This window comes from Phoca vitulina, unplaced genomic scaffold (genome assembly GCF_004348235.1).
Source record: "Phoca vitulina isolate PV1807 unplaced genomic scaffold, GSC_HSeal_1.0 scaffold110, whole genome shotgun sequence".
NCBI classification, from domain to species: domain Eukaryota; kingdom Metazoa; phylum Chordata; class Mammalia; order Carnivora; family Phocidae; genus Phoca; species Phoca vitulina.
This window is the reverse complement of record NW_022589813.1, coordinates 1,320,098-1,392,186: the sequence shown is the minus strand read 5'-3', so window position 1 is coordinate 1,392,186 and position 72,089 is coordinate 1,320,098. Positions and strand designations below refer to the sequence as shown.

Sequence of the window (72,089 nt, the reverse complement as noted above, 5' to 3'; positions counted from 1 at the left end):
CAAATGATCTTTCTGCCATCTCTTCCCCCTAAAATGAAAAGTACAGTGGTTAATACAATGGCTTCAAGGTCATGTTAGATCACCTTTCCAAATAAGAGTAGAGTTCTTTCCATGGGATTTTAATTAGGTCGAGTACAACTAATTCTTCCTTTGCTACTTATTCCATTTCCTTTCCTTTCTGTAATTACTGCCAGTGTAACACTCCTCACACACACAAATGGAGCTGAAGAAAGCCATGCGATTATCCTTTATTTCTCCTTCAAGAAAGAAAGGTGGGAGTTATCCACTGCATTCAGTCTTTATAAAAAATCTAAGGACTATAGTCCTAATAGCCTTCCACACGTGAGTGTCAGCATCATTATAAGGAATGCAGGGGTTCCTAATGTGATCGTAAAACTGTGACACACAGTTCTCCCCTCCACCTGGTCTACAGAAAATGATTAGGGGGGCGCCTGGGTGGCTCAGTCGTTAAGCGTCTGCCTTCGGCTCAGGTCATGATCTCAGGGTCCTGGGATCGAGCCCCGCATCGGGGCTCCCTGCTCGGCCGGGAGCCTGCTTCTCCCTCTCCCACTCTCCCAGCTTGTGTTCCCTCTCTCACTGTGTCTCTCTCTGTCAAATAAATAAATAAAATCTTTAAAAAAAAAAAAAAAGAAAATGATTAGGTATCAGTACAAAGAAAATCAACTCATGCCCAGGTTGTCAATCAATAGACATGTATTAAGTGCCTACCAAGGGCTCAGTAGGGTGTTCAGTGCATGGGAGTGGGCGTTGCAAAAAAGACTAAAGTGCTTAGTCGGATTTTGTGAGACAGACAATTAGCAGGTAAAATAAATCAACAATATGCAACCTGGCCCTAGAATAGCAAAAGTACAGTGTGTGGTGGTGGTGGTGATGGGGGCTGGGGGGAGACAACCAAAATGCTCTATATGAGAGGTAAACTTGAGTTGACCTTGGAAGCACAAGTAGGATTTAGATCATTCACTCGTTTAAAGATTTCCTGAGTGCCTAATATGTGGTGGACATTGTATAAGTACTTTTATATGTGATATTTCATTATTTCTCACTTCAGTCCTGCGGGGCAGGTGCTATCCTTACACCTACTTTATAGATAAGAGAACTAAGGCTCAGAGACATTAAGCAAACTGTTCAAGGACACATAAGAGTGGCAGAGCTGGATTTACAGACAAGTTTTTCTGATTCCAGACCCCAAAACAAAAAAGAAGAGAAGACAGTATGATCCAGTAATTGCACTACTGGGTATTTATCCAAAGAATGCAAAAAGCACTAATTCAAAAGGATGCATGCACCCCTGTGTTTATAGCAGAATTATTTACAATAGCCAAATCATGGAAGCAGCCCAAGTGTCCACTGATAGATGAATGGATAAAGAAGATGTGGTATCACACACCTATACACACACACACACACACACACACACACACACAGGAGTATTATTCAGCCATAAAAAAGAATGAAATCTTGCTATTTGCAACAACATGAATGAAGCTAGAGAGTATAATGCTCAGCAAAGTCAGAGAAAGACAAATACCATATATTTCACTCATATGTGAAGTTTTGAAACAAAACAAATGAACAAAGGAAAAACAAAGAGACAAACCAAGAAACAGACTCTTAACCACAGAGAACAAACCGGTGGTTACCAGAGGAGAGGTGGGTGTGTGGGATGGGATGGGTGAAGGAGGTGATAGGATTAAGGAGTGCACTTGTGATGATGAGCACTGAGTAGTGTACAGAACTGCTGAATCACTATATTGTTCACCTGAAACTAATGTAATACTGTATATTAGCTAAACTGGAATTAAAATAAAAAACTTAACAAAAATGAAAAGTAAATTAAAGGATATGTGTTTTTAAAAAAAAAAAAGGGAGAGAAGAATGGAACCCACTGAGAAGGGAAAGATCATACAGGTTGTCTAGATGTGGAATAAAACTGGAACAGAACCTTTACTTAGAGTGCCAACAAGCCAAGCTCTGTGGGAAGTATGTCTCCTCAGATACCTCTTTCTTTTTTAAGAAAATTTTTTTCTTTTTCTTCTTTTATTTATTCACTTGAGAAAGAGAGAGAGAGCAGGGGAGAGAGCATGAGCACTGGGGAGGGGGAGAGGGAGAAGCAGACTCCACACTGAGCAGGGAGCCCAATGCGGGACCAATCCCAAGACTCTGAGATCATGACCTGAGCTGAAGACAGACCCTTAACTGACTGAGCCACCCAGCACCCCTCCTCAGATACTTCTAAAACCACTTTATTTTCATCATAGCACTTGTCAGTACCTGCTATTTTCTTGCTTTGATGATTTGTTTTATCAGTCTTCTCCTCCCTCTAGAATGTGAACTCCAAAACAGGAAGGCCATATCTGGCTTGATTACCACAGCATCTAGTTCTCTGACTGGCCCATAACAGGTGATCAACAAGTACATATGGAATGACAGACTGAATCTCATTTCCCAAGAGCCAAAGGAAGGAGGATGCTACATTGTAAACTCCAACAAAGCAGTCCTGAGTTCCTGTCTTGTGCCCCACAGTGTTATCAGCATGTAGGACAGCATCCACAGCAGGTGGCAGCTACACGAGGACTACAGAAAGAGTGAAGAAAGAAAAGGGAGGAGGGAGGGAGAGAGGGAAGGAGGGAGGGAGGGAAGAAGGAAGAAAGAGGAAGAGAGAGAAAAAAAGAGAGAGAGAAAGAGAGGGAGGGAGGGAGGGAGGAAGGGAGGGAGGGAGGGAGGGAGGAAGGAAGGAAGGAAGGAAGGAAGGAAGGAAAGAATGAATCAGCTGGGGCAGAAAGGCATTCACCAGTAGAAAGCAGATTCAAGTTCAGCTAAATTATTATTCCTGCTCACTGACAGACTGAGCCACCTTGCTAGAGGACAAGCCAGAGAAAATTGACTGCCCTGAATCCATTCTCAAAAAACCCAGATGCCTGGCTGTTCCATATCCCTGATGATTCTTCCCCGTGCATATCGCCCTGACCTGACCGGAAAGAGAAAGTGTCCTCTGGACAATGAAGATATCACCACAAACTTGGGTTGTCTTTTCATTAATTTGCATTTTCCTAGGGAATATTTATTCATGTAGTTTCTGTTTGGGCAATTATTGAAATTATGTCTAATTATATGATGATGGTAAATAATAATAACCTAGCTACAAATGCTGTTTCTATTATGGCTAAGGATTTTGTGCAATTTACTAAGAAATATTCTAAGGTAGCAGTGCTGATTAGGAAGAACAGAGGGTGTCATTTTAAATATTTGGTTGAGTGATCACTATTTCTACCCAACTGCTAGGCAGGAAAGGTCCTAAATCTTTCTATATCTTTTTTTTTTTTAAATCTCGCCCTAGGGCTGTACTCTTTGAATATTATGACCATGATTACTATTAATAATAGCTCCTCTTAGTTCAGCATTTACACTGTGCCAGATCCATTTTAAATCCAAATTAAAATTCAATGCAAACTTAAGTGCCTTCCGAGACCAAGAAAGTATGGTAACTGACTGAAGCAGGCTGGGCTGGAGAGACAATAGAGAGCAGTGCAGTCTGAGGTGAACTGCAGCTTTCAGGCTGGGTCTAAAGAAGACAATACCACTCACCTACAGCTGAGTATTGCCATTTGGAGATGTGAGAATGGTGCTGCCAATTCTTCTGACTTTTCAGGAGAAGCCAGAAATATGGATTTGCATGTGAAATTCCCAGATTTTTTTAACTACTGTGTGTGCCAACAGTCTGTGCACCGCCTGTTTATAACCCTTTAATCTCTGGCATCCTCCGTCAGAAGCTTCTGGAAAAGACTGGTCTTCAAACAGGGGCCATGTAGACTTTGTTGGGTGTGGTGTGGGGGAAGGAAAGGAAACACTGCAACTAATGTGGAGCCAGGGTGGAGGTTGTAAGAGGCCATTTCTCATTTTTATTTAAATTTCATGGAGGTAATCTCAGAGAACAATGAAACATCATCAGAAGTCTGGTCAGAGAGGAGAGGTGGGTGAAGGGGACAGACAGAATTAATGGCAGCACGGATAAGGAGAGCCAGAAACAGACAAGCCAGAGTCATGAAGAAAACTGTCCTCCTCCTGTGGTCTCCACTTTGGAGGCAAGGGGGTGACACATGCCCCTGGGACTGGCTAACATCTCTGGATCTGCAGAGAAGGTTTGCCAGGCTGCCCAAGTCAGACACCCCATGATCAGGAACAAAAAGGCTGATCCTGGCTTTTATGTAACAGGGGGGAGAGTCCCCATACTTCTCCCGTCTCAATTTAAGTGTCATCACTCAGGGAAGTCTGGCCAAGTTCCAAACTTTTGATACTCCCTCCCCATACTTCCCCTTATATTCATTACACATAGGATTATCTACTTATGTCAGATCCACTTTCCCTCATGGATACGAGAACAAGGGTTTTATCTGACTTGTTTACCACGATCTCCCCAGCACCTAGAGGGCTTGACACATAGTAGGGACTCAATAAATGATGACTTATAAATGAACCAGTGAATGAATACTCTTTTGATTTTAGGCAGAGGTTACTTAATCACACAATACCTCACCTGTGAAACAGAGAAAATAATAGTACCTCTTAGAACTGCTGTCTTGTCTGCACCAGAACCCAAGGAAAATTTCTACACTGTGTGTTTCATCTGCTATCTACAACAGGTATATGAAGTTGGCAGGGTTTTTTGATCCCAACATTGCACTGAGGAAACCCAGACTTACAGAGGTTAAATGACTTGCCTAAGGTCACCCAGCTAGGAAGTGACACAATGGAAATTCTAAGTCTGTCTGAAGTCTGTTTGCGTCTTTATCACCTTTTCCACAGGAATTTAGAGACTGAGAAAGCCATTTTATCAAACTGATGGAGGTGCATTTATCCTGGGTCTTGAAGAATTTAAGAGACTCTGAAAGGCAAAGGAAGCAGACACAGTATTGGAGGTGGAAGGAACGACCCAGCCAAAAGCAAAGAAATACCAGGTCAATTCAAGGACTGGTGAGTGGGTCATCAGAGATAAAGGGGAGTCCTGAGTAAGGCTGAAACCATACTGTGAAAACTTTGAACTGGCTCATCCTCTCAACAATTATTTGAGTGCCTGCCATGTGTGAGGGGACAAAGCACCCTGGCTTCCTGTCCCCATGGAGCTGACGGTCTAGCAGCCTGTTACACTCCATAGCATTGTGTCAAGGACCAAATGAAGAAGCAGGCAAGAAATTACTTTGCAAAGCTAAACTGTGTTATTTAAATTCTCTCCTCTGTTCTACTATGTCAGATAGATGCATCATGGTGATTAAGTGAAAACCCTAGTTAAAACTGGCTTTCACAGAAGAAGAATTCATTGACTCAGGTAAAGAAGAAATAGAGAGTAATCTGGCCCCTGTCCCAGGGGCTTTACCAAGTGAACAGAACGAAGCTGACCAGGACTCTGCTCAGCTTCCCTCTGTGTGTGGGCTTCATTCTCAGACAGCCTGGTCACTCTCAACAGCTCCAAACCTCACACCTTCTCACCTTCACATCCAACTGAAATGAAGCTCCTCTTTCCCAACAGCTGAACCCGAGTTCAACTCTCACTGGCCAGAAAGTAACCACGTGCTCACCTTAGTACCAATCACTATACCCATAGGGATGGAATATATTAATTTTCTTGGAGAGTCAGAACTTCCTCTTTACCCACCCAAGCAAAACAAAGAAACAAATAAACAAAAACATAAGCTAAGAGTTAAAGAAGAAGGTTCTTCAAAGAAAATTCTGTTGGACAGCCATATGCAGAAGAATGAAACTGAACCACTATCTCACACCATACACAAAAATTAACTCAACATAGGTTGAGTCTCAACATAGATCTTGGAGATGATTTTCTGAATCTAACATCAAAAGCAAAAACAAACTGGTGGGACTACATTAAACTAAAAAGCTTCTGTACAGTAAAGGAAGCCATCAACAAAATGAAAAGGCAACCTACGGAATGGGAGAAAATATTTGCAAATCATATATCTGGTAAGGAGATAATATCCTAATATATAAAGAACTCATACAACTCAATAGCAAAAAAAACCCCACAAACAATCCAGAAAATCTGAATAGATACTTTTCCAAAAAAGACATACATACAGATGGCCAACCAGTACATGAAAAGATGCTCTACAACATTAATCATTGGGGAAATGCAAATCAAAACTACAGTGAGGTATCACCTCACACCTGTTAGAGTAACTATTATCAAAAAGACTAGAAATAAAAAGTGTTGGTGAGGATGTGGAGAAAAAAGAATGCTTGTGCACTACGGGTGGAAATGTAAATTGGTGTAGCCACTATGAAAAACAACACGGAGGTTCCTCAAAATATGTAAAACAGAACATGATCAAGCAATTCTACTTCTGGGAATTTATCCACACAAAACAAAAACACTAACTTGAAAAGACATCTGCACCCTCATGTTTACTGCAGCATTATTCACAATAGCCAAGATATGGAAAGAACCGAAGTGTCCGTTAATCAATGATTGCATAAAGAAATTGTGGTGTATAGACATACAATGGAATATTATTTAGCCATGAAAAGGAACGAAATCTTGCCATTTGCAACAACATGGTGGATCTCAAAGGCATTATGCTAAGTAAAATAAGTCAGACAGAGAAAGACAAATACTGTATGATCTCTTTCATATGTGAAATAAAAATTTTTTTTAAATAAAATAAAAAAACAAGCTCATAGATACAGAGAACAGATTGGTGGTTGCCAGAGGCAGGAGTGGGAAAAATAGATGAACTGTTTGTTTTCTTCTAGTTTAAACAAATTGAATTTACAAAAAGAAAAGAAAACTCTTGGGATAATTTTACCAGAATAATGGTAAATTCCGGAAATGAAAGCATAGCAGTACACTATTACCAACAGGAGGTTGTGATCTTAAAAAATTTTACATTATCAAAAATCACATTATAAATACAATGTCAGACTTGCAAAGTCAAAGTTGTATGTGTGTGTCAGGGGGGATTTGGCAGAAATTTCGCTAACAAGGTTTTCTTTTTTATGGTAGATATATTTATTTTGTCGCTGCACTCTATAAAACTGACAAGACATTGCTAGGCAAATCCTCAGCAGTACTTGAGATCAGACCCAAATCAATGAGCCTCGAGAGTGGTGGTTCTCAACTTTGGCTGCACAATAAATCACCAGGTAAGCTCTTAAAAATGCACATGCCCAAGGCTCACCCACATGATTCTGATTTAATTTATTCAGGGTGTGGTCTGCTCATGGGTCTTCTAATTAAAACAGTGGTTCTCAACTTTGGCTGCAATTAGAATCACTTGGAGAGTTTTTATTTTTTTTAAGATTTTATTTATTTATTTGAGAGAGAGAGAGAATGCACAAGTAGGGGGAGGAGGGGCAGAGGGAGAAGCAGACTCCCCATTGAGCAGGGAGCCCAATGCGGGCCTCGATCCCAGGACCCTGGGATCACAACCCAAGCCAAAGGCATATGCTTAACCGACTAAGCCACCCAGGCACCCCACTTGGAGAGTTTTTAAAAATCCCAAAGTCCAGGGTACAAGCCAGACCAATTCCATCAGAATTTATGGATGTGGGACTCAGGAATCAGTATATTTTGAAGCTCCCATGAGCAACACAGTTAGTAGCAACCAAAAGGAACTTAAAGAACATGTCCCCAGCAAGCAGACAATGGCTCCATGAAGCAGCTGGGTGTTCCTCTGCAGTGTATAAGATGATTTTTCTTTTGATATCCATGCTCTGGTTCCCAATTTCGTTCCCATTATATGCAATAGAGATATGAGTTAGGCAAGCCATGTCCACTAATTTATTGATGGCATCGGATCCATTTCTCACTATAAAAACTTCTGTGGAAGAAGAGCTAATTTTCATGGCTCACACATGAGATACCACAAGCCACCCTCATTGTCAATGAGCTGAGTTAAGGATTTGCATTAGGAGCTAATATTAAATAAGGGTTTAAGTTTCCTCCAGGCCCTGTTCTAAGCAGTTGACATAGACATGACTTATTTAATCTTCAGAAAACCCTGTGTTATCATCATCCCAATGTTATGGATGAGGAAACCAAGACACAGAGAGGTTCAGTGACTGGCCCAAGATCCCATGGCTACCAAGTGGTTGAGCCACGATTTGAATCTCCAAAGTCTGTACACTTAACCTCTACATTGTAGAAAGCCTGGCTGGAAGTTAAAAGGAATGTTCAATGCATCTGACTCTATTGCCACCCTAGAGTGACCACATTCACAGCTTGAAGGAACTCTCCCCTGTGTTCTCATTAGAGACCTCATTAGTGGCCTCTGGACTGGTGGCCTTTCAGATTAGGTCCACGGGGTTCCCTCTTTCATCCACTGGCTCAAATGATTTGATGAAGGTTAAAATATACTCCAAGAGGAAGAGGAGGAAGACACAGGGAATGCATATTCACCACTCTTATGCCTCAGTGTCTTTGCTCAAAACAAATGTTCTCTCTTCATCTCTTTCTCTAGTTAACTGCAACTTCACCTCTGCGACACAGCTCAGGATTAGCATCCCCTCTGAGAAAGTTCTCCTCCTTCAAATCCTTCCTACTCCCAGGTTTTCCTTCTCTCTCCAATGAAGGGTAGAGCCAACAAGTCTCAGATTAAGAGTTGAGATTCAGGCAGAGGGCTGCAATTGTTTAGTAAAACCACCCGGATGAACAATTTTGGTTGTGGAAAGATGGCCCTTAGAGTCTGGAAGGATTAGAACACCCATGAAAAACTGAATGTATAACAATGCGGGAGGAATTTGGAAGCTGCTGGGCAAGATGAGCAGTAAGAATGCTAGCAGATTCTTGGAGGTGAAGGACAATAGCATGGCTGCAGGATAGGAAACTTGAAGAATGATGTTAGGGAAAGATAAGTCCCCTCATATTCTGGAGGGTCTGGCAGAGGTACCTTGCAATAGGATGTCCTCTTAAGCCCCTACTGTGCTATAATTGAACCCCTTTTATTACCTTGCCTCCTCTCCCCTCCCCCACAAAAATTTAAGTGAATTTCGACTTTATGCAGTTCTCTTGGTTGACTGGCATTTTGGAGAAGCAAGGGAAAGTAGCTTTGTTGCATATTTGGGCTGATGCAAAAAAGAAAGAAGAGCATAGCCACAGAAAGAAAAAGACAAATGTACCCAAAAGTGATGGAAATCAGAGCTGGAGATATGAACAGAAGCCATAAAATTTAGGAAAATCTTGGGGAAGACTAATCCAATAGCATGAGATGCAGTTAGGGACATGAGCCAATGTTATTTAATTCTCAAAAGACAAGGCAACCTCAGCTATTACTTTGGTGACACAAGGTTTCTCTTAATGATGGGTTTGCAAAGGCACTAATCTCTCCTTTGCAAGCTGCCAACATTATACAAGAAGCTTGAACAAGCAACTTTTTAATAATCCTGGTCTGGCCATAGTGAACCATTTTAAGCACTGCAAACACTTCACATTTTTATTCCCCTACAGATTTTTATACGTTTTTCCATCTGCCTGAAACATACATGCCCAACATCTTCGCCTATTTTAATTTCTCCTATTCTTCCAGACGTTAATCTCAGTTGTCACTTCCTCTGATGTATTTTTTTTTTTAAAGATTTTATTTATTTATTTGGCAGAGAGAGAGAGCACAAGCAGGAGGAGCAGCAGTCAGAGGGAAAGGCAGAAGCAGGCTCCCCGCTGAGCAGAGAGCCCGACGTGGGGCTCAATCCCAGGACCCTGGGAACATGATCCGAGCCAAAGGCAGACACTTAACTGACTGAGCCACCCAGGCGTTCCTCCTCTGATGTTTAGTAATGATGCTTTAGACTGCCAGGAAGAAACAAAATTCACCTCCAAGTGGCTTAAATAACAGGGTATTTCCTATTGAATTCAGTACCTCCTAGGTGCCATTCTCATACTCTCAGTGCATTGAGTTCCTCATGCCAGTGGGCAAGGAGCCAAAGAAACGAGGGACAAGTGCAAGTGAGCTTCCTTGATTCTGAGTACATGTAGCACTAGGGGCAAATACACAATGGGGGCAGGGAGAAGTCACTGAAGCATCCTTTGGTGCTCCCACGCTGCATGTGAATAGAAAATTGGCAGTTACGGGAACCACGGTCCAATAAGGGCAAGGGCTCAGAGAAATCTAGCAGGGTAGTGGTGGGTGAAGATGAGGAATATGAATTATGAGCTCAGGACCAACTGCAATAGCAGGGATCATAGTTTTATAAATTCTCCTGCCTTGAGACTTGTCAGAGAACTTAGCTGGCTACCAGCTTGAAGGGGACTCTGTGACTAATCAGACTTTTCTCTCCAGGAAGAAGTAAGGACATCTTGTTTCCAAAAGTGGAGGGCAACAGGGGGCTCTTATTGATGCAAGGGGTAGACTACATTAGACACCATTCACCTGACTCCTATCCACCCGAGATGCCATGAGAATCAGGTGCCATCTAACTGCACCTCAACTCACCCCTGCACCTGGACCACACATTTTTCATCTCCCCAAGGTTTCCCTGTTAGTGCCAAGCTGTTGGACGCTGTGGGTACCCTGGCATGCAAAACTCAGAAGTTTGAGGCAATCAACACACCACAAGTGAACCTTTGATCAATGGAAGATGAGAGTTGGTGGAGAAAGCATCCCCCACCCCATCCCTCTAGATGTACTGGCCTGACATGTGGTTTACAGGGGGACAGTCACACTTCCTGGCAACCAACTTCATAATGCTTTCTCATGCTGGCTCTCCTTCTCCCTGTCCCCCACACGTGTTCTCTGATACCGCACCATCCAACAAGGGGCGTATTAGGCCTTTGCCTTAGAATCTGCTTTTTTGAGCAAACCAAAGATATCACACATAACAAAAAGTCTAGAGGTAAGAAGTTCCAGAGTTCAGATGGATATGTGCCCTTTTTATCTTTCTAATCTTCCATTTTTGATGTGTTGGGTTTTGTCTTCACACTTAATCCTTTCATGGTTTAATAGGACTGCAGTAACTCCAAGTATCAGAAGATCAAACAAAAATATTTAAATTCTGAAAGAGGGGAAGAGGGCATTTCCCTTCCTTCCTAAGATAGGGGTTAAGTCTCCTAGAAGCTCCTCAGAGTTCTGGGAGAGAACTTTTCACACCTCATTGGCCAGAACTCCATCCCCTTCCTATTCCTTTTTTTTTTTTTTTAAGATTTTATTTATTTATTTGAGAGAGAGAATGAGAGAGAGAGAGCATGAGAGGGGGGAGGGTCAGAGGAAGAAGCAGACTCCCTGCCGAGCAGGGAGCCAGATGCGGGACTCGATCCTGGGACTCCAGGATCATGACCTGAGCCGAAGGCAGTCGCTTAACCAACTGAGCCACCCAGGCGCCCCCCTTCCTATTCCTAACACCCGGAGGAATTGAATTTCCTAACCCAATCATCACCTGGGACTGGAGAGGACCCATCCTCCCCCGAAATCACATTCCTGAACAAATCCAGAAAGGAATGAATAGCACCTGGCACAGCTGGTAACTATGTCAGACACTTAATTAGCTAACCAAACAGTCATTTTCAACACTCCACCTTTGTCCATCTTCCATTATAAAGGCTAAACAAGCAAGATACTCACTTTCTAGTTTCCCTTACAGCTAGGGAACGATGTGATCTATTTCCAGACATTTGTATGGAAGGGGAAATCTTCTAAGGGGCTTCTTCTAGGTCCTCCTTGATAAAAGTACACTGACATGAAAAGAGCTCTCTCCCTCCCTCCCTCCATGGTTACCTCTCTGATTCATGTCTTTAGACTTGATCATGGGAGGACATGATTCCCGGAGCTTTGGCAGCCATCTTGCAACCATGGGGCAATAAGCCTAAGTGTGAAAAACTAATAAGCTGATAAAGGTGGAGTAGAATAATGAAAAGAATCTGGCTCCTTAATTACATCCTTGAACCACTAAAGTAGTTCTGTGATTGCTACTCTCTGAAGTTTTTAGTTATATCAGTTAATTATCTTTCTTACTTAGCCACTATTATTTAAGTATTGTATTACATGCAGCTAAAAGCCATTCTAACTGATAGAGCAGCCAACAGTGTCAGCCATTTCTGGACCCTACAAACTATATTAGCTTTCCCTTTCCCCTGACACTCAAGGCTTACTGCTATCACGGTTATTACTGCACTATGCTTTCATTGTTCGGTAGACAGAGAGTCCTTTTAAGTACCTGAGGTGTGCAAGCCAAAGCTGAGCCATAGCCATGGAGACTGAGGTACAGGATTGCAGTGGGCTGGACTAAGTGTCCCCCAAAGTCTCTTACAACTTGGAAATCTATTACCCGATTCCTTTCATATAAATGCCCCTTTTCCGTGTATAAAAGTCTTTTTATTTACATTATGTCATAACAAATTGCCAGTTTCAAAATGGGGAAAATACAACAGTGAGAGTTGTATAAATGTTCCTACCCTGTTTGTAATGTGGGGAATTTCCAATTTAAATTTCCACTTTGCAGATGATTTGGGGGTTATTTGTTATTCTGAACAGGCCTGTCCTCATTCTCCTTCAGCAGTATGGAGAACGGATATGAAAAAAAATGACTGTGTACAAACAGTCCTTTCATTTTGAAATGATATTAATAAAGTACTTCCTGTGGTTATGGCTAGTAAGTCACTTGTTTCCTAAATTTTCTGTGTGCAATAAAGGTGCATGAAAAATTCTAATCAATATGCTCTTTATGGAAGCTAAGAACCCAAAACCTCTTCACATTGTGTGGTATTTGTAGAGTTCATTATCATCTACAATTAACAGAGGAATTGTCTTTACAGAAAAACAGAAAATGGAAGATTAAAAAATTGACCAGGGGCCCCTGGGTGGCTTAGTCGGTTAAGCATCTGCCTTCAGCTCAGGTCATGATCCCAGGGTCCTGGGATCAAGCCCTGCGTCGGGCTCTCTGCTTGGCAGGGAGCCTAGTTCTCCCTCTCCCTCTGCCTTTTGCTCTGTCTGCTTGTGTTCACTCTTTGCAAATAAGTAAATAAAATTGTAAAAAAAAAAAAAAAAAAGACCAAATAGCTACCTGCAAACAGAAACCTTTTATAAGTAGCAATGATACTTTAAATTTATAATACATCTTTTGTTCAGAAAACTTTCCCAAAATTTTGTCTCTCTTCAGTGCATGATTTCTTGCTGGTTGACCAGAGAGAAGAGAAGAGAATGAAATCAGTTCTCCTCCAATTTTGTGCCACGTATTTTATAGGTATTACCTAATTAAATAATTTTTCATTTAAAAATACTTTTTAAAATTACACAATAAACACTCATTGTAAAATTTTTCAACAATTCAGTGGCATAAAAATTAAAAAGTGAAAGTTCCTTTTCAACCCCTTCACCTCTCAATTTCACTCACATCCCTGGAGATAATCTCTATATCCTTGCATGTATATCCATCCAGACTTTTTTCTGTGCATTTTCATAAATACACATATTCTTACATGAATACATAGAGAAATCATATTTCATCTATTCTAGGATACAGGTTTTTTTTTGTCAAATTAAAAATCTCTGAAATAAGGATGCATCTTAAAATGAAAGGCATTGTATGGTGGTCAATTTCTTTCCTTATTAGTGGCACATAAAATTATGGTGCATCTTGAAATAAGTGGCATTTTAGAGTAACAAAATATAGTAGATATAACACTTACACAATTATATAGATGTATGGTTCTGTGAATTGCTATGGACATCTTTCAGTACACATGGGTCTGTGTGATCTGTCATTGAATAAATGTACTGCCTTTATTTAGCCATATCCCTTTTAGATGGATTTTCAGATTATTTCTACATCTTCCTGGTGGGAAACAGTGCTTCCATGACCATCCTTGTCCCTAGTCTTTGGGCCCAGTGAAATAGTTGTGAAAGAGAGATTCCTATCTCATAAGTTCTCATAGTTACCCTGCATGATAGGAAGAACCTATTTGATCAGAACTCAACTAGACTCACAGGCAAATCCTGGCTCCAGGGTCACTATGTTGAAAAACTCAGGGGTGTTCAAACTGTCATCTGGGAGAGGGGTCAGTAAACTATTGCTGTAAACAGCCAGACTGCCAACATTTTAGACTTTGTGGGCTATACCATGTTGCAGCTACTCAACCCTACCAACATAGCATGAAAGCCGCCATAGATGATATATAATAAATGAACATGTCATTCTGTTCCAATAAAGATTTATTTAAAAAACAGATGTCAGGCTAGATGGTCCCAAGGGTCACAGTTTGCTGATCCCTGGTCTTAGTGAATGGTCCTTCCTAGAGTTGTGCAGTGCCCAACTTGAGTGGCCCTACATAGCAGCCCTGCCTGACCCCTTCCTCTCAAGGGATCTGACTCAGGATAAATGTTATATAGCCTTCCCAACCTTGAGTTTTTAACCTTTAATTGTGTAATGTAATCATAAAATATTTTTTAAAAGTATGTGTTGTTGAACGAAAGTGAACACCTGAGCTCAGTTTCTTCATAAAGAAAATAAATCTATGTTATAGTGATTGTGAAAATAGATGGAATGCTACATGTAAAACATTTACAAGTGCTTAATGAATAGTATAGCTATTTTAGAACTTTTTTCTTTTACTAATCAGAAAATTCATAGTTATTTACTCAGAGAGGCAGGACACAAATCAGGTGAGTCTGACTCCAAAACTTGTGTCTCTCCTACAGCACCTACAAGGTCAAAAGGAAGGATCTACTGCATAGACAATCTGAACCCAGAGAGCCCAGAAGGCTTTTATAAATTCCCACCAGGTCAGCATTGGACATAGTGGGCTCTGGATCTCAGGGTATCCAGCAAATATACACATTACCCATCAGAGGAGGAAGTTTCTGTAAGACCCAGCCTTCTGGGCTTGCAGACATCCCCAACCAGTGCATTTTCCTGTTATTTATGCTGATTCAATTTGATTACAGTTCTATTACTTGGATGAAAATGCTGCCACAAAATGGTTGATAAAGCTGTCACAGCAAGATGGAGATAGTAAGTCTCATTAATATTTAGAAAAGAACAAACCCATAAATAAGAGATTATCAAGTGAAATAAGATAGTCTCTCCTCCAACTTCTAACAAATCTCGGGTGCGAAACCATGTAATTTCCCCAGGTGTACTGCCTACCAGCCAGAGGTATAGAAAATGATTTGTGCGGGAGGGAAATTGACATGCAGACCAAGGAGCTGGCAAAAGAATTCGAGCCGCGAGGCTCCCTCAGTCTTGCTGTTTATTTGAGAAATCACTAGGTAGAATCAGGGGGTCCGGACCATACTGATTATGGAACACATTGGTCCTTGAAAAGAACCTGGAGATGACAGAGAGGTGATGGGACTGTCCCCTTGAAGGTGAAGACAAAGCCAAGCCTGACCCACTGAACAGTGAAGGGCCACGTTCCCAGGGGGCGAAGAGCAGGTGCTGCCCCCTTGGTGGTGCTATCCTGCCTCCCACAGTCACATGCGCCCTGCCCACTCTGCCCACCGAGGGACCAGCCTCCTGCCTCCCTCTCACTTTGTGGCTCAGTCATCCAGACTGAGGTGGTCACCGGCATTCCCCTGCAGGTGGCCACACTCAAAGCCTCGTGCAGGTTGAGGCTACATACGAAAGGAAAATTTTACTGAGTTGCTGAAACCTGATTCACTAAGAGCCACTTGCAGACAGGACTGGTTGGGTCTGTATCTTCAGGGGTCCCCCGATGAATGGCTGCTGTGTGTGTGTAGGGGGTCTAGAGATGCTTATTGCTTGAAATTGAGTAAAGCCACCAACAAAATATTCCTAATGGATGAGAGAGAGAGAGAGAGGAAGGAGAGAGGACAGGCACAGGAGTGAGGAGAAGGAGGAGGGCAGAGAAAATGGCAAAGATGCTTGAATGTGCGTTGAGCAGATGAGGTGGAGGAGGAGCAGAGACAGAGAAGGGAAGAGACAGGAAACGCACAGAGACAAGAGGACAGAGGGGAAGCGGAAATGAGTGGGATGTGAACTGGGCAGATGGGGCAGAGCAGATGGGGCAGAGTCAGGGACAGAGAGAAGCAGCAGGTGGGGTGGGGGGGCAGAGGGCCAGCAGCAAGGTGGGCAAAGAAAGACACACAGTGCAGGTGCACCGAAAGAGAGATGGACACAGAGATGGTCAGACCCCCACACAGGGAAACAGGGACTCAGAGACAGAAAGAATATAGCTGAGGCCTGAGAAGAAACTGGGGGAGGGAGGGTTTGGAGGGGCAAAAGGGTCTCCCTGTCTCCCAAGGGAATCCACATTCTTCTCAGTTTGGTGTTCTTTCTACTCAACTAATTCCCTAACAGAGAAATGAGGTAAGGAAAAATGTGTTTCTGGAAGAAATGTGTCCTGAAATTCTGGGAGCCCATTACTCAGGTGGTGGGAAATGTCCTTGTCTCCAGGCTGTCTGCCAATTCTTCCATGGATCTGGAGACCTGGACTTGCACCTCAGCCTCAGAAAGTATGGGTGGGGGCTGACCCTTCTGGGCTCCAGGCTCCTCAAGGTGGTTAGTTGTGACCCGGAGTGCACTCCATCTACCCTCCTAGAGTTTTAAAAAAGATCAGCTCAAATAACACCATGAAAGCCTTCCGAGAGGGCGCCTGGGTGGCTCAGATGGTTAAGCATCTGCCTTCGACTCAGGTCATGATCCTAGGGTCCCGGCATCAAGTCCCACATCGGGCTCCCTGCTAGGCGGGGAGCCTGCTTCTCCCTCTGCCTCTGCCTCTCTCTCTCTCTCTCTCTCTCTCACTCTGAGAAAAAAAAAAAAAAAAAATAAAAAAAAAAAAAAAAAAGCCTTCCGAGAAGTACACTGCCCTCTAAGAACATTCAGTGAAGAAGGTGAGAACTGGTTTGATTTGGGGTGACTCCTATTTTAATCCTCATCCCCCCTCCCTCTCTCCCCCTCTCCTACCAACTCCCCCACCCCACAACGTCCCTTCTCTTTCCCACCCCCACCACACATTCACATCTGATTTCTATTCCAAAGAGACCTTGACTTCAGCCCTCAGGTCATGAAATATTCAATTCACTTGGACACTTTTTAATTAATCTGGGGTTTGATTCAGGCCATTGCGCCTTGACTCCTGCCTCTATAACCCTTTCCGGGATCCAATTAGCCGGCTTTGAGCACTGCCCTGGAGACCGAGACAAGACAAGAGTCCCTGCTCTCTGGGAACGGGTTTGCTGAGGCATCTGCAAACATTCTCTTTGCCATCCCTCCACGCATGCCTGCAAGAGGGAGTAAGTGTGATAAGATCTGTCCTATAGGAAAGTCAAAGGTGACTTCTGAAGGATGAGAAAAGAAAAATGCAAACCGAAAGCAACCGATAGCACAGGCAGCAAATATCCAGATGATTAACAGGCTGGCTGGATCAAGGATACAGATGTTCCATCAGAATTCCACAGTTGTCCTCACCTGACTCTTTTCAGTAATCCCACCTCCCGTATGGGCTCAATTATCACAGGATTCATTTGCACTTGACATTTTGTTCCATTAAAAAAAAAAAAAGTGGGCTTTTCATCGCTATTATTATATTGTGCTAGTAGGTTTTGTCTCACAGGTTGAATCCTAAATAAAATTAAACACACCGATGCACATAAGACTTTTAGCACAGTGCCAGGCACATGTTAAGTGCTTGACAAAGAATGGGTATTTTGATTGATTACTGTCATAATAATTATCACCATATTTATGTTGGGGACAGACCTGGTTTTCAGTTCCGCCTGTAATGGATCACATAATATTCAGCACTCAGGCCGTTCCGAATAAGGTTTGCCAAGAAGCTGTAGACTGTTACTGACATTGAGTGACTATAAGATTTCCAAATAGTCTGTGTGCACCAAAGGACTCTCCCTCTTTTCTAAACTTCAATTCAATCACCCGACAAATATTTACTAGGCACCTACTGAATGCCAAGCATTCCTGGGAGGCAAGACAGAAAGTGTTCTTTGCACTTTGCACTCATGACAATGACAATGGCAGGTCTTCACAGAGTAAATGATACAGCCAGACACTGTTCTCAGATCCCTACTGCCTTCCCACACTTCATCCTTATTAACTGGTCTGTGGGGAAGGGACTACTGCCAACTCCCATTTTATCGTTTATGTAGCTAGAGACTAAGACCCAGAGAAGTAGATTAGTCTGTCCAACGCCCACAGCAATGAGCAGCAAAGCTGGGATTTTTGTGTTTACAGGCAGTTTGGCTCCAGAGTCCACACAACCAACCACCAAGCAATGCTGTGTCATGTGTTACATATTTCTGTTAGCTATTTTTTTTTCATTTTTATTTATTTTGAGAGAGAGAGAAAGAGAGAGAGAGAGAGCATGAGCAGGGGGAGGGGCAGAGGGAGAGAGAGAATCCCAAGCAGACTCCCCTCTGAGCACAGAGCCTGACCTGGGGCTCGATGACCTGAGCCGAAATCAAGAGCCTCAACCAACTGAGCCACCCAAGCACCCCTCATCTGTTTCTATAAGTAGATAAGAATATCTTTATACTCCATAGACACAGGAAGATTAGTGGTTGCCAGAGGCTAGGGAGAGGGGGAGTGAGGAGTGACTGCTAATGGGTAGGGAGTTTCCATTTGGGATGATACAAAAGTTCTGGAACACAACATTGTGACTTAGCACCATTGAGTTATACACTTTAAAATGGTAGATTTTAGGTTCAGGGAATTTTACCCTTCCCCCCCAAAAATTGTTGTAGTCCTTAAGTGCAGGGTTGTCTTACCTCCTACAATACCTGGAATTTAAAAGTTCTCATCCTACATTTCTTCATCAGTTGACCAATTGCCAGTGGTCCTAGAAATAGGGCTTGCTTTGTTTTTCTCATCATCACTCTTGTGGTTACTAAAAACAGAGTCTTTTAGGAGCACAGAAGGTTCCCACCCATCTGTGAACAACTGGAGCTGACAGGGCCGGTTCTGAGGGGTGGGGACAGGGGTTTGGCACCAGGGGCTGGAAGACCAGGTGAGGAGCTTCCCCAGAAGTGGTGACACAAAGAGGGAAGATGGTATTAGATGGAGTTGAAAAGGCAGAGTTTGGAGCTGGAGGAACAGCTCAAGCTTGAGGTCTGAGGGGGAAATCAGGGCTGAAAACAGAAAACCACCTCAGCATCGGGAATTGAAAGAATCTGAAGCCTTTTGGGGAAGCAGAATATAACAATAATATAAAAATGACAATCACAGTGAATCAAACCCTTAGATAGTGCTCTCCACATGCCAGATACTCTTTCAGGGATGTTCACATATCAACTCATTTATTCTTTATTACTATTATTAGCATTCTCATTTTATAAATAAACTAAGGCACAGAGAAGTTAAGTGACTTGTCCAAGGTCATACCGCCAGCAAGTGGCAGAATCTGGATCCCAAGCCAAGGAGTCAAGAGCCAGAGACTGACTCTCAACCACAGGAGTTAAGGAGTTAATCTGGAGTTCATATACTGGTCCTGCTGAGGGCTAACCACCAGCCTGACGAGAGGAGGGGCCCACTGGAGGTGGAGGAGACAGACCACACCTGGGCCTCAGGGCCCTGGGCTCACAAAGGGATCAGTCATCTACCAATACCCAGAGGTAGACAAGGGCAGCGGTTAGAAAACAGACTCTGGCCTGGAAGCCTGGCCTTGCACGTCAGCTCTGCCGTTTAGCAGCCACGAGACTTTGGGCAGTAACTTCACACCTCTCTGCCTCACTTTCTTCACCTGAAATGGGGCTATAATAGTTTCTACCTCATAGAGGTGCTGTATCACGACTTTGACTTTGGTGAAGCACTGAGAACAGCACCTGGCATACCATTAGCAGAAGGTGAACACTAAGTAAAATAAATGCATCAGAGAAAATAGCCACAATGTCATATATCTTGGAGGTGGGGGAAGGGTATTGGGAAAGCAATGACTAGACGGGGCGGGGTGGGGGATGCTCCCTGTACATTCTGCCTTTAACAAAGGAAACCGAATCCTTGGCTGAAGAACTGCTGGCTGGTGTCACATTGAAACTTACTCTTATGCCTTAAGCCACTCGGCCACATGTATACCCCCAGTTCCTGTGTTCCGCCTCCATGCTCCCCATCTGCATCAGGGAGGGAGGGGCTGCAGGCTGGCCTGCCTCAAGTTGCCCACGTGGTGATATTTAATTAATCTGTTCATTTGATCCTTGTGTTTGCTCAGTGGCTCCCTTTTCGTGGTGCTCCCTGTGGTTTGAATATAGTAAAATTCAGCCCTAATTAATATTGTTGAAACACCAGCAGTCTGCGTTAATAAAACATCAGAATGAGACTGGATTTCTTTTTCTGAACAGAAAAACTCTGAGAGGGTGGGCAGAGTGAGCCCAGGTGGAAAAGAAGAAAGTTAAGAAACTTTCTGTTGCCAAGTGTGTGAGGACGGCATTTCTAATTCTCTCTCCTAGTCTGGGGCTGGGGGCCAATCCTTTGTGGCAGAAAGAGCCCTAGAATCTGCGTCCAGAGATCTCCTGTCACAAACTTCCTATATGAGGTCTTAGCTAATTGAATTCCTTCTTAGGGTCTTAGTTTCTCCATCTGCAAAACAGGGGACACCAGACTAGCTAGTTCACTAGTCTGAGAACATCAAGTTGTCAAGTCCTTGAATTTGGCCCAACTGAGGAACTTCTGAGCCTGTTGAAGGACCATCTGCCTTCCCAGACACTTCTCTCCTGTCACCATCCTGAGAAAATGGCCAGAGGCAGCTCCTTCCATTCAAGTCACTGGGCTTGGGTCATGTAAGCTGCCCCAGGTCACAAGAGACTGTACCAGGGATCAGAGTCGCGATTCCAGGCAGCACTGCAGATCCAAGGAAGGGTCTGAGGCGGTGTCCTGGCTCAGGATTCTCTATATTGGGTGGAACCAGCCAGATCTAACCAGACCTTCTCTCCCAGAAGAGCTTTATCTGTTCCTCTCTCCAGGCGAGGGAAGGAGAAGCAGGGGCAGCTCAGCCAAGGCTGCAAGCATGAACACTGGCCAGATAAACCTGGGTGTAAAATCCTACTGGTACCTCCCTGTCCCGTACCAGCTACATGACTTTGGATGGACATGTGGGTACTCTTTCTGTGCTTCAGTTTCCTTATATGAAATGGGAATAAGTCCCTTCTTCACAAGGTTGTTGTGAGGATTAATAAGATAACTGATGTCAATTATGTAGCACAGGGCCTGACATACATTAGCGCCCAGTTATGGGTAGCTGTGGTTACCACTGATGGCAGTAGATGAAGAAACAGGAAAGAGGGTGGGGGGAGGGAGGGAGAGAGAGAAACAGAAGGCAAAAGCTTAAGAGACACAGAGAAGGCAAATGGCAAGAAGGGTCCTATAGGTGAAGGCCCTGCCTTGCATGCTCTCTGCCTATGTGCTCTGGTGGGACTCCATGCCCCTTTCCAGGCATAGAGCTGTGACAGGCCCAAGCTAAGCAGAGCTTCACATTCTCTCTGTCATTACCATTGGTCCAGAAGTGAGGACAAGACCAAAGCCAGCCCACCCAGGCTCACTCTGGAATATCCAAGATGCAGAGTTCAGTCTCTTCTCCAGTTTATATGCCAAATCAAATCCCACTGACCCTTTTGTGATTTTTGAGAACTCTCAGAAATTTGCTGGCTGGGTCATAGGAAAGGATCACATCACAAAGCAAGTGGCTTTCCACTAAATCACCATCATCACCTTGCCTGAAACTTATTGCCTTCCCCTCTTGTCACTCCCCTCCTCCCCATAGCAACCCTGGAAATCCACCCAGGTGCTTCCAAGAATGAGCTTGAGCAATGAACATGAGCCAGTGTGTTTTCCCAACAAAGTTTCCTCTTCTAAAGAGCAATGCTGGTTGAACCAAATGTCCTCTGTCTCACTTTGTGAGTCAAGTGCCAGGTAAGCCCTCCATCAGCACAGGACATTATCAGAGCCGTTCCTGGGCAGGAGATATGATGGATACAGCATTGCCTGATCCCCCTCATTTTCCTGGGACATTGCTCCTACTCCTGGAATCAGAATCTTAGGTAGAGAGAGCAAAAAGGCTTTCCACCCTGGTTCCTAGAGCAGAGAGACCGTGATGCTCTCATTCAACTTAGGTTTTAGGGCTTTCAGGTCTCACTGCTGCCAGAATCACCAAGGTTAAACATTCCAAATGAGGACTGGAATTAATAACACCACAACGGCCTTACACCAACTGTGGGTTCCCCCTGCTACTTAATAGAATGAGTCATTTGAACTGCCTCCCCCTTCATTGATGGCAAGGGGCCTGCTTCTCCCCGACAGTCCTTCCCTTTCTAGGAAAAGATGAGAGAAGCTTACTGAATTCTAATATATCATCCTGGCAGCTGGCATCAATAGAGAGAGACAGATGTGAGAACAGAACACAGAGCCCCATATCCATCCTCGAAGTCCCCCACCGCTTCTTCCTCTTCTCAGCAAATCTACTCAGGCACCCCCAGGGAAGCTGAGAGTTCATTATGAACAGCAACCAAGAGTCAATAAATACATGGCTGAGATTTCAGTCACCTACTGTGGCTGTCCTTATCGCCAACAAAGTAACTACATGGTCCCAGACTGGTTTGTGGGGTGGGGACAGGCGGCAGGGAGCTCAAAAAAGCTTTGCAGCCAGAAGGATCTTTTCATAAAGCAAACCTGATCATGTCAAACATCTCTACCTTGCTTAAAATTCTTCAATGGCTCCACACTGTTTCTAGGATAAAGACCAAAACATTTAAAATGGGGGTGCCTGGGTGGCTCAGTTGGTTAAGCGTCTGACTCTTGATTTTGGCTCAGGTCATCATCTCAGGATCGTGAGATGGAACCCCACTCTGGGCTCTGAACTGGGTGTGGAATCTGCTTAAGAGTCTCTCTCTCCCTCTCTCTTCTGCCCCTCCCCCTCACACTCTCTCTTTCTCTAAACAAAACAAAACATTTAATATGGCTTATAAGATTCTACGGGTCTGGCCCCTGCTGACCTATCTAACCTCATATCCAACATGCCCCACACCATTCTCAACCACTCCAGCCATACTTAGAGTCTTTTCTTCCTTCCGTGGCTTAGGGGGCCTCCAGAGCTCAGATCATATATCACCTACTCGCTTTGGTACAACTCCTACTTTAATTTAGTCATACAGCCTTGCACTTGCCCTTCACTGCATCTGTCACAGCCTGCAATTTTATACTTTCTAATCTAATGATTGGGTTGATGCTTTCTCTACCTGCTGCTATGCAAGCTCCATGTTGTTTTTTTTTTTAATTTTTTATTATGGTTTTTTTTAATTTTTTATTGTTTTTTTTTAATTTTTTTATTGTTATGTTAATCCCCATACATTACATCATTAGTTTTAGATATAGTGTTCCATGATTCATTGTTTGTGCATAACACCCAGTGCTCCATGCAGAATGTGCCCTCCTCAATACCCACCACCAGGCTAACCCATCCTCCCACCCCCCTCCCCTCTAGAACCCTCAGTTTGTTTTTCAGAGTCCATCGTCTCTCATGGTTCTTCTCCCCCTCCGATTTCCCCCCCTTCATTCTTCCCCTCCTGCTACATTCTTCTTCTTCTTTTTTTCTTTCTTAACATGCAAGCTCCATGTTTTGTTCAACAAGTATCTCCAGCTTCTAGCACAATGCCTGGCACAGAACAGAAACTCAGAAGATATGTTCTGAATGAATGTATCAGTGAATGAGTTATAAAGTAGGGCACATTCTGAGAGCTGGAAGCTGGAACTGGACCTAAAACAATATGTAGAGCTGGGTGAGAGAAGAGGGAAGAGAGGTAACATGGAGGAGACTGCAGAGCACTCATTATTCAGCACCTACTATAAGCTAGGCACTGTTTGAGGCACTATGGATACACAAATGAATAAAACAGACAGCACACATTCTACCTTTATGGAGCTTACGTTTGAGGTCATTCCCCTCTCATGCTGTAGGATACCTACAGAGCAATATTCACCCTGGAAGTATCTCCCCTTGTAGTGTTATTCTAAGTTGTGGCAAGAATAAAATGCACATGTAACCAGGTGTAAGGGGCCTCCCATGGGCAACCGCCACAGCTGGGATCTCATCCATGGGGAGGCGAAGTTAAGTACTTCAACACATCCCCAAAATAAATCCACTCCAAAACCTGTTGATAAGAAGTAGGTGGCTTCCTCCAGATCCAGTAGAGGCATAGGGAAGGAGGTTTAAATTGCATAACACAGAACTGAAACATCAATAATTTCCCTCCTTTAACAGCCCAAGTCCCTCACCCCTACCAGCCACTTCATCTCTCTTCTCTCCTTCCTACACTGCTTCTCAAAATTCCTCGTGTCCTGAGTGATTCAGCATTCATCTTCAGCTTGCAAATATGCCTGGTAGTCACCATCTACCATTCATCAAACATGCCTCCTGGTTTTGCTACCATATAAACACTGATCAAATATGGTAGACCTCTTATTAACAGTTTGAATTTGCCTGTGCTCCACAATCCCTGGATGAGTCACTGTCACATGGGGACTTGTTCTTCACACTAAGAATTTTGGCCTTTGCCCAGAAGGCCATGTGGAACACAGGAGGTTTTCAGTAGGGGTGTGACTATGGACAGATTCCCCCTACCGCACCTGAGACTTCGCCTCAGCTGCCAGGAAGAATCCAAACGCAGCTGTGGGTGTCCTTCTTCTAGCATTAATTAAAGCTCTGCCTAAGGCCCAGCTGCAGAGAAGCCCATGGGGTGCAGCACAGAGGGGGAGCAGCTGCAGCTTCAAAGAACCTGCAAGCAGCTCTAAGCATGTCAGACCTCCCACTGTAAGGGCATCTTCCTGCTGGAAGCAGGGCTGGGGTCACCATGGGGAAGGGGCATCTCTGAACGAAAACTAAAATGTTTCTGCTTCCCATAGAAGAGGGAAATAGTTATTTCCTTGGGGAAAGTCTATAAAGTAGAATCTTCCCTAGGATCCCTTCTCTCTGATCTCCTTTTGGAGCTGATGCCTGCAGTTCATGGCTCTTCTATAGGGGGCTCCCTTCACATTTAAGGCAGGAAGTTGTGCAACATGGCAGCCCTACCTCCCACCTCTTGGAGCCAACCTCCTGTGGCTCCAGGGGGCTCACAGAGTTGTCTAGTACAAATATCATAATTATAAAAATAATTGCAGCTGCCATTTCTGGAGAATTTACCAAGGCAATCTGCTTAACAGGCACCATCTCCATTAAGCCTCACAATAATCTGGTGAGATGGAGACTATTATCACCATTTGGAAGAACAGGGAGCTAAGGCTTACATCTACTATCAAGTCCCGGACTCCCATTTTAAAAGCTATGTGATGTTGAGCAAGTTACTTACTTAACCTTTCTGCTTCAGTGACTTTCGTTGACTCAAGATGCATACAAAAGTCTTTCTCTGAATGCAGCCCTCATCCTTATCCCCATGCCTCCTATCCAGTCTCAGAGTGATTCATGGACCATTCTCTGGGAAAGGGCAGCAGCTGTGGTCTGAGCCTTCAGGAATTCTGGGAGAAGGAGAGGAAATATCCCACTCTGGAAATAATGAAGGCTTGAAGCCTTGCAGAAACACAGGGTCCTGTAGCATCCTCTTTGCCCAGGCCTGGCTGCTGAGAATTCACCTCTGCATTCAATAAACACTTACACCAGCCAGCAGATAAATATCCTAGAAGGCAAATCAGACTCATCTTTCATCTGGTTAAAAATACCACCGCTGGCTCCCTTTCTATTATAGAACTCATTGGTAGCCAGCAATAAACATGAAATCCAGCAAACTTTGGGGGGGTGGAAGGTGAGAGCACAGGTAATTTATGATGGCTTACGGGAGCTACTAGGAACTCCTGGTAGCATGGGGAGAAAAAGAAATTAAATTTCAGTGAGCCTAGTCCTGAAAGGGCAATTTAGTAGACCACATAAGGAAACAGCAGAAAGTGTGGAGGAAGATCTAGCTTCAGGTACCACTGGAACCAGAAGTTCAGTGCTGCCAGGTCTCAATAGCTCTCATTTCTGTTTCTCTCTAAAAGCTGCCTTTATTTTTCCCATTCACATGGGCCTTCACCCAAAGGGAGCATGACTGTAACAACCCCAGCTTTACCACTTTCATTTGAGTGATCAAGAAAGGAAAGGTGAGCTTTTTTACTTAAGGCTGAGGTGAAGAATTTGTGGGAAGAGACAGTGGCCAGACCAAAAAACACCTGTAGTATTAAGGATGGCTATAGATCTCATTGATATAAGAGAGTCCCCATATGACAGTAGGTTAAACAAATTAGCTGTTTTTCTCCCATATAATAGTCCAGATATAAGCAGGCCACAGCCTTACAATGACTCCATTTTGTCCAGGACCCAGGCTCCTTCCATCTTTTTGCTCTGCCATGCCTACATATTGTTCTCACCTGCATGGTCTAAAAATGCTCACCACCACATCTACAATCTGGAAGGAAAAGGTGAGTGAGGAATCAATACTTGGCTTTTAGGGCACAACTGAGAAATTATACACATCAATTCCACTTATATCCTATTGGCCAGAATATAGTCCCATGGCCACACCTAGTTGCAAGGGAAGCTGGGAAATGTAGTCTTTAATCTAGGCAGCCATGTACTGCACTAAAAACTAGGGTTTATTATTGCTATAGAAGGGAGGATGTACATTTAGGATGTGATCCATCTCTGCCACAGACATCTCAGGGCAGGAAAGTTCTGGGAATTAAAACCAGAATATGACCTGGAACTAAGAATTACTCCCATCTCCATCACTCTTCTGTTTATGTTGGATGTCTGCTTCATTAACCTCTCCCTTCTCAGTTTTGAGCCCCTTCATGTCCAGAGCAGGTAGCCTATGGCCACCTCATCATTTCTAGGCTTATACATACAGTGAAGTAAAATAAGACCAGCTAGGCTCCAACGTAAGTGGAACTTAGAACAAGCATTTACTGCCAAGTAGATTTATGATTTAACTCTGAGCAAGAAAAGGGCAAATAACAACATAATGAGTATTAGCTTACAAGAAATAGATGTAAAGTTATGTTAATAACAGAAATATTAAATTATCATGCAGATCAGAAGGATGTGTATATAGCAGGGGTGTAGTTTGGAAGTAAAGTAATTGTTGGGGTGATGAGATCAGTTTCATTCTAAATACTCTAGCGAATAACTAGCCTCAGAAACCTAGAATAGAAAGAGATGCTCCAAACTATCTACAGAACAAAAGCAGTCTCCACAGCCCAGCCAGCTGGCCCTGAGTTGGAACTGCCCTCTATAGACATCAGTAACCAAGGTGGAAGGGAAAAGCCCTTGACTGTCACAGCCTAAGGCTGGTAAATGTGCCAGATACCAGAAGAGACCGGTGGGTATGGAGACTTGATTTTGGTGGAATGTGCTGAAGGACAGGGGTGTGAATCCAAGAATGGGAGGGAAAGCAGGAGGGTGGGGTTACTCCAGAAGAAAAGGAATAAAGGGAGAGGGCTTAAGAAGGGTGGGAGAGAAAGGAGAGCATTGGGATAGGGGTACCATCTGCATGGGACATACTCAAAGTCCTGGGGCATTCTGAGAAGTGCCTGTGGTCAAGATGGTCAGAATGAAGCCCTGCTGCCCCAGATACTGCATAGTTTGATACTTAGCACCTGAACCCTGAATCCCTGAGCAAAGAACTGCTCAAACTTCCTTCCATCAGCATCCAGTGTGCATGCATTCTATCTGGGAACAGCAGCAATGTTGTTTCCAGAATGAGGAGAGAAGCAGTCCCCTCCTCTACGACCAGGCATCAGAATGTTACCATGTGGATGGTGAGGTGGGGGGGGAGGGGCCATCCTTTGGGGCCCGCTGAACAGGATCTTTCTGCAGACTACAACCAGATGCCCAAATCTGTTAGTTAGCTAGAAACCCACTCTATTAGTTTACTAGGGCTTCCATAACGAAGTACCACAGAGTAGGTGCCTTAAACACTGACATGGATTTTCCCTCCATTTTGGAGGCTAGAAGAGACTAAAATCAAAGTGTCAGTAGTGTTGGTTTCTTCTGAGGCCTCTCTCCCTGCCTTGTCCATGGCCATCTCCCTATGTCTTCACATGGTTTTCGGTCTGTGTGTGCCTGTGTCCTAATCTCCTCTTCTAATAAGGATGCCAGTCATACCAGATTAGGGCCCAGTCCAATGACCTCATTTAATCTTAATTACCTCTTCAAAAACTCTATCTCCAAAGACAGTTACATTCTAAGGTTAGCACTGGGGTTAAGGACTTCAACATACGAATTTTGGGGCAACACAATTCAGCCTATCACCTCTGTACTAATGAACCAAAAAAGGACCTTACCTAGTGATTTCACATGCCATATATTAGCCATTCTAGAGAAGGACAACTCTTTCTCAGCTCTAATTACAAATCTTGGGAGAGGGGATTTGGGCTTGGTCCAGATGCCCATCCCCAGTCCCATCAAGCCAAGGATGTGGGCTCATCAAGAACAAACATGGCTGGGCAGTGGTGCTGGGAGCCTCGCAGGCGCGGCGCCATTACTCGCAGTCGGCCGCCAGCGGCGCATGTGGCACCTTAGCAGTGGCGGCAGCAGCAGGGAGGCAACCCACCGGCACAGCCCCTGCGCTGGTGCAGCCACCCTGGCTCCCTCTGCTCCTCTTCCCTTCGCTCGCCAGGGCCGATCAGCTGACCCAAGAACAGATTGCTGAGTTCAAGGAAGCTTTCTCCCTATTTGACAAAGATGGCGATGGCACCGTCACAACAAAGGAACTTGGAACTGTCATGAGGTCACTGGGTCAGAACCCAACAGAAGCCGAACTGCAGGATCTGATCAACGAGGTGGATGCCGACAGTAATGGCACTACTGACTTCCCAGAATTTTTGACTGTGATGGCTAGAAAAGTGAAAGATACAGACAGTGAAGAAGAAATTCGCGAGGCATTCTGAGTCTTTGACAAGGATGGCAACGGTTACATCAGTGTGGTGGAGCTACGTCATGTCATGACCAACTTAGGAGAAAAACTAAGAGATGAAGAAGTAGATGAAGTGATCAGAGAAGCAGATATTGATGGAGATGGGCAAGTCAACTATGAAGAATTCGTACAGATGATGAGTGCAAAATGAAGGCCTACTTTCAACTCCTTTCCCCTCTTCTAGAAGAATCAAATTGAATCTTTTACTTACCTCTTGCAAAAAAAAAAAAAAAAAGCTCATTTACTCATTCTGTTTCTATATAGCAAAACTGTCAAAAGTACCTTCTGTCCACACACACAAAATCTGCATGTATTGGTTGGTGGTCCTGTCCCCTAAAGATCAAGCTACACATCAGTTTTACGATATAAATACTTGTACAACCTTAATGATAAGGAAGAACCTAGTGGACTCCTTGCACTTCCATTTGCTTATGATTAATACACTGTTTGGGCTGGCCAGTTTTTCATGCATGCAGCTTGACAACTGAACACAGTCAGGCATTTGTATTAAAAACTAAAAATGAAAAAACAAATTTAAAACTTCTTCAAATAGATTCTAGTTCAATTTGTTAGTATAAATTGTCATAGCTGATTTACTGAAAACAAAACATTTAAAATTGGCTTACCTCAAGATGCTGTGCAGAAAAATGGGTGAAGGATAAACTGTCTAGACGCAGCCCCACTTAGCAGGACGGCCCTCTCGTACCTCCAGGCACCTCCATCCATGGTGACCATGATACTCATCCCAGTGGCATGCTGCATGTGTTGGTTTAGCGTTGTCCTAGAGTGAAATGGGTGTCAGGCTGTCACCATTCACACAAATTTTTTCTTAAGAAAAGAAACCTTACCAAGGGAGCATCTTGGGACTCTCTGCTTTTAAAACCTCCTGAACCATCACTTGGAGTCAGCAGAGTAGGTTGTGGCTGTGGGACTTCAGCACAAGCATCAACATTGCTGATCAAGAAATTACAATTTACATCCATTCCAAGTTGTAAAGGCTAGTCTTTTTTTTTTTTCCAATAAAAAAGACCATTAACTTAAAAAAAAAACAAAAACAAACATGGTCATCAAGATTCTGCCTATGGGCAGTGACAACAGGCTACTGGTCTGTGACTTTGACAGACACCCCATATCGCCTATCAGAATCAACTCAAGCTCTTCAGTAGGGCATACAGAATCCTTCACTCCCTACCTCCTTAATCTCAGCTATATCCCCTACTGCCCCTGCACAAATTCCACTCTTCATCCATGCTACAGGTGTAATTCCCTGCATTCAACTCACCGTTTCATGCCTCTAGGCCTTTACTCAGACTGTTCCCTCTATCTACCAAGCCTTTCCTCTCCAACAGCTTTGTCTTCCTGACAAGCTCCCATTTGTATTGCAAAGCCCACCTGGAGCATTTCCTTTGCAAAATCTTTCCTGATTTCCTGTAGAGTCAGCCTCCCTCTTTTGTTTCATTCTGTGCCTTGTATGTACCTTTCATAACACTTAGAACACTGAGTCATAACTTTTGTTAGATTGTTTTTCTCTTGAAGTAGACTCTGGGTTCCAGGGTAATAGGGAAAATTTACCTTACCTAACCCCAAATCTAGCACAGTGCTTGCTTTGTACTCAAAAAATATTTGTGGAATGAATGAATGTTATCAACTGGGCACAATGGTATACAGTTTATTAAAAAATACAAGCCCCTGACCTTTAGGAACCTCTGAGTGACTGAGGGAGACATTAATATGAATAATGATTATAAAAATAAAGATATAAACCAAGGGCTAAGGAAGTGCAGAGGAAGCTGCCATTTAAACTGGGAGAATTGTGGAAGGCTTCTGGGAGGAGGTGACTGAGAATACACTAAGGATGAGTAGGAGTTTGCCCAGTGGTGTTAGATGGGGAGGAAGAACTGGAAAGAGAAGGCCATAATGAGAAAGGAATGAACAAGACCTGGGAAAAGGACCTTGCCAGACTTGTAGGTGCAACACAGCATAGTTATAGGGACAACAGGGCCATGGATCCCAGGTAAGGACAGCATCATCTTGGTGTTCTGAGAAAAGGGGTCTCCAGTCATATCTGGGCCTTCTGGGCATTCTCAGGAACAAGCTGAGAAGAGAGAATTGCTTTGTGATTGTTACTCATGGAGCCACCGACTCCTTAGGGCATCCATCCAGAGTCTCTACCTCCATGGATTTTCTCAGGAAAGAGGGAAAGACACCTGGGGTTGCCAACAGTCTTGGAGCCAGAGAAGCCCTGCCTTAAGAGACTGGAGCCTGCACTGACCTCCTCCACTTCATCCCTAAATGACAGAGAGAGGAGGTGGCCCAGCTGAGCCTGAAATGAGACATTCACCTTCTGCCACTTCCACTCCAACAGAACTTTTTTTTAAACCTCTGATTTCACTGCACTCTGATAGTCACAGACAAGTCAATTCACCTCTCCGAGCTTCAGTTGTTCATCTGAGAAAAGGTGATAATGGCCCAAAGAGGTATTGTGCAGATAAAAGTTAACTCAGGTCAAACACCTAACACATGCCTGACATCTAATAGCCACTCCGTTTGCAATTAATTTTTTAAAGAAAAATGTGCTTGTCTTACTTCCCCTGTTCTAGAACTGTAAGTTCCCAGGGAGGATTCAGACCCCATGCTGTCTAACATATATTTATGCTCAATAATGTATGTTAAATCAATGACTGCCTAGAATCCTAGACTTTTCAGACTGGGTGATATCTAAGAAATCAGCTACTCCAATCCCTCTTTTGACATACAAAGGAAATAGAGACTCTTGACTCCACCACATGTAATCCTGGCTATTGCTTGCCCAGTTTCCTTACCTGTAAAAATGGAATAGCTATTTTAATGGATTATCATGGGGATTCAATGAGTAAATACATATGAGGCATTAAGACCAGTATCTAGCACATAATAACCATCAATAAATGTTAGTGATATTATAAGATGATGGAGACTGGCCCAAGGCCACACAGTGAGTAAGCAGGGAGCCTGAAGCTGGAGCCATGTTCTTCTGCCTTCCACGTTCTTCTATCACTTTCCCCATTATACCCCACTGCTTTTGATGGGACCAGATGCTCCATATCCTAGTTCCTGAATTCACATGTGGTGTGGAATTCACATGGTGTATCCCATGTCCTGATGGAATGCAGGCTGACCCCTAATTCCTAGGGAGGACTTCCCAGCCAATCTGATTGTCAGCCAAACCAAGGCCATGACCAGCTCAGTGTCCCACCATCACTGAGTACTTTCTTTGCTTGCAACATGCTGAACTATTTTCTCTTCATTTACATAGATCAATTTATCTCAATCAGGGCAGATTTTGCCCCACAGAGAACATCTGATAATATCTGGAGACATTCTTATTTGTCCAACTTAAGATAGAGGGAGATACTGGCATCTACTGGGGAGAGGCCAGGGATGCTGCTACACTAACTCTATAGTGCATAGGACAGCCCCCACAACGAAGAGTTATTCAGTTCACAATGTCCCTGAGCTGCTGCTGGAAAGCCTAATGTAGACAAATATGCATTCAGATGCAAATGTGTCTGTTTCACATGTGTTTTATAGCTTCATAAACAGCAGATTGTGGAAAAAACAGTAGATTTGACATGAGAGGCCAGGGTTCAAATTCCAGGTATGCCACTTTCTAGCTGTGTGATCTTGAAACAATACTTCTCTGAGCTAGTTTCCTCATCTGTGAACTGGAGAGAATTATGCTATAGTGAAACTTTTTGATGATACACAGAAAGCACCGAGTAGGTGCCTAAGACATAATAGGTAGGTAGTAGGTGGCATCCATTATTATTCATCTCCTCATTTTTGTAAGGTATATATATAAACGTAGATACTTGAAAATGTTGGTTGGGGATGAGCCAGAACTTAGCTGACAGAAGACAGATGAACAGATGTTGATGGATGGCTTAAGGCCAAGGAAGGCTCTAAGGCAAGAGATGAGACCTTGGCCAAGGTGAATAGGAGGGAGTTGAGGAAGAGATGGTAGAAGAAAGAATCCATACAGTTATATGAAATTATCATTCATTCATTTATTTTAAAATGTTATAGATCAGGCTCTATGCTAGGCATTTTTAGACATCATTCATTAATTCACTCAGTAAAAATTTAGTGAGGGCACCTACTATGTACTAAGCACTAGGTACTAAGCACTGTGTTCATATCTTTATTCTGTAGTTATTCACTGAGTACCTACTCTGTAGTGACACTGTATTTCTATTCCATATACATTTCTCCCTCCCCATTCATTCATGCACTCGCTCACTAATTTGTTATTGAATTAACTCTTCCAACAATTATTTATAAGAACCCATGCTATACCAGACACTATCTTATCAGCACTGATAAAAGACTAAAAGCTCTAGAAAGGGAAGAGATGGGTCACTGATGGACCTTCATCTAGAAGGGGGAAGCAAAGGGAAGCAAGGGAAGCAAAGATCCTGGGCTTTATAGAATCATGGCACAATCTACTTAATGATCAAAACTTTATGGGCAGAAGGCTCTGTCGAGTAGAACTTCATTTTCCCAAGACCCCCAGGATGGCAATGATATAGATATGAATGATAAAGTCTGAGGTCTAAATTAGAATGGATAGGTGATTTTCTAGGGTATGGTTACAGAGAATATAATCCACTTCAGCTACTAAAGCACAGATCTCTTCGGTTTGTGCCCCGCAGAGATGGATTTTAGAATCCTTGGGACAACTGAAGAAAAAGCTTCTAGACTGAGCTTCTAGGAGTGACTCCTAAAACAACACAGCAGAACTGAGCCCCCAAAGGATCCTCTGCTCCCACTATACTGAGGAAGCTGCCTGCCAAGCTAGGAATCTATAAGCTATAGGTCCAAAGTGCCTCTGCTATGCACTGCACCAGCAAAAAGAGTGCCTCTTACCTTGCTCCCCACTTAACTCAGTTCTGAAGCTGACTTTCAAGCAAGTGTGTCTAATTTTCAGAAATCCTCTCTGGGAGATGTACTTTCTTTCTAGGAAGAAAAGCACCTTTAAAGGAAGTTGTAATGCAAGTGGATTGAGCCAACCAACAGTTTTCCTCACAGGAGATTAGTTTAGTTGTAAATCTGTGATAAACTGGATTCTGTAACAAATTTAACACTGTAAATTACCACCAGAATACACTATTCTATGAGTGGTTTAAGCTCTCCCTTTAAAAGACTGGCTGAGTACAAGTATGCTAATGACCCATTCATTGTGGAGTCCAAATGACTTAGAATTTCTATGAATAGGGACCAGGAATCTGTATTTTTTTTAAAACTCTTTTGGTAAGCTCTCTGATCAGCACAATTTGAGACCACTGAGAAAAGCTAATTCATACCACATGGCTTGATTAACCCTCTCGGGAATATGTGCGTCTCAAGAGAAGATGATTACCTGTAACTCCAAAAGAGTAGATGGTCTCATGACAGAGGGACCCTGTCAGCAGAAAAGAGCTTTCTAGTTTCATCAAACTAAACCAGGGGGGCACCACTCATTTCGAAATGTAGTCAAATCTTTCTTAAGAGTTTTTTGGAACTTTCCCCTGCATTTAGAAAAGGAGTACCAACAACGGTAACTAACCAGATAGCTGCAAAGTTAGATCTCGAGAACTGAAATCAGACACACATCTAATAAAAGAAATGGAGCCTCTGCCCTCATAAATGCTAACCACTTAACAGAATAAACTAACAGGTAATCAGACAACCGTTTACCATTTAGGGATGACAAGTGCCCTGATTGTGGGGCATGGGCTATATATACGAGGCCCTAGGGAAACATCCATGTGGATCCCTACTCAGCCTGCGGGCAATGGCAAGTCTTCTTGAGGGAAGTGACATCTTAGCTGAGATATGAAGGATGAATTAGTCAGGCATCCTTGTGTGCAAAGGCCTGGAGTCCTGAGAGAACCTAGCATGTTTGGAGAACTGGAATGTGTTCAGCATGGCTGGGAAACAAAAAATAAAATTACTGACTCTGAAAGCAGTTGGTACAAAGGGAAGGCAAGGGAGGCAACATCAGCAGACATCTCGGAAGGGCAGAGAGAGGTGGCACAGACTGTCCCAAGGATGGAGCATGGACCATTTAATGCCCAGAAGGAAGCAAGCAGCCCACACATCTGCTAACTGGCTGCAACTGAGCTGAAGAAGGCGGGAGTACGCAGCAAGTCCAAGAGGGCCGGAATGAAATCACTGTCCCAGGTTTATGCTAGAGGAACATCTAAAGAAGCAAGAGCTTTCAGTGGGCTTGCAAGAGGAGCCTGAGCATAATTCTAATTACCGCAGGAGTCTCCATTTAGAAGCACACAGCACAGACTGTGTCCTTAAACCAAGCACATTGGGAACACAGTTAATCATTCAGTCCATCAACACTGCATGGTTCCTTTCAGTGTCTGTTCCCATTCTTGTATCCGATCCAGGCAATGGGGACAGTGGAGAGGCAGGTGCAGGGACATGTGCATGCATACACACACACACACACACACACACACACACACACACAGAAGCTCGCTGATGAACGCCTTGTTCTCACCCATTCTTCCCCGTGAGCTCCACCCTGCACTCAGCCCTCCCAGCTTCTGACCTCCAGGCTGGTTCTCTTGTTTTTGGCTCACCTGACCTTCCAGCTCAGCACCACCTCTGCTGTGCCTTGACCACCCTCAACCATAATTTGCATTTCCCTTCACACTAGGCTGCCTTAAAAGATGCTTTGGTAATACTTATCTTGACGAGCACTGAGAAATGTGTAGAACTGTTAAATCATTATATTGTATACCTGCAACTAATATAACACTGTTTTGTTACTTATACTTGAATTAAAAAAATTAGCTGCTTTGATAAACACTCTCCTTGGTTTAACCTGGAGAGTGTTTTGCGATGAAAAGACTGTGGATCTCGAAGCCTTGCTTTGAAGACTGGCTCTACCCCTTCCTAGCTGTATGATTTTGAATAAGTGATGTAACCTCTCTGAGCCTCAGTTTTCACATCTGTGAAATGGGAACAACTATATCTACACCTCAGCCTTGCAGTGGAAATCAAATGAAAAATCCACGTAATATACTTACTGCAGTATCTGGCACATAAAAATGCTAGAAAAGTAAAACTTTCTTTTATTTTGTTTCCACTCACCAAAAGGAGTGGTTTTCTCATGGCCACTGGTCTGAAATTAAGTAATTATTATGATCATGTTTCCTTTTTTCAGTTTCCCAGATTATGTTAAGCAGAAACCAGACAAGTAGCACTTGTTTAGAATTTCTTGCATGTTTAGCAATTCTAAGAATAACCTTTGTGGCACTAATAATAATGCATATTTTACTTCTCCCACACTTTCTCTCAGAGAGTATAATGTTTCTATACAGTTAGTTGTTTTGTGGTTCCTTTGTCTCGAATACTTTCTTACTGTCCCTATTAAGAATTTATCTTTGAATTATCACAATGGCAATGATGAGTGAAATGTAAGCCTAGAGAGTTCAAATGAGTTGCTCACGTCAGTCAGCAATGCCATGGCTGTAGCCCATTACCCTAGTGGTTCTCCACCAGAAGGGGTGCTTCCCTGACAGGGGCCATTTGGAAATGTGGGAAGTACGTGGGGCTCTCATAGTGACCAAGGGAGCACCACTGACATCTGGAGGAGCCAACTGCACAAACCATCTGCAATGTTTGCATCTACAACTTCTCCAGCCCCAGATGCCTCTAGTGACCCACTGAGAAATACCATATGAAGCCCAATGAAGCCACACAGAGACATTCTGGGGGAACTGAGGCCGGGCTCAAGGGTTATTTCCATCCAGAGCAGATTTTCAATTAAAAACAAAAACAAAAACCCTATTTAACATATGTAACAGGCAAGTAATATATATGAATTTAGTTCTTATTCTATAAATAAAGTAGACAATAACTGTCACATTTATCTTCTCTAAATCAAACTTGAATCCTAGCCTCACACCATCGGCCAGGCAGGAATACTTGATTCTGGTCATTATCAGAACTTCCTCTCATTCTTCAGGAGTAGGAAAGGGCCTCAAAGTTAGAAAGAACAGAATATTCTGGGAACCACTTTGCTTTGTGAAATCAGGCAGCTCTACTGTGATGGGTCCTGCTTGGCCGTGGGAGCCCCAGAGCATGCTGGAAGCCCAGTGTCTAAGAACACCTCTGTGGGTATATCTTGACTGTCCACACTGAGATCTGGACACCCCAAAGTTTGTGAGGGAGCCAGTCTCACATCCCAATGTCTCAGAGAACCTGCCCACCTTCCTAGAGTTGGGATTCACTCTACTCTTCTCTCTGCCCTTCTCACTTCTGTCCCACCCCCAGCACAAACTTGCCCCCCTCCATCCTCACTTTGTTTAGGATCCATCTAGTATTCTCTCCCCAATAAACTCCCAAAAAAGTCCAGGAAAGGAGCTCACCTCCCAGGCAAAGTCATACAATGGAATGGCTCCCTTCTTGGAAAACCCCTTATTTCATCTATTCTATGATGTACATCTTTTCCTGCTTTATAACATCTCTGATATTATTGATGGTATCTTACCATAACTTTTGGTCAATGGCACTCAAGACATAGGTATAATTTCCTGTGCATGTCCAAATTTGGTTGATACTCCAGGTGGTGTGACTAGACACCTACAACTCCTTGACCTTTCAGTCAACAAACCATTGAGGATCACTTAAGGGAGGAATATGAGTGTGGGTTGTTATCTGAAAACCTTTCACTGCAATATCCTGATAAGATCAAGAAAATGTCAATATCAAAATTTGTAGAGTTTTCTTAAAAGAAAATCCCAAGACTCCCACGGGAGGACTCTACTAGGAAATGCCCATCACCAACACTGAACAGCACAGAGGCTGACACCATGTGGAAAAAACAGACACTGGTGACCACAGACAACTCTGAATTGAAAAGTGATTCAGAGACATTACACATTGAATGAAGAGGTTTTAGGACCACTCTCAACAATTTTTTGTTTACATTTTCTTTTTTATATGTCCGTAAGAGTGATCCATGTTGAAATCTATGTCTCAAAGGGACTAGTAAGCTCCTTTCAGGAGTATGAAATTAAAATTCTAAATGATAAGCATTTATCATAGGTTAATTGGTAGTGTGTTTTGTTTTTTCTTAGTGAAATACCAAATAGCGGTGCAGCTTAAAATCAATAGCATCTTAAATTCTAGGAGAGGTACAAAAGTAAGGAGATAAGGAGAACAAAATACAAATGAAGACTTTAGTAGATGATCCAGCCACACAATACCCAGCCAGGACCCTCGCCAGCTGAAAGAGAGCACAGCAGCTAAGGGCTGGAAAAATGAGATGTCACAGAAGGAGGAATTCCAACCTTAGCCCATGGTCTACAATTTCCAGATCTGGGCCCTGAGCCCCTGCCTAAACTCCCCAGGTATTGCCAAATGAAGAGTCAAAAGATAGAGCCTTGAGCTCCAGTACAGCAAGTCCTTGGCAAGGAACACAGTGGAGGAAGGACCTGTCTACCAAGTGGACTCAGAGACCCTGGCTGGATGTGAAGTGGATTAGCTCTGAACATCACTTAATGGCTCATACCTTCCCTGATCACTCATCCATTTGGAACTGCTGTTAGAAACCTGGAGGATTGGCTCTGCCTGATGTCCTGAAACACATCTCCCATCTCTGCCCTTCTCCTAAGTCTGGTTAAGCAGAAGGGGCACAGGCTTTGGAGAGGACCCACACAGACCTGCTTACCCATCCCAGCTTCCACATGTATGAGTCATGTGTTGTGAGGAACCTGCATAATCTCACTGGTGTTAGGTTTCTCCCTCACCTACCTCCTTCCCTCTTCCTTCCTTCCTTCCTTTTTTCTCTCCTTTTTCTCTCTTTTTCTCCCTCCCTCCCTTCCTGCTTTCATTTTTTCCTGAAACAAACACTTACTACACATCAAACACTGTCCTAAGTACTTCACAAAATTATCTCATTTAATCCTCAGAACAACCTGTGAAGCAGATACTATTTTCATCATCCTCATTTACAAACTGGAAAACTGAGGCACAGGGTGTAAGCAACTCAGCTGTGTTCACATAGCAAGTAAGAGGCTGAGCAAGGAAGGATTCAGATCCAGGTAGCCTGGTCCCAGAGTCTGTGTACTTCCCTCCTATGCTCTGCTACACAGTCACCATTGTCAGCCAAAAATAATAACCATCTCTGGGTCTTGTGATGCTTAAATAATAGAAGTAAAGTCCCTGGCAAATAGTAAGACTTTAATATATGAAAGTCATCAACTTCATTCTCCAGGTTGCCAGTCTTTTAATTCACATAGAGAATAATAAATAAATTCTACTTGTATTGTTTTACAAGTTTGGAAAAAGGCTTCACCTAAATTACCCCCCTTCATTCTTAGAACAGTCCTATGATCCACTGTTTTTCTTATAATAATGTCAGCATTCAGTACTTTATATGTCCCAGGCATTATTCTGTGTGCCTTATGTATGCATTTAATCCTAAACTCACTGGGTCCTATAGCTCAGTGAGATTAAGTATTATTATTATTATCTCCATATTACTGGCCCACAGAAGTTAAGTAATGCGCCCAGGGTCACACAGCTAGTAAGCAGTGGTGCTGGGATGAAACTCAGAGAGTCTGGTTTCAGACTCTGAGCTCTGAACCTCTACTTTGGGGGGCCCATGTAGGAGGCAATTCAGGCTCACAAACCCTGTGATGAGTAATAGAATCAGTAAGGGACAGAGCCAGAACTCAAACCCAGGCCTGTGTCCCTAGTAGGTGATTTTTCTGACTCTGTTGTCTTGTACATCCAAGTGGCCTAATGGAAATTGCCTTGAGTTGGGAGTTAGAAGACACAGGCTCTACTCCTGCCAATAAAATAATTGGTCAACAGCTGGGTGCCCATGAACAAATCACGTTGCCTCCAAGCTTCATCTGAAAAATTAGGAAGCCATGCTGACTTGATCTTTAATATCCTCTAATCTAAGCAACTATATTCCAGGACTCCATTGCAATTCTGTTTGAAGATAAGAAACGCAGCATGTTTCTTATGGCTCAATGTCAGCCCAACCCCACCCCTGAGGAAAACTCTGGAAAATGCTTCTTTTTACCTGATAAAATCCTACATGTGCTATGAAGTACAGCTCAAATGCACAGCAGCCAGAAACACAGCCACTTCTCTGGAGGCCTCTCAAGCTTCTAGTCCCTTTCCCTCACCCTTACTGGTAAGAACTGTTCACACACTACTCTGTGCTCCTGCAATACTGAGTTTGTGCCCCTATAATAGCAATTCCTATATTCACTGACATCAGCAGGGTGTGGGCATGTGCGTGTGTGTGTGCTGGTGTGTGTGTGTCCCGCTAAACCAGTAGCTCCTTAAGGGCACAGCCTGTATTCCATTAATTTTCCTATGCTTGGAAATTTATGTTCTGTTGACCATATATATAAGTACCAATATTTGACCATTTTTGACCTACACAAATGGCAATTTAATATGGTGCAACCTAACAGATACTCATTAAATATAAGCATGGTTACTATTGTACAACAGATGCATTCCTGAAAAACCTCATGTTCTACAAGAGGGCTCAGTAAGCTTCTTCGATAAAGGGCCACATAGTGAATACTTTAGACTTTATGTGCTATACAGTCTCTGTCCTAAGTATTCAACTTTGCCATTGTTGTATCAAAGCAGCCATAAACAACCTGTCAGTGAATGAGTATGGCTGTGTCCCAGTAAAACCCCATTTACAAAAATAAGCTGGACTCATGAAAAAACAGAAAATCTTCACAGCCCTATAAGAAGTAAAGAAATTGAATTAGTAATTTAAAAAATGTTTTAAAACTTCCCACAAAGAAAAGGTCAGGACGAGACAGCTACACTGGTGAATTCTACCAAACATTTAAAGAAGAATGAATATCATTTATTTCTTCACACACACTTCCAGAAAATAAAGGAGGAATGAACACTTGCCAACTCCTTCTATGAGGCCAGTATTACCCTGATACAAAAACCAAGCAAGGATATCACAAGAAAAAAAATCTACAGACCATTATCTCGTAAGAATAGAGATGTAGGGCGCCTGGGTGGCTCAGTTGGTTAAGCAACTGCCTTCGGCTCAGGTCATGATCCTGGAGTCCCGGGATCGAGTCCCACATCGGGCTCCCTGCTCGGCAGGGAGTCTGCTTCTCCCTCTGACCCTCCTCCCTCTCATGCTCTCTGTCTCTCATTCTCTCTCTCTCAAATAAATAAATAAAATCTTTAAAAAATAAAAAATAAAAAAAAATAAAAAAAAGAATAGAGATGTAAAAATCCTCAAAAATTACTAGCAGATTGAACCCAGCAATATATTAAAAGGATTATATGACATGAGCAAGTAGACTATATGCCAGGAATGCAAGGCTGGTTTAATATCTGGAAATCAAGTATTAGAATACACCACATAAACAGAACAACGCACAAAGACATATGAAGAGTTGAATAGACACAGAAAAGCATTTCACAGAATTCAACACCCCTTTCTGATAAATTTTAAAAACTCAGAATGGTTCAAGCTGAAAAAGGGTGCCTAAAAAAAAAAAATTACCACTAAGGTCCTACTTAAAAGTGGAAGACTGAATCTTTTACCCCTAAGATCAAGAACAAGACAAGGAGACTCAGTCTCACCCCTTCTATTCAACATTGTGCTGGAGGGTCCAGCCAAGGAAATTAGGCAAGAAATGTGAAATAAAAAGCATCCACACTGGAAAGGAAGAAGTAAAATTATGTCCATTGGCAGATGACATGATCTTGCATATAAAAAATCTTGCATATAAGAAATTCAGGAAAGGAACCACTAAAAAATCTTTCTTATATAAAGAAATCCACAAAAAAACTATTAGCATGAATAAATGAGTTCAGCAAGGTTGCAGGATATGAGATTAATATACAAAAATCTATTATATTTCAACATTCTAGCAACAAACAATCCAAAAATTAAATTCAGAAAACAATTCCATATACAATATCATCAATATATTACTCAGGAATAAATTTAACAAAGGAAGTGCAAAACAATAAGCCATTGTTGAAAGAAATTAAAGAAGAACTAAATACAAAGAAAGATATTCCAGGTTCCTGGATCCAAAGACCTAATATTGTTATAATGGCAACACATTCCCAATTGATCTACTTATATCATCAGTTCAATCCTTATCAGATAGCGTGGAATGCCAAAAGGTAGGTAAGTGGAGATGAAGGAAAGAGAAGGAAAATCCTGGTTGGACTGAAAAAGAAGCTACTTCCATAATCACACAGAGCAAAAGACAGTAAGCAATTTAAGAACTGGAAATTAATATTCATCATCATTACATATAACCTATTGCTACCTGAACAATAAACTGTGTACAATTCTCATTCCAAGATCTGGACTCATTCTTCTCAACTAAACTTTGTCATATTCATAAAATTCAGAGTTAACTTTCAGGCGACATGATCTGAGATAGCTGTCAGAACTGAGTGGACCCTCCTTGATAATTATAGCCACTATTTGTTACTAAACTGGCAAGACAGACCTCTTTTTTTCATAGCGCCAGACTCTATCTTTAGTTCGTTTCTATCCAGGAACGTTAAACAGTACTCAAACAGGGGCAGTCACATCCATAATGAGTATCATCACCATCTATGTGATTCTCTTGGTGCCAAAGAAGTTATCTAGCTGGGAGGAACTGTGTATTTCATCTCACTCATTCAGCTTGTATTGAGTGCTTGCCATGACGCCACACACAGGGCTAGGTGCTAGGAGATGGCAGAGTCCCAACTCTTGCCCCAGCCCTGGAACTCATAAACCATTTATCATCTCCTATCATCTAATTCAGTGGTTCTCAACCAGGGGTGATTTTATGTCCAAGGGATATCTGGCAATGTCTAGAGACATTGTTTGTCACAGTTAAGGAAATACTATTGGCATCTACTGAGTAGAGGCCAGGGATGCTTCTAGACATTCCACAATGCACAGAACAGCTTCCACAACAAACAATTATCCAGCCCAGAATGTCGAGAGTATACCTACCGGGACACCTGATCTAACTGCATCTCCCCATTTTCCAGAAGAAACTGGGGCCAATGCAAATGATATACCCAAGATCATCAGTTCTTCAGCAGAGTCTAGATGTCCTGGTTCCATTCTGCATGGAACAGATTTTCAGTTTCCCTTTTTTGCAATGAAATTGAGGACTAATTTTTCTATGTTTTTCTTTTCCTAAAAGCAACGAGTTCTGCAGTGGCATCCTGGTGGAAAGCTGCTTTAGACAGCAATGGAAAAGCATTCACCTTTGACCTGCATGCCTCCCTGCAAGAGATGAGCTCTAGATCTGAGTGACAGAGGTACCTTGGCATGGTTGGATATGGCTTCTGGATTTTATTTGAAAGTAAGGATGCTGTGAAGAAAAGCATGGACTCAAGAAGTTCTATTTATTCTTTCTTTTTCTTGTTCATTCACAGATTCAACAAAAGCATACTGACCTCCTCCTGTGCGCCAACGACCAGGCTAGAAACCTGAGGCATGAGGATGAATAATAACTATGTGGTCTCTCCTCTCAACAGCCTCTGGTAAACAGGAGAAACATACATAAACAAGGCATTACAACATGGTGAGAGCACAGGACGGAACAGGGATGTGCCAGTCAGAGTTAACGGCTGCAGCAACAGAAACCAATTTTGGCTTATTTAAGCAGAAAAGAAATTTACTGGAAATATCCCAGGGAGCTCACAGAAGCACCAGAGAGCCTGAAGAACAAGGCCCTGAAAACAGACTGTAAAAGGGAAGCTCAGCTCCAGCTAGTATCCCGCTCTCAAAACTACCATGGTGAAGACTCTGCAGCCATGGTGCATGAACACTGGCCATCTCAGTTAAACAGCACTACCCCAGCACTGCACTCCTCTTGTCCCACGCCCCTGGAGCCGGCACATGGCTGCCACAGCTATGGCAGGATGGCTTCTCCACTTTCCTAGCTTCTTTATCTTGCCAGATCCCAAAGCAAAGTCTTTGGATTCAATTATTCTAGATCACTCACCCTCACTCTAGCTGCAATGCATGCTGGGAAAATGAGTGTCTAACCTGTTGAGTTTCTACAGTTAGAGACCCACTTTGTCTCCCACCACCAAAACTCTTACAGTAAGGGAAAGTCCTCTTTGAGATTTTACTCAAAAGTCACCTTCTCTGTGAGACCACTCTATTTAAAACTCTAATACCTCCCTTCTCTAGCACTTGTCCTTACCCTTCCATGCTATATTTTCCCCCATGGCTCTTACCACCATCTCATACACTATATGTGTATTTATTTATATGCTCGTCTATCTCTCCCTACTCAAATATGAGTTCCAGAAGGAAGGATGTGTGTCTGGTTTATTCACTGCTGTGTCCCCAGTGCCAAGAACAGTGCCTGGAACACAGTGGGCTCTCAATTAAATATTGCTGAACAAATGAGTGAATGAATGAATGAATTCTCCAAACCCAGGGAGATCAAAGATCCTGAGAATCCAAACTTTCAACAAATTCTCACTATAAAAAGTCTATAGGAAAGACACATAACATAACCTAGCCTGGAAATAAATCGGAGAGAGCTCCTTAAAGGAACTGATACTTGAGCTGACTCTTCAGAAAAGGCAATGCAGACAAATCAAAATTAGGAAAGAAAGACTGAAGCAGTTAGGTGGGATTCCAAGAATGTGTTGTTTTATGGTTTGACATGATCCTAGGATGCTCCGTAGCCAAGCTCCCTGCATCTTTTCTGTATGGAAGAGGCCCTCCTTTGGACGAGTGCAGCATCAGGCTTGACCATGAAAAGCCAAGATCAGAATTTGGAGGTGGAAGAAATCTGACCAAAAAAGCATCCAAGAGTGAGTCCTTTATAGAATAGAGTGGTGGATTCCAAGGAACACCTGGAGCCTTGAACAAAAAGGTATTACTCTGAACAGTATTCCAGAGAAAGGCAAGCAGAGCAGTGAGAAAATAAATAATGACTAAACCTAAAAGGCAAATGAGTTTTTCTCTGGTTTAAAGGTGCTTGTGTTACTACCCAGATAGCTTTTTGTTTAAGTGATTATGCTGCCATAGAACTTCTTGTAATTCATCAAAATTCATAGGACTTGGAAGGCCAGGAAAAAAAAGAGTAGGTGGCAGGGTTATTACTTGAAGTTCAATTCAATAAATATAATTTATCTTTCTATAGAGTCTTTTATACGAAATGTTGCCAGCGGGTTTACGGTCCAACAAGACCGAGTTTGAATGACTTAAGTTATTTGCTTTCAGACCAAATGGACTTTTATGAACATGTTGACTTCCCCCTGCACTAAATGAAGTGATGTACAGCTATTCTCCACATAATTTCTGTCACCACCATTATCTTTTCTCGCTTCAGCTCTTTCACAGAGCTTCAGGATGACATTAAGTGGTAATTGCTGCAGTATTCCCCCTGCACAGGAAACCGCTCTTGCTTCTTTCAGTCGATCACCTCAGGAGGGCCCTTCACAAGATGTTGGGGCTAATGCAAGAGAAAAAAGAGAGTGAGAAGGCCAAGATCCTAATGACCATGCACAGGATCGACTCCTCTGTCAAAGAGAGCCGACTCAGTCACAACTATAGGGCAGTTTCCTAGGTCCCGGGGATGCAAATGGGACCCAAATGCGACCTTGTCACCTTGTGCCTTACCTCATCTCCCTATCACACTCAAATAAATAGTAATCAAAAGGCAATTTACATCTCTGCCGCAGTGTTTGCTAAAATGCCAAGGGAAAAAGACCGCCACAGTGCACAGCAAACCTCAAAATTCTTCTCCCCAGCCTGTCTCTGCTCTCTTCATTCCATGCTCCGTAAGACTTGCTCATAAATCAAACCTTGGCAGTCTTTCTGCTTTTTCTCTTCTCCCGATTCAGTGTCAGCTCTCTGGTTTCTTCCAGCTTTCCTTTTCTACCATCACGCATCTTACTGTGTAAGAAAAGAGAGTAGTAAGCAAGGTGGGCCTGGGGCAGAAACAGACTGTAAAGATTTATAACTTAATATATTTTCTTTTATAACCTGTCATAGGTTCTCCCTTCAAGGAGTGCCCATTCTAAGCACGGCTGTGTTTTAGTTAAACCAAGGGTGTAAACTATTATGTTATCACCTGTTTGTTTATAAATAAGCCTTAGCATTGGGCCAAAAAAAAAGAAGTAATTTAACAGTGAACAAAGAAGATTTAATGACCTCAAATGTGATCCAGGAATAGCTCCTTCGTGAGAGTGGAGAAAATAGACCTGCTTTTTTCCTAATTCCTTTAGCCAATGGCCAGTTCTTTAAAATCAACCTAGGAGTCAAGCCAACGGTTTTTAAAATACACATAACAAAACATCATTTTTCAGCATACAGTTAAATGGCACTAAAGACATTATTGTTGTGCAACCATCACCACCGTACGTCTCCAGAATTTTCTCATCTTCCCAAACTGAAACTCTGGCTTCATGAAACAACGCCTCGCTCTCTCCTCCTTCTGGCCCCTGGTAAGCACCATGCTACTTTCTGTCTCTATTATCTAGATTACTCTAGGCATTTCATAAATGGAATCATACAATATTTTCTCTTTTGGAGCTGGCTTATTTTACTTTGTGTAATGTCCTCAAGGTTCATCCATGTGGTACCATATGTCAGCATTTCCTTCCTTTTTAAGACTAAATAATCTTCCATTGCAGGTGTATGCTACCTTTGTTTATTCATTCATCCCCTGTTGGACATGCGGGGTGCTTCCACCGTTCGGCTTTTCAGAATAATGCTACTATGAACATGGGTGTATTCAAGCCACCATTTTGTTTATTTCCAAACTTCTTTTTTTTTGAAGATTTTATTTATTTATTTATTTATTTATTTATTTATTTATTTAGAGAACACCAGGAGGGACAGAGGGAGAGAGAGAGAAAGAGAATCCCAAGCAGACTCCCCACTGAGCATGGGGCCCAACATGGGGCTTGATCCCATGACCCCGAGATCATAACCTGAGCCAAAATCAAGAGTGGAATACTTAACCCACTGAGCTACCCAGGCATCCCTACAAACTTCTGACTTAATAAGAGACTATGGGTATCCATCAAAGGAGAAATGGACAAACAAATGTGGCATATCCATACAATGGAACCCCACTCGAGGAATGAAGTACTGACAGGTGTCACAACATGGATGAATCCGGAAAACACTATGTTAAGCAAAAGAAACCAGTCACAAAAAGGTCACATATGAAATGATTTCAGCTATTTGAAATATCCAAAACAGGTAATCCACAGAGACAGAAAGTAGATAACTGGTTGGCAGGGAGTGGGGGGAGGGGACACGGGGAGAAACTGCTTAATGGACACATGGTTTCTTGTCGAAAATGTTTTGGAGCTAGTCAGAGGTGATGGTCGCACAACTCTGTGAATGTACTAAATGCCACTGAATTATTCAATTTATTTTTTTAGTGAATTAATTATTTTTAATTCCAGTAGAGTGAACATGCAGCGTTCTATTAGTTTCAGGTGTACAACACAGCGATTCAACAGTTCTGTCCATCACTCAGTGCTCCTCACTGTAAGTGTCCTCTCAATCCCCTTCAGCTGTTCCACACATCCTGCAGCCACATTTTTGTTGGTGCTGTATTGCACTAAGATCGCCCGGTCCAGTGTGGTATCCACTGGCACGTGGGGCTGCTGAGGGCTCCACATGTGGTTCGTCCAACTGAGATACACCATCCGTGTAAAATACACACTGGATTTCAATGGCTTAAGTACAACAAACCGATACAAACTATCTCATTAATACTTTGGGACTGATTACATGTTCAAACGGTAATATTGTGAATATACTGAGTTAAAGAAAACAGGTTACTGTAGTAAGTTTCATCCATTTTATTATACTGTTTTAAGGTGGCAACTGGAAAATTTTAAATTATTTATGTGGCTCAAATTATATTTCTCCGGGACAGGGTCAGTTGAAGGTCTAAGCCAGTCTTGGGGTGGGGGTGGGGGGAATGGCCAGAGCTTCTCTGAATTCCAGGAGTCCCTCTTGTCCTTAGTGGGCAGGTCAGACTGAGCACAAAATTAAGTGGGAGTCACTGCAGAGGAAAAAGGAGAGAAGGGCTGGTGGGTGAATGGAGGACAGAAGAGTGTCACCCTGGCTGCGAACTGGAGTTCCCAGGACCAAGAGAGTGGAGCGAAGCAGACTCTAAGTGCTGGAGACCTATACTATTCTCCCCAGTGCCCCAAAGGAGGCAACCCTCGGATGGGGTGACGCTTGGATCCTAGGGGTGATGACCAAGAACATGACTTTGAAGGCTACGGGGAGGGCCTTATCTGAGCCACAGCTCAACTGAGCCACTGTGGGGAGCACTTCCCAAAACAGACAGCTGAGGACCACACCCTTGCTGGCACCAACAGAAGCTCTAGGATTTGAGACAGTCTCATTAGGTGGGGGAGGCAGCCCAATGACCCACCAGTCATGGGAGTGGGGGCTTAGAGCCAGATTTCATTTGACTTAGAAAAATGAAGAAATGTGAAATTTTCTGCACCCTAACACTGTGGAGCAAATTCATGCCTGTTTCACAAATAATCTTGGGCTAAGGTAGCCGTGCACCCACAAATCTTCAAACATTCAGGGCATCTGAAGCTGAAGGTCCATGGGCCTTTATGCCTATGGCTGGTTGCTGGTCTTCACCCCCATAGCCTCCACCCTGAAGCACCAGGACCCATATGCTTCCCAGATGGATACATCCTCTCAAGAACACACTGAGAATTTCTAGGGGCCAGAAGCCAAGAGAACTAATAATGCCAAAGCCACCATCACAAAACCTCTGAGCTGGGAAGGATCTATAGGGATATTAGTCCAACTCCTTTGTTCTAGTGGGAAGAAATACAGCCTAGAAGTAAGCATGTAGAACTTGCTCAAGGTCATACAGTGGTGGTCAGGTCTCTAACTAGAAGGCACTCATTTTTTCCTCTCCTGGACATCTCAAATGGTCCTACAGCTGGGTCCTCAACACTGCAACCTGATATCTTTCCTTATCCAAATAAACCAAACAATTTGCAATATTCTAGGCAGAGTCTTTCTAGCTGTATAACATGCAGATATCAAATTTGAGACATTCAAACTCTACAGAGAAGAAATTGCCTTTACCAGAATTATATGCGCACGCGCGCGCGCACACACACACACACATTGTATTGAGCTACGATAGAACTTCGTACAGACTCTGTAGTTGCTATCACCGAGACTCAGGAGAGCAGCTTAAATAATAAGTTCCTTGTTGTCTCATGAAACAATCTGGAACAAGCAGGTAAGGGCCAGGAAAGAGGCTCCAGAGTGCATGTGGCCCAGGATCCTCCTGTCATGTTGCTGTTCTTCCACACACGGAGTGTTGCCCTCGATGGTATGGTCCAAGATGGCACATTCCCCGTGCCTACATTTCAGCCCATGGGAGTGAGGAACAAGGAGGAATGGGGAGAGCGCATCCTGCCCTTTAGACACATGACCCAGAGGTTCTTCATAGCATTTCTGCTCACACCCTATTGATCAGAACTTAGTCACATGGCTAAACCTCGCTGCAAGGGAGACTACAAAGCAAATCTTGATTCTGAGAAGCCACGTAACTAGCAAAAAGTCTATTACCATACAAGAATAGAATAATGGATGTGGGAGACAACTAGCAGTATGGTTTTCATACTCACGGGCACAGTGGCTTGTGTGCCCACACTCACACATAAACCTGCAAGCTCAAACAGAAACACACACTTACATATCAACGCATGCACACAATACCTATGCTTTTTTTTTTTTTTTTTTTAAAGATTTTATTTATTTATTTGACAGAGAGAGACACAGCGAGAGAGGGAACACAAGCAGGGGGATTGGGAGTGGGAGAAGCAGGCTTCCCGATGCGGGGCTCGATCCCAGGACCCTGGGATCATGACCTGAGCCGAAGGCAGACGCTTAACGACTGAGCCACCCAGGCGCCCCAACACCTATGCTTCTAAATATACATTTCCACACACTCAAAATTGCATACACTCCAATCCTATGCACACTTGCTTATTCATTCACACGTTGGGTCATACATCTACATACCAAGCACACATACCAGTGTGGCTGTGTCACTAACATACATATACACACGCATATACACATGGAGAGAGGGAGAGAGAGGGAGGCCATAAAACCTGTCATTCTGACTTTCTGCTCTTCATTGTAGCGGGGGATCACATCCCAGTCTTCATATGTCCCCACTCACTGGAGATGCCCCTTGTTCTGTGTTTAGGACACACTCTTTTTTTCTGTATTCAGAAGAACATTTAGAACAAGATCAGGGGTTGTACAATGCAATAAAATGTAAAATGAAATGAGATATCATGGAAGTGCCTATGAAGAGGACCAGACCATACTCCACATCCGTAACCACTAGGGTCGCCGACATCTCATGCCATCTGATAGCAGTCTGCCTACTGCATGTTGGGGGCTGCACAGCATTCTAAGAGGACATATAAGGTGATAGAACCAAGATTAAGAAGACCTTTAAGGCCAAGTGGTATGGGAAAGGCGGAAAGACTTAGAAGCAAGTCTAAGATATGGTCAATACCCAGCAGGTCACTGCACATTGCCTGACACACAGTAAGTACTCAGTGAATACTTGTTGGATGGATGGATGGATGGATGGATGGACAGTTGGATAAATGGATGAACAGATGCATGGGCAGATAGCATAGAACATTCTATACCCTGTCCCCCCATCACTCCTGGAACTCAACCCCTGGCACAGCAGTAGGCATACAGTAGGTGCTCAAACAATAATAAGCCAGCTGGATGGCTGATTGGATAGAAGAATAAATGATTCTGAATCTTCTCCATCCTTTTTGGAAAATGAGTGTTTGCCCCAAGCAACATTTTGGGTTAAGTAAAGTAAGGCAAAGGGAAGGAGAGGAAGCAGCATTATTGGTATTTATTCTAGGCTGAACGTTTGCATGTGCCATCATATGTATTCTCAAAAAAAGCCTGTAAGGCAGGTTCTATTATCTTCTCCATTTTACAGTTGATAAACCTGAGCCACAGAGAGGTGAAGTACCTTGCCCAAGGTCACTTGCTCAAACTGGTAAATGGAGAGCAAGGATTTGAACGAGGGCTGTCTGACTCTTGCTTGCAACCATGCCACACTGTAGAATGCTTTCCCCAAGTGCAATGCACTGTGGAAGCCCAGTTTATGTAACAAGTGAGGGAGAAGCATCTCTGGCTGTTCTGACTCAAGATCCCAGAGCTGTGCTGCACCCCGTCACCCTGAGCTTGGCTCCTAAGACACCTCTCTGGACCCCCAGAGCCCCAGGAAGCATGCTGTGAAAACCACTGTTCTGTGGGATAGTCCGGTGCCCTCTCATGTGCTCAGGGGCTTCCCAGGCACGACAGCTTCCAGCCCATAGGGAAAAAGCAGTGGGTAGGACGCAATGAAAAGAATCCAGACAGACCTGAGCTTTGTTGCCTCACCATGTTGAGCGTCAGCCTCTTCAGATGTCAAATAGGCAAAATAACATCAACTTTGTAAGGGTGATTTAGGATGAAATGAAATGATGTACATGAAGTGCTTGGCTCTGTGCACAGTGCTTAGTCTAAGTGCTCACTGAAGGTCAGCTGGTGGTCATGGTCGTAAAGGAAGCCTCAGAATATTCTCATTTTCTGAACCCTCATAGGTGGCAACTCTTTTTGTCTCTTTGACAGCAGAAGATGCTTAAAAAAAAGAATTAGAGAGATTTGATTCTAAATCAATGCCAACTCTGCTATTCACTAGCTGAGTGACCCTGGGCCAGTCATGGCACCGCTCTGAGCTTTCCTTTCTGTTTACTTAAATGGAGAAAAGATGTCCTCACTTAGGTTGTAAGAATCAAATTAAATGAAGAATTCACTCAGGAGAAAGAGCACATGACATACGTCTTTGTTCCCTATTTCCCAGGGACCTGGAGGCTTGGAGGGAGAGCTGACAGCACCCACTCTCACGAAGTCCACAGCTGTTTCCTTAGGACAAAGAGCTCCCAGCCACTTCTCACCCTGGGGTTTAGCATCCTCTCTTTCCCACCAGGCTCAAAGACCTGCCAGCTTCAGTTCCTCTGCTCTGTGACAACTCCCTCCTTATTATTTATCTCCAAACAACAAGGGAAAAGGGGGAGGCTGGCTCTTGCCTTAGGCTGACTATCCTCAGAGATATAAATCGCTCCTCTAGCCAACCCAGGCAAACAAAGGTTTGGAGTCCTGGATGGATTGTCTGCAAACTCCTGCCCCACACCCTTGGCCCAGAGGAAGAGGGGGATCACCGGAGCTCTAGCATCCAGCTGGCACCACGGAGAAATAGGAGTTGCTGGGATTCCTGGAAAAATGACATGTGAGAGGAGGCTCTTCAGGGCCAGTAAGATAATTTACTAGACCGCAGCACCATCTAAATAATGCCCAAATGTCCTCATCATGCCTCCATCGTCTTGTGAAAAGGCACTCTGAGTGAGGCAGGAGGGCAGAATTCATACTAGTGAGAGGTAATTAGCTGTCACATCTGCCTCTGCCACTGCCCCAGGGGTTTGAGTCTCTCTCTCTCTCTCTCTCCCATTCTCTCTCTTCTCTATGGGTTTCTCACTCTGAAGTGTATTATCTGTGTTGGGTGGGGGATGGCAGAGGGTGTAAAGCTCTAAGCTTGACATTTAGGGGCGCCTGGGTGGCTCAGTCGTCTGCCTTCGGCTCAGGTCATGATCCCAGGGTCCTGGGATCGAGTCCTTCATCGGGCCCCCTGCTCAGCGGGAAGCCTGCTTCTCCCTCTCCCACTCCCCGCTGCTTGTGTTCCCTCTCCCGCTGTGTCTCTCTCTGTCAAATAAAAAAATAAAATCTTTAAAAAAAAAAAAAGCTTGACATTTAATACATACATAAGAGAAAACAATAATCATGAATAATATTTTCTGCTCACTAGATTGCCAAGTACTCTTCCAAGGCTCATTGCCAGAACTAACTCATGTAATCCTCACAACAATCCTATGAGGTAGGTGCTTTTATGATACCCATTTACAGATGTAGAAACTGAGGCATGGGAGGGGCCCCTACCTCCCCAACTGAGAAGTGGCAGAATCTGAATGTGAACCTGGGCTGTCAGGCTCCAGAGTTCACACTCTCAGCTGACTCAGGAGAATGACTTCCAGGACCATCCATGGAGTCCACATTTCCTTAGGTACTAAGATACTGTTTGGCAGGCAACCATTCATTCATTCAATCTACTTGTTGCTTCAACAGACCTGTCCTGCATCCCGACCATGGGCCTGGTGCTGAGCACTGTGGCATGGAGATGAACCAGATCAGGATCCTGCACAGGAAGAGCACTCAGGGGGTTAGACAGGTGCACAAGTTGTCATATGGTCATAATCATTGTGCTGCGCATTGTGCGTTCATTCACTTTGTCTATATCACTGCCTTATGAAGTAGGTACAATGATTATCCTCATTTTACAGTTGAGGAAAGTGAGATACAAAAGTTTAGTGACTTGCCCAAGGTCACAGTCAGCAAGGGTCAGAGGCAGAAATGAAAACCAGGCAGTGTAGCTGCACAGCCTGCCCCTTAACTGCCGCCTCCCCCACTCAATACCACACAGGGCAGGGAGCGCTAAGGCCATATGGGCACTGGGCTAACGGGCTAATGGTAGCCTACAAAGGGAGCCAGGGAACACTTTCTGGATCCAGTACTGTTCGGGAGGCCTTCGAGGATGGGGGGATAAGGGAGGGTACTTTGGGGAGTGATGTATGCACAAAGCAATGGAGGGGCTGAGCCCCAAGGTGAGGGATAGATAGGAAGGTGCAGGTACTTACAGATGAATCTGAAAAATGTAAGGAAGAAAAGGGGGGGGAGGGAGAAGAGAGGGAAGGACAGAGTGAGAGGGATGAAACCTAAGGAAAAGAAAAGGAGAGAGGAGTAAAGAAAAGGCAAGGAGAAGAGGGAAGAAGGAGAGAAAGATGGAAATGACTTGCCAGGAACTTGCATTCTCTCAGGGTTTTCCCTAAGTACAGGGCTCATGCATCTGGTGGTAGGGACACACCAGAGATGCCAAAAGGGGGGCACCTGGCCATGGGATTAGACAATGCTAAAGTCCACAGTAAGAAGGGTGTCCTCTTCTGAATTCTCTTCAATCCTGATGACATCAAAGAGAAAACTACAGGGGCGCCTGGGTGGCTCAGTTGATTAAGTGTCTGATTTCAGCTTGGGTCATGATCTTGGGGTCCTGGGATCAAGCCCCATGTCAGGCTCCCTACTCAGCAGGGAGTCTGCTTGTCAGTCTCCTTCTGGCCCTCGTCTCCTTCTGGCCCTCCCCTCTGCTCATGAATGCTCTCTCTCTCTCTCTCAAATAAATAAATAAAATCTTTAAAAAGAAAGAGAAAGAAAGCTACAGTTTGGTGCCTCTGATGCTTGCCAGTCTTTCTGTGTAACACAGTGGGCCTTGGGCTCCCAGCCTTTGGTGGGCAATGGTAAATAGCTAGTGTTTGAGAACGTTATTTTGTTTTCATTTTTATTATGGGGCCAAACAGGGCAAAACCCACAAAGGTACTGCCCAAATGACCAAAGCATGGTTTTCCACCCTGGTTATACTTTAGAATCATCTGGGAGTTTAAAAATACTGATGTCCAGGCTGTACTACCAGAGATTCTGGTTTGACGGACCTGAGAAGGGGCCAACACATTAGTATTTTTTTAAGTTCTTGAAATGATTCTAAAAAGCAGCCACGCCTGAGAATCACTGGCTAATCTTAAAAATATCTCATTCTCTCACTGAAATCATCACCTGTATACCATTACTCTGGGGATGGAGACAAAAGTCCCTACCTCACACCACTGCTGGGGACCAGGGATCTGACCCTATGGGTAGTTCAGGTCTGCCCCTTCTCTTAGGATCATGCCCCCTCCCCAACCTTCATTCCAGTACCCAGGAGGTGAGGTCCAGACCCAGTAACATGGCACTGAAAAGTCTTGCAGGATCCTCTAACTACTTATCATACCAAGATCATACCAAAGCTACTCTGTGTGAAGATACATCAGTTTTAAGCTTTCCATCCTAAGCCATGCTGTGTTCCAAGTGCCTATAGCCCCAGCTCTGGCAACATTACAATTCAACCAGCCTTGCTGAGGAGCCTGGGGAATCCTGTGCCCTCTTCCCAGCCTATCTATCCTCAGCGGAAGGAAGCCGGCATGTGGTGTTCTTTTAATTAAGTCCCACATCAGTGCCAAGTGCTCCCAGGGACAGTGTGGGAGGAGTCTCTGAAGTATGAGGCAAGCTGACAAAGTGGGGGTCATGATAGATCTTTTCCCACCAGGCTCAATTTGCTTCTAATGACTTGCAATCCAGTCAGCATCAATCAATCCAGACTAGCAGGGGCCTCCATGATGCATTTGTTTTTTCTGCAAACCAGAACCAAGTTTTCTCTCAAAGGAAGTCAATTCCTAAAGATGCCACTGCCTGAGACACGTTGATCCACAAAACAGGAATTGCATCCTTAAATGCCTAGAGGGGCAAAATAAGAAATGTAAGTGAATGACACAGGATGAGTGTCAGTAGGGAGTAGTGGAGACTATGGCAGACTGGAGAACAAATGTTAAGGAAAAAGCAGATGGAGAACTCTAACCACCTGTTGCCCTGGAGGAATTGGGGCCCAGTGTAGCCCAGTCTTCTGAATTATTTAGGAGAGAAGGCTTCCCATTTCCCAGAGTAAATGCCAAAGTCCTGCCAGTGCTTATAAGACACTCAAGATCTGCTCCCCTCCCCCAATCCCATCATCTCTGTGGCCTCATTCCCTAGCACTCTCACCCTACTTGCTCTGCTCCAACCACTCTGGATCCCTGCTAATCCTCAAACACACCAGCCACTCCCCTCATCTCAGGGCCTTTGCACATGCTGTTCCCTCTGCCTGGCAAGCTCCTGCCCTAGACACCACATGACTCATTTCCTCGCTACCTTCAAATCTTCGCTCTAATCTCCATCCTCTCAATGAGATCCACTCTATGTACATTCTTAAGTACTGCCATCTGCCCTCCCCGTACCCCAGCCCTCCAGAACCTTCTTCCCTGCTCTAATTTTTATTTTTTTCTATAGCTTTTATCACCTATTAGAATATAAGCCCCACAAAAGCAGGTTCTCTTTCATTTACCACTATATCCTAAGCACCTGGAACGATATAATAAGTGCTCGATAAACATCTGTTCAACAAATAACTGAAATCTGGTGTTGTAGACTGAAATTAGAGTGAAATTTATATGTTGAAGCCCTAACTTCCAATGTGACCATATTTGGAGATAAGGCTTTGTAAGGAGATAATTAAGGTTAAATGAGGTCATAAGGGTGTGGCCCTGATCCAATAGGACTACTGTCCTCATAAGAAGAGGAAGAGCCACCAGGAACACACATGCACAGAGAAAAGACCATGTAAGGACAAGGGAAGAAGGCAGCCTTCTGCAAGCCAAGAAGAGAGGTCTCAAGAGAAAACAACCTGCCAACCCCTTGATCTTGGACTTAAGGAAATCAATTTCTATAGTTTCAGCCACCCAGTCTGTGGTATTTTGTTATGGCAGCCCAAGCAATTAATAAATCTAGACATCTGGATTCTTATATGAAATTTTCTACTTCATCAATGCTAGCCACTGTTTTTTTTAAAGTGAACTTAAGAGATCTTTCTGTAAGCCAAACAGGACATGCCTGTGAGCCAAATACCAGACACTGGTTCTTAGTTTACAATGTCAGGCTTTCTTTCATACATCCCAAGGAGAGCTTGCATCCCACTTTAGATCACCTACACTCACCCAGCATCACTCAGCTAGGACAGGTAAAGGTGAGAGTTTTTGTTAGCTTCCCCTCACCCTGGCCCTGTGCAACTCAGTGGAGGGAAAAGGCTCTTTCAAATCTGATTACGCCACCCTGCTTGAATCCTCCTGTGGCTCCCTACTGCTCTTGCAGTGAAGCCTTATCTCCTTACAGGACCTACTTAGCCCCTCATGATCTCCCCTCTCTGGTCATCTCTCCACTAACCCCTCCCCACTTTGTGCACCAGCCACAGTGAACCAAACATGTCCCTGAAGGGAAGGGAAATGTCTTCTCTCTTATCCAGGCCTTCCTGCATGCTTTTCACTCCCTCTGGGATAGTTGCTTTCTGCCCCTCCCTCTTCACCTAGCTACTTCCTACCTATCCTTAAAGCTTAAGCACCACCTCCAACAGGAAGCCTGGATAGATTCCCTTACCTTATTTCTGCCTGTCCCACATTCCCATGCTTTGGGTAGCAGAGTCATGCTTTCCCTTTGAGGAAGAACTACTCCTCCTCCATTGCACACACTGGAAAAATGGCTGCATATTTCTCCCATCCGTGTCCTCTTCCTTGGTACAAAAAAAGACTGACTACACTTCCAGCCTCCTTTACTTTGAAACCATATGACTGTGTTCTGTCAATGGGAGGAATAGAGAAAGGATAAATGCCACCTCCAGGTATAGCCCAAAGCCCCAAAGTGACCACACACACTCTCTTTTCCCTTATATGGCAACCACGAAGCTCTGTGTTGAAGATGGCAGGGTCACATGATGGAGGGAGTTACTGCTTAGATGAGAGTCAATAGGAGAGCTGCCTAATTTTCACTCAGACTGTGACATGAGTAAGAAATAAACCTTTAGGGGTTCCTGGCTCGCTCAGTCGGTGGAGCATGCAACACTTGATCTCAGGGTTGTGAGTTCAAGCCCCATGTTGGGTGTAAAGATAGCTTAAAAATAAAATCTTTAAAGAAATAAGAAAAAAGAAATAAAACTTTATTGTTTAAAGCCTGAGACTTGAGGGTGGATGTGGTGTTGGGTGGGTTGTTACTATAGCACAGTCTAGCCTTTCCTGATAAATCCAGCGCAAGTGTCAATCATAGAAACCTGCCTCTCTAATTTGATTCAAGCCAGCTAGACTCTTTCTCAGGATGGAGAGAAACAGAAAACTATTGGTTCTGATTCACAGCAACCACTGGCCCTTCAGACATGCCCTGGACACATCAAGAAGGCCACGTCTGTACCCAGTCCATGATGCTAGGATTTGACATGCCATAGGACTCCTTTATGTTATCTCCTTTCCAAATTCATTTAAGAGCCTTTAAAGGTTACAGGATAGAGGGGTACCTGGCTGGCATATTCGGTTGAGCATCTGACTCTTGGTTTCGGCTCAGGTCATGATCTCAGGGTCATAAGATCAAGCCCAGTGTTCGGCTCTGAGCTCAGCATGGAGTCGGCTTGGGTTTCTCTCTCCCTCTCCCTCTAACCATCCCTCCCCCTCATACTCTTTCTCTCTTGAAAATAAATAAATCTTAAAAAAAAAAAAAGGTTACAGGATAGAAACGAACACATGTAACCCAATGGTTAAGGATTTCGGATCTGGAGTCAAGATTGCCTTTATTTAAATCCAGTCTCCTAGCAAATGACCTTGAACATAACTCTCAGAACCCCAATTTCCTTATTGGTAAAATGGGCCTAGTAACAGTCCCTAGTCTCAAGGTTTAATGAATCAATATATGTAAATTACTTAGAACAGGGTCTAGTCCAATGAATACAACAAATATGAGCTGTTATTGCTATGTGCCACATACTAATCGTATTTCCCATTTAACCCTGTCATAAATAATATTATACTCTCCTGTGTGCAGAGGAGGAAATTGGGGCTCAAATAGGTTAAATAACTGGCCCTGGATTAAACAGCTTGTCAGGGATGCAGCCGATTCCAAGCCATGTGTTTGTGCCCCATTCCTACTACTTGGCTTCTCCAACCCCAGCAGATAAGGGAAGTCGAGGTTTATTAAGCACCTATTAATGTTCCAGGAACCAAGCTTGATGCTTTTGAATATACAGACCCAATTAACCCCCAAAAGCCCTATGAAGTATGTCATATCACCCCCAACTAGCGCAGGAAGAAGCTGACTCTCGGCAAGATTAAATAAATTGCTGAAGGTCACACTGCTAATAAGAGCAATCAGTCTTTGAATCCAGGTCAGTCTGACTCCAAAACCTCACTCCACTGTGCCTGGCTACCTCTTGCAATAATTAGAGCTATTTATTGGGCTAGCTTTCATGTCCCAAGCAAAGTAGAACTCTCACAGCTCCCTTTGAGGCAGGGTGTGTCGTCCTCAGGAAACTGAGGCTCAAGGGAGTAAATAATCGCCCAAGTACACACAGCTCTGAAGTAGCAGAGGTAGGACTGGAACTCAAATCTGCTGTCTCCACAGTGCGTTTGTTCTTTCCCGACACCAAGCTGCAGAGGGTAAAGGCCTCCTGCAAAGATGAAATTCTTCCCATCACCTCACTGGCCACTTCGTGACTGTGCCACATGGGCTCATTGATTTGGGTGCTTTTACTGTAATTCAGAATTCACAATACTTTGACCAAGAAGGAAGTTTCTCTGCATGCTACAAAAAATGATTGGCCTAGCAAATGAGGGATGAAAATAAGATTACAGGTTGTTCTTGATATATGCAAGGCATGTTTTCTTACAAAAGCACATGCATTGGAAATTGCATCCATCTGAGGAAATGGTACCCCAGAACTATTATTGGGAAGGACTTCAGGGTGCCAGCTTCCATAGCTGATTAAGGGTCTGGGAGCTGCTGATATCAGGAGCTGGTGAGGCTGGTCAGGCTCTACCCCACAGATGAGAGAGGCTCCCAACTCCAAACACTCCTCATCACCCTCGTTAGGATGCCTCCTATCTGCTGCCCCGGGGGAGACCAGATCCTCAAAGCAGTCCCAGGAGGGTCTTAAGTAAGGACTTTGGGGAATCTGAGCTTTCCCACATAACAGATTACTTAGAATCCTTCCCGTAAAGAGGCAAGGACAAATCACAAATGGTTAATGAAACAAAAGCAAAATTTGCAGTGAGATAAATCTTCTCCTGGACTTTGCAATTACAAGAGCCAATAATGCCTCTGGCTAGAGAATGAAAACCTGAGGGTGCAGAAGGAAAGATAGCCTGTGGCACCGCACTGCCTGGCAATGCTCCTGTATTATAAGAACCTTGATATTCCTCACACTGGCATGCAGATGATCACAAAAGAGCCAAAGAAAAAGCTCCTGCTATTTCAGAATCACATAAGGCAAACACGAGTAAACCCAGAAAGCCTTGATGTTTTGCCTTCTTAAGAGGACCTACTGTTTTAATTCGTGTTAGCATATTAATTGCCCTTATGCAGCTGGGTGCTGCTAATTACAAATGAATGGTGTTTATTCATTATAGAAGACCCAGCAGGAAAGTCTCTCTACTTAGCAACACTATGTTAATTTGAGTTTGGTTTTCAAAGGTCATAAAACTGCTTTGAATTAAAAGATTTTTAGAGAGAATTGTTCCCCTTCTCTCCTTCACTCATTGCATGGAAGTTCTGGGTGGAGAGCTTCTGGCCCTTTCCCAGCTACCTTATTTGCTCCTATGATCAGTGCCAGTCTGTTTTACTAGTGGGCAGATAACCGTGTTAACAGCTACTGCAAATGCATGGCACACATCCGCTTTGCCTCTTTCCCCATTTATTTGCTTTTTCAATATCTGCACTTGAACACTGCACACCCATCTCTCCTCTTCTGTCTGCATGTAGGAAACACCCCTCACCATCAACCAGATTTTCTGTTTCTGCTTCCTTGCATGTGCCTGGGTGGTAAGTCTGGCCAACTCTGCATTGACCAAACAGCTGCCTTCAAGTTAGGAATTAAGGAAGTAAGAGACCCCATTCTGGGCTTGGATCTAAGCTGTTTCCCATTCCAGTTTTTTACCTTAGAGCCCTGACTTTGGGGGGTAGGGAGTGGTGGAGTACTTTTCTATGTAATCAAAGCGTCATTTCTCATTTGGCTAATGATGGCTGTGTACGGGGTCTCCTGGACAGAGCATGCAAGTGGTAGCAGGAGGGGGGCTCCCTGAACCACTCTTGCAGTCTATAATATAGATATTTCAAAAATTATCTTTATCACGATTAGTCTAAAGTATTCAAGTTCAAGCCTGTATGTTTATCTCCCCATAGAATTACTTGAGTTCATTGCTACCCAATTCTGCAATAAAAGAGTTGATATTTATTTAGGTACCAACCTTCATCCTAATTTTTTTATACATATTATCTCATTTTCCTCCTACAACAATGCTATAAAAGACAGTACTACTATTATTCCCCTTTTTCAGATGAGGAAACCAAGTCTCAAAGAGCTCAAACAGCCTTCCCAAAGTCACACAGCAGAACAATATGAAAGTGGAAACTGATTATGCCTGACTCCAAAGCTCTGAATCCCTGCTCTACAATGACCCATCAAATTTCTACATTTTCAATGTAGAAAAAGACACTGTGCTGGAAAAACTGGGAAAATCCAAACTTCATCTGGATAGCCTGACAGCAAAGTTCCCTCCAAGACTTCTGGAGCATTAGCTGCAAGCTATGTAAGATAGCATTGACCCATACCAAAGCATTTTAGAAGCCCAGGTTTTAAACATCAGTAAGATGTAACCCATCAAACTACTGAGGAGTTCGGTTGCTGATAGGATGAGACATAAGCCTAGAATTGCTCATAACCACCATGAGGGAAGAGCTTGTCTGAAAATTCGCAGACCATATGGAGGAGAGAAGAGTGAGATGGGGAAAGAGAGAGAAACCAAAGGCTAATCTCATGATTCCAGTCCCTGGATCCAGCCATACCTGCATGTTTAGTTATCTAAAATTACTTGAATGAATTGCTATCCAATTCTTCCATGTCCTGGTACTTATAATTAAAAATCAGTTATGAACTATTAATTCTCCTCCTGAAATTTTTCAATTACATGAGCCCATACATCTTCCCTTCCTTATTCAATTATGAGTTGGATTTTCTATCATTTGCACCTGCAAGAGTCTGGAGTATACATTGGTTTTATATTGCTGTTGTTATTTTTCTTTTTATTATTAATATCATTTTTATAGCACACAGATAAATCATTTAACTGTGGGTTTAGAGGCCCTCAAACTTTACCTCACACCAGATACAAAAATTAATTCCAGATGGGTCACAGACTTAAACATAACAGCTAAACCTATAAAAACTTCTAAAACAAAATGTAAGACAATATATTTGAAATCTTGATTTAGACAAAAATTTCTCAGGCAGGACAGAAAAATATTAACCATAAAAATTTTTAAATGATAGATTAAACTTTATCAAAACTAAAAATTTTTGTTCTTCAAAAGACATCATTAATCACTATATTGTACACTTGAAATTAATACAACACTATGTTAATTAATAATTTGATTTTTTTAAAAAAGACATCATTAAGAAAATGGAAAAGCAAGGCATAGAGAAAATATTCACAATACATACATCTGACAAAGAACTGGTATCTAGAATATGTAAATAAGTCATATGGCCCATAATCAAATATATTTAATGGGCAAAAGACTTAAGCAGATATTTCACAAAGAAGATACTCAAATGGCCAATGAGCCATATGAAAAGATGCTCTATACCATTAATCTTCTGGGAAATGCAAATTAAACCTGCAATGAGATACTACTTCATACCCACAAGAAAGTCTAAAATTGAAGACTGGTAACCCCAAATACTAGTAAGTACATGGACCAGATGGAACTCTCATACTTTGCTGGTAGAAGTGTAAAATTTTAAGAACCACTCTAGAAAACAGTTTGGCAGTTAGTTAAACATACACCAGGAATGATCCAATGATTTTACCCCTAAGTATCCAGAGAAATGAAAACATGTGTCCCCCCAAAAAATTTTTATAAGAATGTTCAGAGCAGCTCTATTAATAAGCAAAACCTGTAAATGACTTAAATGTTATCAAAAGAAATCTCAGTATATTCATGCAATGAAATGATATTCATCAATAAAAATAAACAACAAATATACACAATAACATACCTGAATCTCAAATACATTCTGTTGAGTGAAAGAAGCCTGGACAGAAGAAACTACATATGGCCTGATCCCATTTATGTGAAGTAAGTTTAGTACAGGCAAAACTAAGCTATGGTGATAGAAATCAGATCAGTAATTGTTTGGGTGAGAGTGGGAGGTAATCGAATTAATATTCCTTTCTTCATGAAGAAGGGTAACAGACGTACAGCAGTAGAACAGTATAAATGTGGAGATTTTGGAACTAGAATGCCCAACTCAAATCCTGGCTTGGTAACATACCAGATGTATGACCTTGAGCAAATTACTTAACCTCTCTGAACTTTCATTTCTTCCTCGGTATTCATTCTACTTATCCCATAGGACTGCTGGACAATTAAAGAAGACCATATGTGGTGTAGTAGGTTAAACAGGGTCCCCCTAAAAGTTCATTCCAGAACCCTGGAATGTGAGCTTATTTGGAAACAGGGTCTCTGCAGATATAATTAAGACACAGATCAAGATGAGATCATACTGGGCTGGGGAGAGGGGCTAAATCCAATGATAATGACAGAAGAGGACACACAGAGACACAGAGAAGTGATGTGAAGAGGAAGGCAGATATTAAAATGATGCATCTACAAACCAAGAACACCAAGGATGGCTGGTAACCACCACAACCTGGGAGACAGTCATGGGATAGTTTCTCCCTCAGAGCTTCCAGAAGGAACTCACCCTACCTACACCTCGATTTCAGACTTCTGGCTTCCTAACCGTGAGGGGAGAATTTCTGTTGTTTTAAACCACCTAGCTTGTGGTCACTGATGATGGCAGCCCTAGGAAATAAATATGGAAGGGAAGGTCCCTGGCTCAATCAGTAGATTTTTTTATTAGTAAACGGTTTTTCCAGTTATTGAAGAGCAAGGGCCCTGCCCTATATTCCAGTGAATACCACGCAGCATCTAGCTAGGATGTTTGTATCAGTTTCCTAAGCCTGCCAGAACAAAATACCATAGACTAAGTGGCTTCAACACTAGAAATTTATTTTCCTCATCATTCTGGAGGTTAGAGGTCCAAGATCAACATGTCAGCAAAGTTGGTTTCTTCTGAGGCCTTGCTCCTTGGCCTGTGGATGGCGGCCCTCTCCCTGTAATTTCACATCCTCTTTTCTGTGCACATCTGTACCCAAATTTCCTGTTCTTATAAGGACACCTGTCATATTGGATGACAGCCCATCCCCCTGGCCTCATTTTAATTTATTTATCTTTTCTAAGACCCTATCTCCAAATATGGTCCCACTCTGAAATACTGGGGATTAGGACCTCAAATTATGAATTTTGAGAGTACACAACAGCCCATCAGATAGGGTCTTCTAATCACCAACAGCCTGGTACACTCTGACCAATACTAAATGCTTATTGTACTGAGGCATTAGAGCATTGGGCCTGCAGCTGGCAAAGATGATCCAATTGTATCAAACAAGAACTCACTGAGGCTTGCTGGAGCACCCATGGAGGTGCCCGGGTCAGATCTTCCTTCAAGAGAACCTAGTGCAGGGAGCAGGGCTGCTCAACAGGCTCCAGCCACAGCACCTTTGTAACTCTTGTGGCCTTCCCGCCAGGCCCTGCTTCCCTGGGCTGCCCCTAGCCCATGACCGAGCACAGGGGGAAGTAGGTACCAGCTATGAGCCATTCTTGCCTGCTGTGGGATTCCTCTGATGGGCAGCTTTTGCTCTGGCTGTCCCCATCAGCCTGAGGCTTGCCCCAAATCCCACAAAAACAAAACTTTGGGAAAGCCAGAATTCCAATTAAGTCTACTCACCATACCCTAACCCCCACATCTTCTCTCATGTTACATTACTCCCCAGGCAGCCGGAAGGGCAACCTACCAACAGGTGGCTGAGGATACGGTGGAATGGGCCACTAGGACAATTCCTGTCCTTTCTGTATATTGAATGGGTTGGACTAGCTGATTTTTAGCTCCTTTCCTGCAATGACATTTTATTCTGGGAGGTTTGTTATCTTTCCTTTTGACACTGCCTGAACTATTCAAGACAAGTCCCTGCTTTAAAAATAATGATAAGACTGCCTGTCAGTGGAAATAAGCCCCACACACTATCTCACTAATAGAAGCAGGAGAATTTCTGAGATACCTCTGTGAGTTCGTTAGGCATGCAAGATTAAAACTCAAATTCATCTCGGCTCAGTCATACGCACTCTGAAACCGAATTGCAGGGGATGGAATTTTCAATTGTTCAGCTGGTTCAACACAAAGGTGAGGGAGACCTGGACAAACAGGTCAAAAAGAAATCTGCCCATTGGAAGTCAGGGGCTTCTAGCTGCCAACAGCCTGGTATATGCTGACCACTTCAGACACACAGCACACAGGGTAAACATGCAGACTCTGGAGGTAGAATCCCAGGTTCAAACCCAGCTCCACCACTTGCTAAATGAGTAGGCTTGAGCAAATTTCATCTTTGCTGTTCCTCAGTTTCCTCCTCCATGAAACGGGGTGAATGACAGAGCCCATAGTATTGGTTATTGTTCAGAACAAATAAATCAATGCGTGTAGTTAGTGCAGTCCCTGGTATATAGGAAATGTTTAGTGATCTAAGTTGTAATAGTTATACCAAAAGTGTCTAAAAGTGTCTAGAATGTTCTGTTGCTCACTAGACACAGCTCAAACTCAGGGGCATACTGGCATGACCCCGTACACTGTGGCCTCTGATGATCCATCCCTGCAGCCTTGCCTCTTGCTTCTGGCATCCTCCCCCATCCCTGCACAATGACGTGCAGTCCCCCCAGGTGTCCCCCACTCTCTCTTCCCTTCCTCACAACTGCTGTCACATAGAAATTCTTGCTCACCTTCTCCAGAACCCTCTCCCAACCTCCCCAGCAGGCAGGAAGACTGGATTAGGGGCTACAAGAAGAATCTCCATGCAGGCATGAGGCTTGGTCCTTCTGGGCGATGACAGTCCTAGGAAACTGCCCTTCAATTCACCTCACCCCACTGTCAACACAGAGGAATGTGCTAGGTGTCATCAGGGACCCACCCTGGGTGGGCAGGCAGCCAAAGGGTCAGCTTCTCCCAAAATGTGAAGAGGGACAAGGATGCCCATGATGAAGACCAAAGGAAAGTTCCCTGAGGATCAGATGGGATCCGATCTCCTCTGAGGCAGTATTATTGGTAGCTGGGTGCCTTTGTGAGAACGTGGGAGCTACATATCCTGTACGTGATTTTTCTCATTCAGTAAGATATTGTATCCTTTACCCACGACATCTGGCTTCCTCTTCTCCAAACACACCAACATCACCTCCATTACAACACGTGGTGCCTCTCTTCCAGGAGCGCCTGGCACCCTTGCATTTCTTCTCTTACAGTCCTTCTCACGCTGTATACACTATGTGTTGAAGAGTGTGGATTCAAGAACCAGACTGCTTGATTCCAATTCCCGATTCTCCATTTACCAGCTGTGTGACACCAGACAAGTTTCTTAACCTCTCTGCACTTTGGTTTCCCCATCTGTACAATGGGTAATACTAATAATCCCTTTCTCATAGTGCTGTTGTGAGGGCCAAGTGTGTTCATACATGTGAAGCCCTTGGAATTGCACCTGACTAGTAGGACTACTAACTTGTATCTACCTCCCCCTACCCCACGGGGTTGTGAGGTCCAAGAAACCAGTGGCTATCTGCAGAGTTCATCCTTTGCCCCCAGCACAGGAGCTACACAAAGCAGGTACTCAGTAAATATGTATGGAAGTCAGAGAAAGACAAAGAAGAGAAGAGGGGAATGTTGGAGTAGGCAGAGTGGAGGAGAGGAATGCCTTGAAAGCTGTTTAACTGCAACCTCTATATTACAAATAGAAAATTATCTAAAACTGAAGAAAGCCAGATAAATCAATTTCCCCCCAAGTGGAACTGATTACCCCTTTTTAGTCTATCAAAATCATGTAATATTCTCAACCATTAAATATTTCATCATTGCTTATATTGAGTTCATTATTTGTTATTTGGAAGAGGGGGACCAGGACACATTAGCAGTTCCTTAAAAGACACACTGGATGGCACAAACGGACTCCCTCCGTTGGCCCAGGATTCAGCTGCTCCTTTGGAGAGCTTCGCTGTGGGGACATCTCAATCCCAGCTGCTGCCTAAAGAGCCCAGCAAAAGCCGGTCATCACCTCAACACTTACCCTGCAGTCCCTCAGATCAACCTCAGCTTTGCAGACGGAATCCCTGATTTTACTAAAGGGATTTAGTAAGGGGACCTGTTTTCAGTTGCATGTTCACATTACTCAAGGTCTCAAGATTAATGTTTAAAACCAAAAAGTTAATTGAATAGTTTTTCAGTGCAAAATCCTTATCATACGGATTGGATTCTTCTAACTTCTCATAACCAGCACTTTCTCTTCCTGTCAACAGCCAAGTAACATTCAAAGGTCATGTGATGATTAGATATTCAGAGCTGGAGGAGTTGGATGAATCAAATCTCAGCACCATCAAGATAAGATGGACTGACGCATCCATGTCATAATAACAGATGGTCTAGCCTCATATTTCTTAAACTTCATTCAGAGACACTTACATGACTTTGTGCTATACCCATTGGTACTATTACTTACTATCTTGATAAGGGGGTCCTGGACAATCCCTTTGTGGGGTGGGGCTAGGAGCCTCCAAACTAACACTTCTTTATATAAAGAGGTTTTTTTTCACTTGTCACCAGATAGTTCCTAATATAGTTGAAGCCTATAGGTCTTCCTTAAATATAAAACTGGCTTTGCAACTTACTTTAATCATATGATGGTTGAGGAGAGATACCAGGTGTATGTTGAAATGTAAGAATGTGCTTGCCTTTCAGAATTATGTAATGTTAAGGACTGTTGTTTTTACAAGCCTGGCCAGCCCCACTCTGGGAACTGTAGCTGCCATTAATTAAGGTTAGGTATGCTCAGATGGCCAATACTCTAGGCAACCAGAAACAATGGGATGCCCACCCAGTTCTTTCCATTACTATATAATGGTTCTATTAGAACCACTGATAGAAATTCTGATCTTCACAGACTGGACACAGATAAATCACAAGCTTCCTTGGGGACTCACAAAGTATTAGAACAGTCAGTCTGAAGACTAAAAAATTATAGCTCTTTACTCCCCTCTTTGACTAGGGATCTCCCCTTCTTCCTCACTGGGTTTAGAGAAGTTCACATATATTTAATCTACACCTTACACATCTGCATTCCCTGTGCAAAGCCCATCCATTTGGTAAGAAAAGAACCTGCTTCCAACTCCTCTGTTGGTACTAGAAAGTTAGTCCTTAATCAAACTGATGCATTTACATGACTTTTTAAAGGCCAACTCTCTTGTATATTATTTGAATACTTATTTTTTAAATAAAACTTTATCCCTCTAATCTATAATTATTTCACAGATACAAATAAGTGGGAAATCTTTATCACTTGCCAGAAATAGAAGGCAAAAAATACAAATAAAATAAGACAATACCATTAAACTCTAAATAGATACCGTGGTTTGCTAAAGGCACTGAAACTGAAAGCTGCTCTTTCTTCATTAAAAAATTTTAAAATCACTTAGTGTTAGAGAAGTGTTAAACATGTAGTAGCACCAGACTGAGACTCCCTCGTTGATATAATCAGAGGAATCGGAAGAGAATTTTATGTGAGAAGTAAAATCCTGCCAGTGGAAGAGGGGACCTGGTGTTATTTAAATGCTGCTATAATGTACCTTGTCAAATCATCTCATATACCATGAATGGACATGCTCCACACTCTAGGAACTTTACTGTGTCAACAAAAACAAAATATTCCAACAGCACTATCTGTAACTCTTTATGTCCAACCCCACATTAGAGATGGTCTTATCAATACAAAATGCACTGGTCACCTCAACATGATAAAGGCCATCTATGAAAAAGCAATGATTAACATGATACTCAATTATGAAAGACAAAATGCTTTTCCCCTAAGATCAAAAACAAGACAAAGATGCCCACTTTTACCACTTCTACTCAACATAGGATTGGAAATTCTAGCCAGAGTAATTAGGCAGGAAAAATAAATAAATGGTGTCCAAATTGGAAAGGAAGAAGAAAAATTATTTCTGCTTGCATATGACATAATCTTATCTGTAGAATGCCCTAAAGATTCTAGTACACACACACAAAAATTGTTAGTTAATAAATTTAGCAAAGTTGCAGAATACAAAATCAACACACAGAAATCAGTTGCATTCCTTTGCACTAGCAATGAACAATCTGAAAAGGAAATTTAGAAACAATTCCACTTACAATAACATCAAAAAGAATAAAATATTCAGGAATAAACTTAACCAAGAAGGTTAAAGACTTGTATGCTATGTTTAAAAAGAGATAGCATGCCCTAAATGGAGTCACTTGTGCTAAACCCTCACATCAGCAAACCAAGACTGAACACCTAACCTAACTGCAGTTTCAACCCCCAGGAATGTAACCTTTAACTAGTCAACATGGAATTACCTGGTCAGCACTATTGAGATAATCCACCCATTAGAATCCTTCTGTTCCCCTTAAGAAGGTGACCTCCTCTGAGACAATGCATTCTTTGGTAATAATTTCCTTTTTCCACCCCCTTTCCACCTTTAAAAACCTTTCCTTTTCCACAGCTCAGCAGAGCTCCTTTCTACTTACTAGATGGGATGCTACCCGTCTCATGAATTGTTGAGTAAAGCCACTTTGATTTTTAAATTTACTCAGTTGAATTTTTGTGGTTTAACAGATTTGATGGCATCAGTGGGACCACAGGAGACTTCCAAGAGCTTCAGGGACAACAAGAAACACAGGCGCGGTTCCCCACAGACCCTTTGAGTTCACGGTCTTTTTCATAGTTTCCAAGGGCTGTGGTAAGTTCACACTTGATTCTGAGCTCCACTCTCTTTGTGTCAAGCTCCCAATCTAATTGGTTTTCCAGTTAGTTCCCCATTTGTCTGGAATCACTAGTTCCATGTTGGAAGCTACTGGGAGTTCAGGCCACAATTGCCCATTTGATTGGAAGCCCCAGACCCTGGTTCTATCCCCAGATTCCATGTTGGGAACTGTTGGTAGCTGTTATAGTTCCTCATTTGTTTGGAATCAGCCTGCAGTCCCCATTCTGCACAGTTTGCTGGTTCAATTCTTTCACAGATCTCCAGTTCCAGATTGGGAACTGGTGGTGGTACACACAGGGCCTTTTCTTGGCCAAGATTTAGTATCATCTCTTGGTTACTGCTAATATATTAGAGTGTACATATTTGGTTTTTCTTGTTTTGTGTGGATAGAGGCTATTGCTAATGGGGATCTTGGAGGCCAAAAAGCTGCAAAAGTTGGGGGGCACTGGTCAAGCACTTAAGAACTGTTAGAGCACTTACCACCAAACCCAGATTCCCGTGTTAGGATAAAGTGGTCACAGAACAGGTTAGATTGACACTAAATCACCAACCAAATTCAAGAAAGTTTCCATGCGGAGCACCTGGGTGGCTCAGATGGTTAAGCGTCTGGTCTTCGGCTCAGGTCATGATCCCAGGGTCCTGGGATCGAGCCCCATATCGGGCTCCTGGCTCAGCAGGAAGACTGCTCTCCCTCTGCCTCTCCCCCTGCTCATGCTCTCTCTCTCTCTGTATCTCTGTATCTCTGTGTCTCAAATGAATAAATAACATAAATAAAATCTTTAAAAAAAAAAAAGTTTCCATGCACCCAGGTACACTGTAGAATACTGCACAATCCCCAACCCAGTGGTACATCCCCTTTAGGTATTACTTCAGATCCTAGAAACCCAAAGGCTTAGGTATTAGGATCTTTAAACTAAAAAAAAAAAAAAAAAATCAAGCGTGCCACCTTCCGATACAGCCGCTTATTTTATGTCTAAAAACTGTGGTCCTGGAAGCTATAAATATCTAGAAAAATGGCTAAATCTAACTAAAAACAACCTAGAATTACAGTGGCCATTATGGGGAACATTCCAATTAGACAAGATTGTTCATTTAAGAAGTGCACTTGAAAGTAAGGGTTCCCGAATTAAACAAACAGAATGGAATACCTATTTTAATATGCAGAAGCTTCCAAAAGGATTCAAGATTCCAAAACAGTTTCATTAAAAGACTAGTTGCTAAAGGCTAATGAAATTCTAAAGACACAAGAGGTTCTTAAGAGACGATAGGACTGACGTGACTCCTTCTGCTCCCCTTTATCCTTCTCTCCTTGAGTACTCATGTTTCAATAATTCTATCTGAACTGCCTTTCCACACTGAACAGACTATTAAACAGTTACCCTTTAAAATAAAACTGCTCTAGGTTGTAGGCAATCTTCCTCAGATATCTTTCACCCCTTGGTCAAAGACCAAACTAAGGGCCATGGTTAAAGAATTTCCTAAGCCCAGGGAGGATCCCCAAACATTTTCTAAAGAGTTTCGAATCCTTATCAGGGCCTATGATCCCAGGCTGCCAGATCTTTATCAGCTTGTGCACCTGCTGGTAGGACCTAGTGAAGCCCAAAATGGGATGCAGGAAGCACAGTGGTGTAATCCCAAGGATGATATTCAAGATCCTCGATCTCCAGTGTGGTCCTCTAAAGGACCTGAAAAAGCTTGCAAGGTAGCAACTAATCTTTTAAAAGCCATTCCTAATCAAAAGCTAATGATGTATTGTATGGTGACTAACATAACATAATAAAATAAAATTTAAAAAAAATAAATAAATAAAAACCTTTCCTAGAGTCTTTCCTGCCCATGCTGTTGGTTCTATTATCCAAGCAAACAAAAAAAAGATGAATCTGTGGCCCACTTTAAAACCTATCTGGAAGCTCTCTTCCTATAGCATTCCAGATTCCATACAATAAATACTCTGCCTTCTCTAACTGTAAATGGATAATCTACTGAGATTAATGGATTATTAAAAAGACAGAAAATGGAATGGGAGACCACTGATCTAACCAAACTCCTGGCCAGAGCCTAGCACTTTGAAAGGACTCTGGAACAAAATCAATAAGCAAAGATCCATCAAACTATTGGCTTTATAGCTATAATCACTACAAAGGCCAGAGACATCAAATAACACCTGGTCCTCTCCCATTTCACCATGCGAGGGGTTCATTGTTAAAACACTGGCTTAGGGATCAATATCTCATTTGTAATCAATTGGGGCACTGGGAAAAAAAATTGTCCTCAAAGGTCCCACAGAAATTCCTTAATATCAACTCAGTGTCCCTCAAGGGAGATCTTGCATTGGGGTCTCTACCAGAAATGATGGGGCTCCCCGGGACCCTCTGGTAAACTGCTACCAATAATAACCTTGAATAGCCAAGGAGAAACTAAAATTAAAATTAATGAGAAATCTT

General features: G+C 43.1%; 1 pseudogene; it reads left to right on the top strand.

Moving 5' to 3' along the window:
* The first annotated feature begins 21,307 nt into the window (after nt 1–21,307).
* Nucleotides 21,308–29,249, top strand: LOC116628053 (annotated as a pseudogene).
* The last annotated feature ends 42,840 nt before the right edge of the window (nt 29,250–72,089 follow it).